A 72,089-nucleotide genomic window follows, 5' to 3' on the forward strand; every position below is an offset into this window, starting at 1 on the left:
ACTTGGATATGAATAGGAAAATGTACAAATCTGTTTCGACTAAATCGAAGCACTTTTTTACCATTACTTGGAATCAAGCTTTTTTTTTGTAATAAAAAAACTGATTCCAATGCACCAGGTATGAAGGTCACTTTATGCTTCCAGCAAGAGCAGGAAATTAATGAAACGAACAAAAACAGGCACAGAACTTTCCTGGTCCTCAATTGTAGCATTATCAGTCTTTTCTGAGACACTACAACCATGGTAGGATCGACGTGGTGGAGGGTTGCCTTTGGTAGCTGCTTATGTTTCTTCTTGACGGAATTATATATTCCAGTAAGTACAACTCTTAGACAGTAATGATATAGGTGTGTGAGTAGTTTTTCATGAGACAATTACATTTGAGGTAGTGCGAATAGGTTAGTTAGGTCATCGAAAAAGTGTGCTCACATTTTAAGAATGTATTGCGCAGATGCGCCTCCTGAACGCATGCGGTGCATGCTGCGCATGCGTCAATTGTGGGAAAAAGGACAGCTTGCTCTGCGACGACATTCATGAGCATTTCTACATTCTAATTTCTTCTTATAGGAGAAGTATTTACTTTACATGAGAGCGCTGAACTAAGTTTATATTACATTTCTTGGATCTGAAGTGACGCATGCCGAAAAGAAAATTTCCGTTGTCTGGTCTGTACGCTCACTACAATGAGCTTAAAAGAGGGTTCCATGCGAGAACTTCGAAGAACTGCTCCCTTCGTGCAGTTTCGGCATTTCATGCCCAATACAGGGCGATTCGGAGCGCGAGAATGGACGAGAAGCTTTCCGCTGCAGCTTTCGTATGTACTCTGTTTGTGTAACGGGAGACTTCAAAACAGAATTCGATCTTGGGTTAAGTTGAGTTTCCCGACACAGTTGTTGACTGGGAGGTAGTTGCCTGCACATTTTACATGCAAAGTTTTAAAACTTGAATCCGTTTAGTCTCTCTATCTCTCTCTCTCTCTCTCTCTCTCTTTCTCTCTCCCTCAGTGGTGTATGCTGGGTTCAAAACCTGGTCTATCTCTTCTTATCATAATGTTCAAATGAGAGACTCGTTTTCGTTCAATTTCTTTAATTTTAAGGTGATGCGACATTGCTATTAAAATACATACATTACAATTTACTAATAATTATAAAAATTTCACTGTTTCATTAATATAAAAAAAATAAGGAAAACATTTAAAATATTTATTTATAAAATATAGAGGCCCATATTGTGAAATATTTATGTAGGCCTACGTGCGAGAATAAAATATACGCGTATAATAAACTTCTTACCTTGAATATTTAATTTGGACAGGAACTCTATTCTTCTCTTGGAAACCTCTGTGGTAAAATGGTTATTAGCACAGCGCACTACTACGCCAGGGGACCCGGGTACAAATCCAGGCATGGACATGGTCATATCCTCATCATTGCGATTAGCTAAAGTGGCAGAAAAGCAACGCAAAATAACAAATTAAATCCATTCTTCTCTTCTTTGCGATGCCAGAGGCCTACATAACTTCACGATTTGAAGTTTATCCTCATGCAAAAGCCGAGTAAATTGTTTCGTCAATAGTTCGTTAATTATGTCACTCATTTTCGTTCACTATACGACGCAGCACAGATCATTGAAAACATATATACGTAATTCACTCACTCAATACACTTAAGAAAATCCACACAGTAAGAAACCTAATTTTCTTAAACTTCCTTCAACGCCATTTCCGCTCGCAAAATGCCCTTTGTCATCTCCGGTCAGTCAGTCTACCCCAGCCAGTTATTAACAAAGCAGCAGAGCGGTTGAAAACATCGTAAATCGTGGTTGGTTGAAGGTCAGCGGTCTGCGAGTTCTGCATGTGTTCGATTGGATAGTGTTGTTTTGGCCTAGAGGACAAATTCCCTATCACATGCCAGCCACTCTTTTCCCGTTCCTGTAATAGTAGTTTGGTTTCAAAATTTCCCTTACCTGGGAAAAATCCCATGCTGGTTAGCGAATTGGCATCGCTGTAAGGTTTTATCGCCGTTGTAAAGTGAAGACTTACCTGTCCACGCTTGGGTTTGAAAGATACTACAAATACGTCACCGACCGCCTCCAGGCGCTGGTCGTGGAAGAATTTAACCGCTGAAGCCTGGTGATAGTTTTAAAGGAAAGGAGTCCATCCCCATGTATAGAGCGAGCACAAGGAAAACAAACCTTGGACGAAAAATCCCCGCGCAGCCTTTTCTTCTTCCATTCAGCTCGGGCCATAAGCAAGCATGGTCCACTCTCCCCCTCCCCTCCTCGCGGGAGTACGGTGCACAGGAGTCGCGGGTTTTATACTATTGTTTTCTCCCGCGCTCGTTGTTTGAGAGTGAAGCATCAGTCACATTTGCTATAGTCGTTTTCGCGTTCAGAAGACACAATGGGTTCTTATGGACAATGCTTTTCTTATGGGAAATACGAGCGCGCTGTTGTGAAATTTCTCGATTTACAAATTTAGCTTACGTAAAATCGGTACCTGCAATTTTCCAGGAAATTTTGTAGAGAATACGATGGTGAGCACAAAAAAGTGGTAACTTGTTTACATATTTTTAGATAAATTAAAAACTCAAATTTTCTGTCAAAACAAAATTTTTACATTGTTTTCATTGCTAACGTTGAAACATGCCGTAAGATTGAAGCATTCATTATGAAAAAAATTGACACTGTTTTCTAATTGTCATAGGTGATGGTGGTGCTCAGAATTTATCAATACTTTAAAGCATATTCGCATTAAAAAATATTTAAATAAAGTATGTGGAGATTTTTTATATTCGTGCAGTAGAAAATGTCGTCGCTGGCCATTTTTTGTTCTGTAATTCCAAGTAAAAACTTCCAGCGACAAAGTTGTGGAGAAAATAATGAAATTATTTTTTATAACCACTCAAAGGTTCCCAGAAATATTACTTCCATGCATTTGGAGTTTCATTTTAACCCGAACCACGCGCGAAGTAAGGGGACGTTGTCTGGCCATCTTGAGCCGACTCACCGCAGCATTCCGGCTAATCACCACCAAGTTTTCGAGTTGTTATTTTATTTCCATTCAGTAAAAATATTAACTTCATTCAGTTTGTTATAATAGAATTGCAATTACTTTAATTTAATAATTGAGAATTATTTCCAATGCTGCTGTTGTGAGCAACATTAGTGCTGTCGCAAATACACGTTGTTTTTGTTTACATTATTGTCGACATTAATACTGAAATGAAGATCACCTTTCAGTTTCCAACGTACACATAAATTCATAGATAATAATGAATTTACACACACACACACACACACACACACACACACACATATATATATATATATATATATATATATATATATATATATATATATATATATATATATGTAACACATTACCATATCTCAATGTTATTCTATGAAATAATTACAGAGAAAGGCGAATGAATATTAAATGTGCCTGTGTATTAAATTAAATCTAATGGGAAAATGACATGCTAATGAACTGTAATGTTCACAGTATAATATTAATATTAATAATTACATATAATTATCATTATATATATAAAATATGTAACACCTACATTGTGAAGGAAGCTCATCATTTCCCGGCGACATGAGCTAGCGCTGTATTGGCAACACTGTGCGGTTTCTCCATAAGCGCCGTTGTGTCTTCTGAACGTGAAAACGACTTTAGTCGATTATTTCCTGTATTTAATCTGGGCTTCGGCGATAGCCTAGGTAGCCTAGAATATACGTGCCTGCTCTATCTCTCTACGTGTCACTTCTTTGCAGATTTTTAACAATTGCTAAAGTTTGTTTAAAGATTACTCTCAGACGGGATAATCGGGACCTAGGCTCTAAAGTGCGATCTGTGCAACTATACGCACAATGGGCCTTCACCGAGAAGGACATTCTTCTTAATACAATGGGCGTATAAAAAAATGAGGGGCTGCAAGTCTTGTCTTTCACATGGCAGATCTTATTATCTTACTAATTGAACAACCCTCGTAATTGTAAACTTTTGGTAAGCTAGTTTTCTTGTTTCAGATTGAAGCAGCTAGCAATGGAGAACCTATCAAGGGTGAGTAAATTTGATAACATGATAAAGTACGTTTACAAAGCACTTCTCATGGTATCAAGTGATTTTTTAAATATAAATTACTACTAGTGAACAGTCATGCGTTTGTCGCCTATTTAAAGAAATGTATGGTCATCAGAAACTATTATTTTGTTATTCGAAACAAACTTTTTTCTGTGTATTTCAGTTTTGCCAAATTTCGACACAAAAAGTAAAGTTGTGCACTTTACAGCTGCAAGTATTGGTGTATTTTATTTTCTGATTTTATAGGCAGATGATTGATTTGTTTTAAAGTCCACTTTATGTACAGAAGGACTAATCGAGACTGGCCCTGCCTTCACCTGGTATCGAACGCGGTGCCCGTTGATTACAGGTCAGCGACGTTACCACTACGCCATCGGGGAGACCCAGCAGATGATGAATGATGATGAGATGAAACTGATGATGCAATACACAGAAAGGAACACAAGACTGGAACCCTGAAATTTCGGTGGTGATATCGCGAGTATTTAATTCACTTTTGTACATCTTAAATTTCCGATTTATTCACTTCTGTCTTACTTATCATAACACTTTAATACATGCTTCGGTGGCGGAACGCATTGAGCGATCACTTCACGATCTCGTCATTGAAGGTTCCAGGTTCGAGTTCCGCCCCGAGCATGGGTACTTCTTTGTAGGTGACTATTCCCAAATTTCATCTCACCACTGTTCATCCCCATCGCCGTGATTGGCCCGAAGAGTGGCAGAAAAGCGACGCAAAATACCAAAAATACGTCCTGTACCCCTTTCGTCGTAAGGAGCTATACTAACAATCTCTCCACCGAGCCCCATAAATCTACATGGGGTTGTCGGGGTGAGGAAGGCTCTGCATATTCCCCAACTGGCATACAAATAATATTTAAAAGACACGATTACATTTCTTTTGTACATATAATTTAATAAACTGTCATTTTTTTGTTTCAGGACCAGAAATAATACAAATTGCAACTCCAGGTATATTACAGAGGGTAAGCGAGAATATAGAATAAGTGATAAATTAACGGTCTGTATCTATCTCCCTCTTTCTCTATCTATCTATTTCTGTCTCTCGCTCTCCCCCTCTTTTCTCTTGATAAAGAATAACTTACTCTCTATCCTTCTATGGCTGCAGTAACACAATCCTTCCATCTGTCCCCATCCTAGGCAAGATTACAGCGCCTTGAATAACGTAGTGTGGAAAACGACCCAAGAAACTGGTTCCCCGAGACGATGACAAGTAGATGGCAGTGCGATCGACCCAGGTGCTAATTTTGTTATGAAAGTAATGCGGCTTAGTTAGTTTTTGGAATATATTGTGTAGATTTGCTTCTCTAGAAAGGCGGTAAGTGATTTGATGGAAACAGTTATATTTGTGGAGTGATTCGCAGTCACGAAATGGCATTAATTTGGAAAGAAAAGTAAAATAAAATTAATAAATAAATAGCATGCGTGCGTAACACGAGAAGAAACATCGCAATGTGATTCCGGACGTCAGGTCTTGGACTGTGTATTAGAGTTTATTTTTCTATGTTATTAGAATATAAATAGTATCCTGAGAGATATTTCATACCGAGGCGACAAACCACAAATGTCGCTTGAAAGCGAGCAGTCGGAAATCAATGCAGCCTTTCGAACCGTAGGGACAAAAGCTTTGACTGCACCGTTTCCTCAAGGAGATTTTACACCAAAGCGATACGCGACAAACGATACGAGGATTTCACACCAAAGCGACAAGGGGCATTCGGTCCAAAGCAACTTTCATACCAAAGTGACACATGTTGCTTGGAAAGGAGCCAATCAAGAGCAATATTTCACATCGTAGCGGCATGACGGGAAGCACAGGCCAGCGTTCGGTCGGTGAAATCCTCAAGCGACAAGTATCGCGTGCCACTTGTCGCTTTGGTGCGCAATCTCACTAAAGCAAGACACACATTGCATCGCGTATGCGCGAACAACAAACCACGGTAACATGTTGCAAGCTATTGAGGAAATGGCCCAGTTTGAGCGACGCAGAAGCGACAAAGCGACACGTGTGGCTTATCGTGTCGCCTAGATCTGTTGTTGTAATGTGCGGTTTATCGTGTCGCCTATCTGTTGTTCGCAAGCAACGCTTGCTAATAGACTGAAGGCACCATGTCGCTTGTCACTTAGTTGGGAACTCCCCCTGTAGCGCGTCGCTTCGGTCTCAGCACCCTTCCTTTAAGGAGCTTGCCGACCGAAGTAACAAGTAGCACGCGAATACGCCATATGAACGTGTCGTTTGCTGTTTGAACCCTCATGTGCAATGAATGCTATTTTACAGTCTGGAAGTGTGTGTCCCTAGTGTGACAGTGTGAACATCCCGTGTCGCTTGTCCCATTGGTTTGAAAGTTGCCTTACACTCATGTCGATGGCACTAAGAAAGTTTTGTGGGGTTCCCCTTGTCGTTTCATGCAATCATCATTATCATCATCGCCGCGATTAGTTTAAAGCTGAAGAAAAGAGACAGTAAATATCAAAAATACAAATGCTTCAGTGTGTATATCTTTAAAAGAAATGATGATGATGATGATAATATTAATGAACCTAATTCATACACAAAAATTTAGTGGCCAAGAGCATTCCACGCGTATTTTTTCTCCCGTATTATTAACGAAAGTATGACGATAACAGGACGTGGTCGACTGTCTAGAATGTTCGTTAATATCTTCGCGACCACTGTACCAAATATCATAGCAATTATCACATTCATAGAAATGCTTCATGTAAAAGAATCAGACGTTGCAGCGAAAACTCCATTTACTTCCATTATAAGCAGACGAACACCAAGCACCGAGGTCAACACCAGCGCCTCTAGCGGGTCATTTTCGAGTGGAACCAGCCAGAGAGCGCAGAACCATGCCGTTTTCCACACTACGTTATTCTAGGCGCTGTAGCAAGATCAATCCAATCTTTCCCACGCTTACAGATTTTCTTTAGGTCCATCTCAATGTTATTCCTCCATCTTCATCTTGGCCTTCCTACAGGTCTCTTACCATCAAGTTTCCCAACAATATGTAAACTCTTCTTTCATCTCCCATTCGTGCCAAATAGCCTGCCCACCTAACTGTTCTTGATTTAATTATTCTAATAATATTTTTTAATGCTCTTTCATGCTTATATATATTCTGGACGAACTTATGTGAATGATGAAGGTTGACAAGGAAGACCGTCTGTTGTGATGGATGACCTTGTCGAACGAGTGGATAACGTGGTTCGCGAGCGATTATCATTTGTTTGCAAAGATAAAAGTGTGGTTGTATGTACTTGACTCGTCCCCAGTTACGAATCGAAACCTACAGTATAGGCACGGACATCCAGCTGTTGCAAAAGCCTTCTGAATTTATTTATTTATTTGCCATCTGCAGAGATAAGATACCTCCAATTACAGAGGCATTGAAACAACATGAATAATGTAAATATGAATATAAATGAAATTAAATGCCATGCTCACATATTACATGGATATAACTATAACATAAATATAATTATGAAGATTGTGTCATACACTTAAGAGGACGTCACAGCTATGGCACAACGGAGGGTACAGTCCTTGCAGCAAATAACAATGTGTGAGACGGCTATGTCCGATTCGGAGCCGCGTTAAGATGACTTCTTCTCGGCGTGAGGGACGGGACGAGGAACGCCAAGCACCGGTGATGGGCTTGATAGCGCGAAGCTTGTCCAGGAAGTAAGTATTCCACTAAAACCACTAATCATACTTCCCTTCATTTACAGGCAAAGAGGACATACTCGTACAACAACTACAGATACTCACAGCCTAGGTACTCGTACTCCTACCCACAACGAAGATACTCGCAACCCAGGTACTACTCAAGACCGGCGCAGACGTACAACTACAACTACTACCAACCGCAGCGGCAAGTACGATACTACCAGCCACAACAGCAATACTACCAACCACAGCAGCAAGTAGTACGATACTACCAGGAACCTGTAGTGCAGCAAGCACCTGTGTACTATGTAGAGCAGCCAGTTACTTATGTACAGAATCAACAATATGTGGAATGTCCAGTTATGCTGGAAGAGGATACTGGACAAGTGGAGGACTATGATACATCTGGAACAACTAACACTAGAGTAACCAACGGAGGGACAGAATATTACCAGACGTATGAGACCTATCAGACTGGAAATAATGGAGGTGAGTGTGAAAACGTATTTCTGCAATGTGACTACTCTGGTGTTTGATTTTGTCATATTTGATGTTACTTTCCTACTTCCATTAAGTACATTTTGACGAATTTTGATCAATGATAATGAAATGACACTGATAATAATAATAATAATAATAATAATATTCCCCGCAGCAGGTTGGGATTCGAATCTAAATCCTTCTCAGGGAATGGGTTGTCGCTCTGCTATCTTTTAGGCGGTGATGCGATAAATTATCTAATCATGCATTAACAATTGAAGATTATAAGATGGAATATATGAACATGCATTGAAAAATATACGTACTCACATATACATGGAGAGTGTCATTATAAGGGAGTCCGGGCAATGACATTCGGAAGTGGCACCTGCTTTCCCATTTCAAGATCTCCTCTGTCCTCATTATATACAAACGAATATTTAAAGTGTCAAAATATATTAAAAGGATACAATGGAACCGTAACAGAATCACATTATCAGAAGTCAAAATTTGACAGAAAATTGTTTACATGTATATAATTAATACAGTTATTTGATATATTCCAGGAACAAACGACGGAAACTATGGAACATATTACACGACAAGAGTAAGTTAAATTTTCTGTTAATACTAGTAAGTTGATTTTTCATATTAGAACCATCAACGGAACATTATAGTGCAATTCGGCAGCAAGGAAGCACTTCAGTAAGGGTCTAAGATCAGCACAATTCACAATTAAAACTTCTTGGAATTGTTGTAGAGATTGATTGATTTAGTTTGTTTAACTTCGCGTTTTGTGCCTCTTGGCTACTTTGCGAAGATGGGGATGAGTGACGAAATGATGAAATTGATGAATGGACATGCACAAACAACCAAACCCGAGCGGGATTCGAACCCGGGACCCTTAGCGTCGCAGCGCGATGTGCTAACCATTCGGCCACAGGGTCCGGCCGAATTGTTGTAAAGAATATGAGTAGGTGGTGAATGGGATCTCTGGACCAACTCACGAAATCGACATTTTGCCTAATTTCTTTGCCTCTATCTATTATAATTTAACATTATTTTTGTTTTCGATCATTTGTTTTAGCCGAATTCGGAAAATCACACCACCACCAATGCAACTCACTAGCTATGTTTAACACAACCCCGGTCGGTAGCTGAGGAGTGCTTCAATTGTTTTTTTCCTTGCTCGTGACGTATCGTGGAAACAAATCTTCAAATCTCACATACGACAAGTGTGTAATGCTCTGCTCAAACGTAGATTCATTAATTGAAAAGCTCATTCTGTGTTAATTGCTCGTAATTCTAATAACCTTGGTTTAACCTTACTTGAAGAAAACTCAATTTGGTAGAGGGGGATCCATCTATTACACCATATTGCAGCATTACTAAATCTAATCTCACGCTTCTAAGACTATTGGTAATATATATAATAACACAATGCCAATGAACATTTACAAAAACATGAAATTGAAAGAGTGATTATCGTTGGTTAGTGACTTACAAAGAAGCTCGCCAGGAACGTTTTTTTTTTGGAGGGGGGGGATTACAAAATTGCAAATATCGTGAAAACGGTAAGTGATAGAACAGAAATAAGGACACTGTTCGAAGGTTGAAAGGTTGGATGTTCTTTGATAACTTCGAAAATGTTTAACGTAGAAAAGTGGTTTTATTCTCTGTTGGAGACTGCTTTTACAAATAAGTTTGTCAGAAAATTCTTTTTGGAAGTTTCGAATGTAAAAATATCTCGAAAATGGTAAGAACCGATATGATCTACTGTGAATTGAACCTAGGACATTGAAAAATTGTCAATACAGGTTTAGTCTATTTGTGACGTCTTCACGATGAACCAACGATGTAATGTCAGTGAAACATTTAGACGCCAATCGTTTCCTATCATTAGCAACCAAAACTTTTTACATACTGGAGGAGCGCTTGTGTTCGATTACAATCCTACCAGAATAGCAGTTCCCTGGAGAGTAAAGTAAGGAGTAAAAAGACATTGTGCCACTTCCGAAAACACACTGTGGTTCCAACGCGTGACATCGGTTCGTATATTGCTGAATTCAGATTATTTAACGTGTGATTGCGTTTTGTCTCATCAACAGAATACACACACGCACACAATCAACTCGATGTCAATGTGACTCGATGTTAATCCAGACACACACGTAGTGAACGGTTTGCTTGTGTCGTATGCCGTGTATTCATATCGTGGATATAAGCCAAGATATCGGAACATAGTGAACACTACGGTAAGATATTGGGAATGCGCTATCACAAATGATGAAGAAGACTCCCTTACTATCCCTGCCGCGTTTCATCAGATTTTATGAAGATTAGGGCACATAACTGGTAGTGTTTTTTGGTAGCTGTAAGTCTAGTTTACAATAATTATGCTACCTTGTATGTTGAGAAGAAACATTAATGACTTTATACTCTAAAATTTTTATATAATTTTCGTTTGAAATCTTCTCAGCACTATTTACAATGATTAGAGAAAATCTGCTGCATGCACAGAAATGGCGTGGTCCCCAAATTATGGAAATTCTTGGTCCTTAAACCTTCAAACGTGTTTATCAATATCTGAAGTATCTTTGTGTAATTAAAAAAAATGGTTGCCGACAAGTTTATATGTGATACGCTTCGAGGATGACAACAACTCTCTTTTCATTTTGTTTTGAAGAGGTTCATTGGCATTTTGTCGTTATTTGCGTAATCGAAGAAGAGTGGGATTAGGTTTGGTTATGATATGATATTCATTCACTCAGGAAAACGAAAATATTGATATCTTCCTTGCTAAATTGTTAGCACATATTCGAATCTTTTTTCACTAAACTGAGTTGTACGTGTCTTCTTGACCGATGATCCATTCTCTTACTCTCAATCAAAACGAATATTCATCTACATTCTTCTACTTGCTTTCCTCTCTGCTTCTTCTCTCTAGTATTCATACATCCGGACGTTTCTCTACATGCTTTTATTCCCACTTTCCTAAAGTCTTCTTCATTCTATTGTAATATTTTCTTCCCTGCGTACACGTAGCTCTGTTTCTGGAACCCTTATTTTTCGGGCTGCATGATTTAAGGAATGAAATTTCCAGCTTTGTCCCTGCATAAAACGACTATAGAGTTCGCGCATCCTCTAATACATGGATACTGGGGAAAATGACGGCCGGAGCTTGGTGCTGATCACATCACCTACACGGAAGGCCAGGATCATGAATGTGTCGGACCCTATCTCCACAACCACCTAGGTGCCTAGACGCCACAATGAAATGAGCACGGGGAAATTAACTAAATCTTTATCCTATTCATTTTTTATGAATGTTCTTCTAAATTCATCCAACGACTTATCCTCCTCAACATCTTCTTACATCTTGTTTTCGTTTATTAACGATTATATTCTTGTTTCTCATCGTCTACTTTGTTTAGCTTGCGTAAATATGCTTCTAACCTTGTCTCATTTGGATTTCGTTCACGAATTCTCAGTTCTTTATGCACAGACAACTATCCTTTGTTTCTGATATTTATCTACTGCATTGTTGATAATGTGTCATGTTTTGCTACAATTCTTGCTCCATTTGAATTTATATCACTCTTTGTACTTTTCAGAACAAGAGACAAGTAACAACCTACCAGAGTCCAATGACTACTAGACAAATAACCTACCAGAGTCCGATGGCTAGTAGACAAATAGCCTACCAGAGGCCAAGTCCTAGTAGACAAACAGTCTACCTGAGTCCAAGGACTAGTACTGCGACAAGAACTGCGACCAGATATTATGCAGTGAAACCTGCGACCGTTTGCCTCAGGAGACGCCAGATAGTTGGCGTTAGACGTGTTACAGCGAACAGAGGAACTGTTGGAAATGAAGCTGTTAGGACAGGAGGTGGAAGTTATGGAGGTACAAGTGGGGGAGTTATGACAGGAGGAGGAATGAGAAGTGAAGCTACGGGAGGAGGAGTTATGACAGGAGGAGGAATGCGAGGTGGAGCCACGGGAGGAGGACTTTCTGGAGGCGGTGGACTCCTAAGCGGAGGTTCAGGAGGTGGACATTCAGGAGGCGGTCTTGGTGGACTCCTAAGCGGAGGTTCAGGAGGTGGACATTCAGGAGGCGGTCTTGGTGGACTCCTAGGTGGAGGTTCAGGAGGTGGTGGACTCCTAGGCGGAGGTTTAGGAGGTGGACATTCAGGAGGCGGTCTTGGTGGACTTCTAGGCGCAGGTTCGGGAAGTGGACATTCAGGAGGTGGTGGACTCCTAGGCGGAGGTTCAGGAGGTGGACATTCAGGAGGCGGTCTTGGTGGACTTCTAGGCGCAGGTTCGGGAAGTGGACATTCAGGAGGTGGTGGACTCCTAGGCAGAGGTTCAGGAGGTGGACATTCAGGAGGCGGTCTTGGTGGACTTCTAGGCGCAGGTTCGGGAAGTGGACATTCAGGAGGTGGTGGACTCCTAGGCGGAGGTTCAGGAGGTGGACATTCAGGAGGTGGTGGACTCCTAGGCGGAGGTTCAGCTGGAGGATTAGGAGGCGGACTCAGAGGAGGAGGTCTTGCAGGGAGCGTATCAGGACATGGTGGAGGTCTTGCCGGAGGAGCAGCAGGACATGGTGGAGGTCTCGGTGGATCAGGACATGGTGGTGGAGGTCTTGCCGGAGGAGGAGCAGGTCATGGTGGAGGTCTTGCCGGAGGAGCTTCGGGACATGGAGGAGGTCTTGCCGGAGGAGCATCAGGACATGGTGGAGGTCTTGCCGGAAGAGCTTCGGGACATGGAGGAGGTCTTGCCGGAGGAGCATCAGAACATGGTGGAGGTCTTGCCGGAGGAGCATCAGGACATGGTGGAGGTCTCGGTGGATCAAGACATGGTGGAGGAGGTATTGCAGGTGGAGCAGCAGGACATGGTGGAGGTCTCGGTGGATCAGGACATGGTGGTGGAGGTCTTGCCGGAGGAGCAGCAGGTCATGGTGGAGGTCTTGCCGGAGGAGCTTCGGGACATGGAGGAGGTCTTGCCGGAGGAGCATCAGGACATGGTGGAGGTCTCGGTGGATCAGGACATGGTGGTGGAGGTCTTGCCGGAGGAGTAGCAGGTCATGGTGGAGGTCTTGCCGGAGAAGCTTCGGGACATGGTGGAGGTCTTGCCGGAGGAGCAGCAGGACGTGGTGGAGGTCTTGCCGGAGGAGCATCAGGACATGGTGGAGGTCTTGCCGGAGGAGCTTCAGGACATGGAGGAGGTCTTGCCGGAGGAGCATCAGGACATGGAGGAGGTCTTGCCGGAGGAGCATCAGGACATGGTGGAGGTCTTGCCGGAGGAGTTTCAGGACATGGAGGAGGTCTTGCCGGAGGAGCATCAGGACATGGAGGAGGTCTTGCCGGAGGAGCATCAGGACATGGTGGAGGTCTTGCCGGAGGAGCATCAGGACATGGTGGAGGTCTTGCTGGAGGAGCATCAGGACGTGCTGGTGGAGGTCTCGGTGGATCAGGGCATGGTGGTGGAGGTCTTGCTGGAGGGGCATCAGGACATGGTGGTGCAGGTCTTGCTGGAGGAGCATCAGGACATGGTGGTGCAGGTCTTGCTGGAGAGGCATCAGGACATGGCGGAGGAGGATCGCTCGGTGCGAGTGGAAGGGTGGGGCACACTGGAGTAGGGGCAAGCGCACACGTTGGTGGACGTCGAAAGAGAAGTCTGGAACTTCCTGCAGGAAACGTATACTTCAGGCCAAAACAACCACAAAGTGTTGTAATGGTATATGCAATTGAGGAACCTGACAGCAGTTCGGCGAGAGGACCAAATTTGGACAAAATTAACAATGTAGATCTTGATCCAGATACATTACTTCACGACAAGGGGACTGGGTCCATAAAGGTGTTACGTGATATTCTCAGCAGCACAGGAGACAGATTACCAGACACTATTTATTCTGAAAGCGAGATGAAGATGCTGGTGAGACAAGAACCTGTTGGTTTGTTCAGTTCTTCAAGGCAACTGGAATCTGCTCTTCATATCGAAAAAAGAATGGACCAAGGAATCAGCATGCCTGCGAAGGAAATCGGCCAGATCCATTCAGAGACGAGCAGAGAGGCCAATCCCATTATGGAAACCGGAGATTCTACCAAGGAACATTCTGGTATTGGCTCATTACATGTCCAGGGCGTGGTTGGCGTTGTTCCAAGCGTTCAATCTATATTTTAACACATATTGTCTTTATGCACACAGAAGAATAATGTATTGAAACTGTGGTACAATTACATTATGTATTTCTTGTAGATGTAAACACCGGGATCTACAAACAGCAATCTAAAGTATATACAATTAACTATCAAATCTGCTTGACAATAATTGTAACACGACGTCAATAAAACATGCCTTCATCAGAAGTTTGTGCAGTTACGTTATTGAAACATTGGATTAAACGATGGACCTACATGGTTGTCATTCATGTTCCCTACCACGCCGCCCTTCTCTGTATTGTCTCAACGATGAGGATGAATGATGATTAGATGGAATCGATGAAGGGCCAGTCCCAAAGGACACCCAGAGTTACTGTGAACACTTACAGTATTTTAGCAGGAAAAAAAGTTCAGTGTTATGTTTTTAGAAATAGCAAGTTAACGACATAAGGTAAACATGCAATCTCCAATTACGCATGGATACATTCTACCCAATATTTCAGATACCTGAAGCCCCCTCCAAACCCACACAAGTTTATCTTTGTGGATATGTATAAAACATTAAACAAGAAAATGATTATCTACATTAACGTTCAGTTTGCATATGTTACAACAAGGTAAACCTATCTTTTTGTGTGATCAATTTCAAATCCTTTATTTTACATTGACTAACATAGCCAGATGTCGGGCACACCTGCTACTGCCCTCTGACGCGACCAATGTTGCCAGTCCACTTCTTATTTTTTTAAAAAACATACTTTTTTATGAATATGCCATAATTCGTCTGAAATGCATAACAATTATCGTTATTTTTTCAATTCAATAAATAACCGACCCACAGAGACCATCGATGCACATCGAAAATTATTACGACTCCATAGTTATATTTTATCCGTTTCTTTTTACTTCATACAATAACATTTTTACACCTTAGTAACTTTTATGAACGATTATGTAGACAAATTCAATACGGAGTGCAAGTTTAATGTCTCTATCGCTTTTTGTATAAAGGTTACGTACGTTAAAAGTCTGGGCTGCATGAATTTTCGGACACTTTGTGTGTGTGTGTGTGAGTGTGTGTGTGTGTGTGTGTGTATACTGCTGATTCTTATGTGCAGTGATGTGCCGTAGACTATAAGTTTACGTCTACATGCGTTGTCTACACGTATTCTACGCGTAGATTACATTGGGTTGTAGTTTACATAGACTACGTAGACAATTTCAAGTGTATTAAAATTAATTTTCAAGGGTTTTATGAAAGGAAAGTGACATTTTCAACTATATTGGATTCTAACGAAATGAAAAGAACCCTATTTACAACAAATTTATCTTCTCTTCTAATATCAACTATCGAAGAAGATAAATAGTATGCAAAAGACAACAACAGATGTCAGTCGTGAGCCAAGAGTGGTATTTTCCCATAAAACACTAGAATATTGCCTATATTTGGTTTCTTCCTAAGTGAGAAATTGTTCGAATTTGGAAGAAAGAGTATGAAAAGTTCTCCTCACAGATCAGCAGCTGATACGCAATATAATTTTGTTTTACTTCCACGGCTCCCTTTGCTAAGTTATCACCTTTCGTCATGTTGTTTACATAGATTACGTAATCTACGTGTATAAAATAGTCTACTTGTAGAATGTAGACTATCGTTGTTTACGGGTAGACGCACACCACTGCTTATGTGTCCCGTAAGGGCAAGCACAACATAGAGATGAGAGGAAGATAGAAAGGAAGAAGGGATGATGACTTGGTTTGGGTACGGTGAAACCACGAAACACCCTCAGTTAATATAACCGTTATATTCGCTTCGACATCATGAATATAACCTCTTCAGCAGTGCTCGAAGTGGAAACTGTTTGCTGGGGGATGTTTGCTTGAACCTTGAACCTTGGGATGCTCCTATATTTTAACTTGGGAACAACGGGACACCTGGAGTAGCTTTACGTAATCTTTCCTATCTGGTGAGATACCATCTCCCGCATGACCCATCATTTCGACCACTGCTCTTCACCTTAACAGCTCACCTGAACTTGTTCGGTGACACTTGTGGCATTAACACACATATATCTTCTCGCATGAAAACAAAGTGGTCCGGTCATCCATGTTTCCAGCTGGAAAAGCGAGATGAAATTAAACAAGGCCCCTTATGATGGAAAAAAGTTAATAATCGTTAATCATTAGCTTCCTTGCATACTTTACACAACACTACATTTTTTATTTTCATTGTTAAAAGAATCCGCAGATCAGTATCGGCGATTTGGTGCCAAAATTGAGGGGCAAGGACAATTTACTTTTCATGATAGACAACATTTAGCATTAAAGAAGCCATTGTGTGGGTGCAAGAAGTGGCCAAAAGGAAGGAGGGGAACTGCCCCGACGTTCTTCTAATTGCCGCCACTACCACAGATATTTGCCCTACCATGAATTTTGAAAAGTTTTTCCATCAGCATTCCTTGCTTCCCGTTCACTGGACATTATAAAATCACAATGCCTGAATAATTTGAACTTCGTAAATCAGTACCAGCCGATTTCCGAATCGAATTTAAATCTACAATATTGGAACACTGGGCGAGAGTACTGCCCATCCGCTGTTGCTTGATTCCAACTTAATGCATGATAAATAACCACTGCAGCGATTAGGGGGGAGCGTGGGGAGCAGTTGCCTTCCTCAGTTTTTGCCACTTTTTGCCCCCAAACTATGACATCTTAATTATAAACCTTGTCTACCAAGAAATAGTAAACTGTCTTGCACCCCCCACCAATTTGGCACCAATCGATGCTACTGTAAATAACACTTAGAAAACCACAACCACATTACACCAATGTTCATGCAAACACAGACTTTCTTCAACTGATTCGTTCTCCTGAATTGTGCTTGATAAACCCCACCCAAGAAAATCGATGCTTGTTACTGTTTCCGCGCACCATATCAACTGGACCGACACACTCGCTTCTCCAAAATCACGAACACAAGCCACCTGACTAGCGATAGGAATCATGGACCTAACCAAGTTGACACACGTGTAGAGGTTTGAAGAAGTCTCAGCGAGGAACATTTCCACCATGAGCCGAGAACAAAGTGGCAGGGGGCGGGGTTAGCCCATAAGAAACCGTACCAGTCTTAGCCTGGCCTGGCGAGGGAACTTTCGCAGTGTAGACACGACACAGTTGCCACCTTCAGAAAAAAATCGCTAAATACGACTGGTTTGTAAGACAAGTTGGGGAAGTAATTTCTGCCTACTTTTGGAGAAACGAACCTAATATTTTTCCAAAGTAAAATGAACATTTTTGATAATAGACAGATGCACCAAGAGGGCCATCCAGACTTTTTTTGAGTTTCCTTTTGCATTTCGACAATTTCTTTTCATAACAAAGATATTTTCGACATCCAGTTAGAATACGTGTGCATGGGGGAGGAGAAGGTGATAGGATTTGTTTTTCCTTTCCTCTTGTAATTGTTGTATTTTTAGGGAAGTGTCCTGTAGTGTATAAATATAGGTTAGTGAGTGAAGATGAATCGGATTAGTACGTTATTACTTAAACACATGTTGTTTTCCACGTTACCAAACGAGGACAAACATCTTGGCTAGTGGCGCAACCTCAAGGAGGGGGCGGGGGGGCATTGCGGAGCTTTTTTTTCTATTTACTTGATCACGTTGGCACCACCCATCATAGTTGCTGCCGGCCGCCACTGAATTGTACCGCAGTCGTCTGCTTCAGAAGGCAGGAATGGTCACATGAACCAATCACGGTAGACCTCTCTGCTCCGTACGCTGGCGTACGAGAGAGCATTTATGCGCGTGCTGTAGAAATCGAAGCTTTCCTTCCAGAAAGTCAGCAAGGAATATAGAGTCCTTTACGCCGAACCTTCGGTGTCCGGCCGGGAAAGGCATTGAAAAGAGATGCTAGAACGAGTGTTGAGAGTGGAGAGTTGCAAGCGGATCGCAAAAAATAGCTATTATAATGCCATGAAGGTCAAACATATATGGAATTAGTCACGTTTTATTTTATATTCATAGCATTTAAGCATTTTTGAAATTTTAAATCTAGGAACGCCGGGCCTACGGGCGTACTATAAGCTACGCCACTGCTCGTTGTTTTCCCCGCGTTTTAAACACTTGTTTTTCACCATAGAAATCACATAGCATTTTCAAATGTTCGTACATTTCCACGCATTCGAAGAACTTTTACCAACAACTTGCTGGCCATAACATATATATTTAACCTGTGTTGCTGGTTTCTACCTCCGTGATTTTAAACAAATGAACAACGAGTGCGAAAATCACATGGCCTAGCCAGCTGCCATCTGTACTGCGAGCTGTGCACCTGCGTGCTTCTGTTCTTGGCGCTTTCGAACTGTACTAGGTGACGTCAAGACCATACTTCAAGTCTGTACTTTGTACCTTTCGGAAAGAGCCTTTATCTGTACCTTCATTGCCCCTGTTGCGGCCTCCATTTAGACAGAAATCTTTGACATTGATGTCATCATGCAAATTTCCTTCGCATCTGTGTCAAAGGTCAACAGCTCCCAAGTTTTCGGAACGAGGGGGAGTTTCATTGCTTCGGCTGGGGGTGGAATGTACTGTAGGCACTGTGATTGAATATTGTGCATTTTTGTGTGATATAAACATCTGTATCATCTAAAGAAGTATGGAGTGTGTAAGGGATGATTTCAGTACCAGTCAATTACCACTTCAAAAGATATTTTAAAAGATGTTGAAAAATGTAGTATTTGTGTATTCGCAGATCGCAGTGAAGCAAACCCGTGTGGGAACTCTAGTCCAGTGTTGCCACAACCAAGGGCTTCGCCAAGGGAAGGAGGATCAAGCCTCTCATACAACTTGAATAGTACAAGAAATAATCATAAGTATTGCTGTGATTGTTATTATACAATAAAAACTATTACAAACAAATAAATTTAAACTAATTTATTCCAAATTTATTATTATTATTATTATATACTATGAGAGACTTTTTCTACTCTATCCACCAGATGAATGAATATGCAGCTCAACTTTTCTTCATTATTTTTTTTATAGTTACTCTTATGTTGTTATTAACTTTTACACACCGTGTTCAAGACAAAGCTTTGAAAGTTAGAGGGAAATTTAGGTTATAAATTGTATGTTGCGTGACATCTCACAGAAAAGTGTAGTTTTTGGAATTTTGCAAAATATGGAATCATTTATTCTTTGCTTTAAACGGCAGAATATGAAACATAATGTAGTTCCTTCAAATTATTCAATGTAATTCAGTTTGTTTGGTTATTTTGTTCGAATATCAACCAACTAAACTATATTTGTGTTATTAGTAACAAAAATAACAATCTTTCCGCTTTTTAGAAACTTGAAATAAATGATTCTAATTTGCAGGGGGTCGTCTTAATCACACATATATTTTCCCTTCATATGAGGGCAATGGATAAAATCACAACTATTATTTCCAGCACTAAGACTCATTGAATGAATAAAAGCAAGGAGGGAATAATAAAAAATAAATTCATGATGCCAAGTTGTACACTTTGCGTGTAATGAAATGAAGATGAAATGAACGTTAGGTTAACATTAGCTGTGTTATTACAAAGATTAACTTTAAAAGTTTTGAAGAGATAGTAGCAGATTCGAAATTCAGAAAATAGCGGAGAAGAAATTCGATGCGATGACCACAGCACGAAACGCAAGGAAAAGCCTCCTGGTAGCCCTTGGCCCTTAAAGAATTGTTTGCGCCATAGAATTTTAGACAAGAGAAATCGACTTATTACTCCCAAGATAGGAAAAATATTTTCATCCTTCAAAAGGGCTTCAGTTTAATGCAATAAAGTTTGGAGATCTTCAAAATTTCCTGTAATTTTGGTATTTTTCATAAAATTTGTCAGCTTCCTCGGTGGCTAAGTGCATTGAGAAAGCGACTCATGTTCTGGATATCGAAGGGACAATTTTCAAGTTCCGGACATGGTGCGAATGTCCCTTCATTACTTTCACCTAATTATCAATCACTTTCAACGTCCCAACAAAAAGGTGATAAGGAAGGATGTTAAAGAGCAATTCAAATACTTAGAAAATTTATCATTTCAAGAGTTGTGATTATAACGAACTAACAATTTTATTATGACAATATTACTAACAAGCCTGTTATATTTTCATTATAATAACTACTTACACGTAGAGCAAGTTCCAGAAATATTAAGTTTCCGGCAAAATGCAAATGTCACTTGTTTAATTTAATGAACGTAGCCCATTTCCACAATCAGGTTAATGGTGACGTGGTGATGCAAGAAAAATGGAAGGAAAGGGACAAGGGAGTTGGAGGAAGCGTACAGGATCATCGATAAATGTACCACCCGAGCATTCTCCCGGAGTGAGTGAGGAGATACAAGGAAAGACCTGTCTTTATGGGCGGTTGTTGGATGTTAACATATCACCTCCAAAATACAAGTCCTTTCCGTTAGCCACTCATTCCAACTCTTTTCATGTATACTATTTGTATGCGAATTGTATATCCTATTTGCATAATTTATTAAATTGTGGAGACGAGTGTGAGCGATTATTTCGTGAAATAGATGAGAGAACATACGTGTAAGGTAGAGAGTTGCCACAAAATTTCGTTCGGGTGGTCTGAAGGGAAAGATGAGGGGACGAGGCAAGATTCCTCAAGAGAGGTATGAATGTAACAATAGTCCGGGAACATTTTAAAGAAATTATTGTAGCCAAACGAGTAGCATTACAAAGTAACAAAGTACATCATTTCAAAGAGTAAAGTTGTAAGTTTTTTTCATCAACACTCACTTTACAAACACTCTATGTGGGAACCATGTGTGACCCGACAAATGTCGACGCGATAATCAAGCTATTCCCACACACAGCCCAACATGTCTTCCGAGACAGTGGCTGTTACTTGTTCAATTCTCCTTTTGAGTTCCACAACATCACGTGGAAGAGGAGGGACATATACATGGTCCTTTACATAACCTCGTAAAAAAAAAAACAACATACGTTGCACTCTTTGTTTTGTCACATTCTAGCACGCAGAAAACCTTCTCAGCTCCAGAAAGCACCATCTTGATTATGACACCACCTAGCGACGATATATGGAACTACACGTAACACCTGCAATGAGAAAAAACTTACAACTTTACTCTTTGAAATGATGTACTTTGTTATTTTGTAATGCTACTGGTTTGGCTACAATAATTTTTAAAAGTGTTCCCGGACTTTTGTTACACGCTGTATTAGCCTACAATAGTGTAAAATATCCGTCAATCTTGCAACTACCATAATTTACTTCAAATTGGCGCTACTGGACGAAACATTTTAAGATGACCTCTGTTTCCCTGGTCTCTATTACTCTCGATTCTCTTCCTCTGTTTCTCTGTTCCTTTTTCTTTGTATTTTTCTGAAGAGAGAGAGAGAGAGAGAGAGAGAGAGAGAGAGAGAGAGAGAGAGAGAGAGAGAGGGAAAGAGAGAAGAGAAAGAAGCAGTTCATTCTTTCTTCTTCATTTTCTCTTGTTCCTTACTTCTTTCGTTTTGTCTTCAGTTTTGGACTCTAGATATTTCTTTCTTCTATTGTTATTGTGAATCTTTCTTTCTTTATTACCCCCTCAGGATCTTTTCTGTCTTCATTTGTTTCTCCATCTCTTTCTTCCTTTGTTTGTCTGTTTCCTTCCATTATTTCTTTTTCTTTTTTTGTTGCTCTATCTTTCTTTCCTTTGTGTCTCCATGGTTCTTTCTTTGTTTCCTATCTATTTCTTTCTCTGTGGTTCTATTTCTATTTCTTTTTCTTTCTTTCTCTCTTTATACATTTGGTTTTCTATCTATTTCTTCCATGTTCTCTATCTGTTTCTTCCTTAGTTTCTCTGCTTCTTGTTTTGTTTCTCTGTTTCTCTCTTCCTTTGTTTTTCTATCTCTTTCTTCCTTGTTATGTATCTGTTTATTCCTTTTTCTTTTTCTGTTTCTCAATGTTTGTTTCTTCTGCTTCTCAGTCTTTCATTCCTCTTCTCTTTCCCCATCTCCTTCTATCTGTTTCACATGTTTCTTGATTACCTTTCCAATTTTTTCTTCCGTCTGTTTCTTTACACATTTCTTTTTTCCTGGCGTTGCAAGTAATGCTCTTAGTTTGTTGCCCAAGCACACTCTGAATTTTTGCTCCAAAAACAGGGAATAACATTGAATATGCAAGTTTTTACTCAATATCCGCATATTTCAATGAACGGTAATCTATCAAAACTTCAGAGTACTTGGATGTGAATTTATAACAGTGAGCTCAGAAAAAAAAATCAGAAAATGGACAAATATGTTTTGACTAAATTGAAGCACTTTAGGCGTGAAGATATTTTATGATAAAAAAAAGTGATTCCGATGTATCAGCGACGAAGGTCACTTTGTCCTTGTAACAAGGAGCAGGAAATTATGAAACGAACAAAAACAGCCAGAGTACTGTACATCGGGCTCATTTTAAGCACGATCAGTCTTTTCTCAGACACCACGACCATGGTAGGATCGCCTTGGTGGAAGGTTTCCTTCGCTTGCTGCTTGTGTTTCTTCTTGACGGAATTATATATTCCAGTAAGTACTCGAACAATGGCGGAAAAGAGGAAGGGGGGATTTAGTAACATAAAGAAAGAAACATGGCTGTGATAGGCTAATGTGCTGAGTGCTCCACAAATAACAGTGCGTGTGATGACTCTTGGGGGTAGCAACTGATTATGGGTAATCTTTAAAGCGCTTCCGATCACACTCAAATGCGCAGATTGCAGTGTCGTTTCATTGCAGACGAAGGAAAATAGTAGCTATTTAATGGAAGTAATAATTTTGCACAAAACCTGAATTTTATCCGCGTCTGCAAATATATGAATCCTCTATGAAGTTTCAGTTAAACAAACAGGATTCGCATCTAACGTTATAGCACAGGATCCAGGTTTTAACGTTTCCCCTTTTCAAAATACCGTAACTGAGTTATTGTACAAAGAATTTACATGAAATGAACAATGTTAGGCAAGTTATAGTCTTGGATTTACAGTTCAGACCTCATTTTGTTAATATTACGTCCTTTAGATGCCCTCCAGTAGGGTCAATGCTGGGTTGCAAACTTCTTCATACCAGTAGCGTACGCAGGATTTCATCAAGGGGGGGTGGGTTATATCTAAAACTTTATCCAAATTCACGTTACCATTGTTTTATTATACTTTAATTAAATAATAATTCTCATAATTAATTAATAATACCTATAATTAGTTGAATTACTACTAATAATAGTACTAATACCATTACTACTATTAAGTAGTAGAGATCTACATAAATATAGTATTTATGATAGCAATAAAACGAAATTAATTTCTAGTAATTCGATTTTTAACAAATTCTAGAGCATTTTTTCTTTCTTACGAAATAATTGTCTACTCAACGAGATGAGACATTTTAAGTGTGAAGAAAATCCATAGAAACAAGAAAATATATTAAAATAAATTGAAATAATCAAAGTACGGAACTCATCCAAGAAGCTGGTCAGTAGGACATCAGACAACCATGCGGGAGATCCGGATTCGATTCCGGAATCGGTTGGAATTTTTCCGGCTTTGTCGCCGCATAAATATCCCCGATAATTCACATCTGGATTGTCTCACTGTTGTTACCAACAAAACATTTTACAATAGTTAAGCTTATTGTAGTTTGAATTCAGAAATTCAAACGTGCCGCGGGAAGGCGGACTGGTGACTGAGTTATTCTTGTCGGCCTAGCTATCGTCTATACATTAGCCAAGTTCAACGAACCAAGAACATTCTTTAGTTAATGCTCATTGTTCACACACAAAAATACATGATCATTGAACATTGTTGCAGCCGAGATACAAAACAACTTTTTTGCTCTTTAAAATCATAGTTGCCCTTATATATTATTTTGCAAGAATTCGTGTTTATTTTCAAGGCATTCACTCTTAAAGACGCGTGTTTGAAATGCTGTGCTTTTCTCCGTGCCGCATGGGAATAATAATTCAAATTATTATTATATTATTATTATTAGTAGTAGTAGTACTGCCGCAGGTCCTTGACAGTCATAAATTGGTTATTTTTATTTTTTCCACAGCATTTTTCATAATATTTCAAAAGCTCAAAGGGGGGGGGGGTTAAACCCCGTAACCCGCCCCTTGCGTACGCCACTGCTTCGTACACTGGCCATAACTCGCTGCAGAGTGTCTGGCGTCACATCAGGAATTTCCTCACGAATCACATTTTGGAGGCTGCTGAGATCAAGGAGGGTACGAGCGTATACTTTAGCCTTCAGGTACCCCCACAGAAAGAAGTCCGTTGCAGTGACGTCGGACCACTGAATGTCACCGAAGCTGGTGAGAAGTCGCCCGGGGAAATCAGTACGTAGCGTGTTCATTGACAGACGTGCTGCATGTGATGTGGCTCCATCCTGTTGAAACCACAGGTCTCCATGTTCCAGCTAAGACGTGCCACCTCAGGCATGAAGAAGGTTGATAGCATGGTGTTATAAGTTTGGGAGTTGACGTCACCGAAGCATGGTGCTCGAAAAAGTAGCAGCCGGTAATTCCCTGCACTGCAATGGCATACCAGACTACTACCTTAGGAGTGTGTAGAGGCTGCTCGAAGATTTTGCATGGATTTGAATCATCCCAATATCGATAGTTCTGCTTAACTGCCGTTGAATGCCGCACCCTCCCTAACCTCAGCAGCCTAACAAATGCGATTCGTAATATTCAAAAAATAAGGTTTGAACTGTAAATCCGAAACTATAATGTGCCTAACATTGTTCATTTCATGTAATTTCTTTGTACAATAAGTCAGTTACGGTATTTTGAAAATTGGAAACGTTAAATGTCGCAATTAATAGAAAACATAGATGGTAAGTAACCAAATACAAACTGGACTTAATTTTCTTAAGAAAATAAGTAATTCTAATTATTTGGCCCATTTTGCTAATCTGGTTGAGTCTATGCACGCAAGCGCGCGCGCACACACACTAACAGACAGAGAGTGAGAGAGACAAGCCAGGAAATTTAAGAAACGTTCTTTGAAATCAAAAAAGCACCTGCAAGAAAGGGTTTGAGTTCAAATTCCGAGTACAGTATGAATGCTTATGATGTCTAATATATATCACTACTATGAGTTCGTTTCTCATTTTTACTGTCGCATCGCAATTAAAGTTCGAAAACGAGAAAAGTGATGTGAAATGACAAAATGTAAATATTGTTCCACTCATACAAATACAAACATTCTGCTGTGATGAGTAGATCTGAGTCACGTGACAACTCATTTGCAACTTTCACATTAATTGGGTGGTATTTTCCGGGTAAATTCTGTGCACACAGAAGAGCACTGTGCGAATTAAGCTTTTTGCTTTGGGGGGGGGGGGATGGCCACTCAGGGGCGTCTTTGTGATTTTATTTTGGGAAGTAGATTTTTTACCGGTCAGTAAATTAAACTTACGGTTTTAAATACCTTAGAATATGTTCTAATCTTGGTCATTAAATCTTATGATAACATTTACACATAGTTTAGAAACACTTACTATATTTACATTGTAAGAATGTAAATACAAAAATTTATACACAAAAAGAGCTATCAAAATACAGTAAAACCTCGTTAATCTGGACTAATGGGGGGGATAAGTTGACCGGTTTAACGAAAGTCCGGATTAACGGAAATAACCTAAAAGAACAGTAGAAAGTGCAGTAAAACTCGTTTATAGCAACAAAATACGTTCATTAAGGTGTATTTAAAGGGCATAGGCCTAAATACACTATACAGTACAGTACAAAGTCTTCGGGAAACAGAATTTTATCAGTGATTGACTGCCTTTTCTTTGGGAAGTTCTCTTGTTGACTTCTAGCCTGATATATATTATAAAATACATTATTGTATGTGGTGAACTAGCAGTTATGTCCAATGTACATAGTCTGTGCATAGCAACGTTTATGCATCTTGTTTATGTGTCTTATGGATGTTTAAGTTTTAATCATGTAATCCACCTTGTTACAAGTTTGAATATATTTAATTATGAAGTTCCAATCTTGAGATGTTTATTTCTGTTTATGTCATTAATATTAGGACATAACAAAGCCACACTTAAAACCTTGCATTCGGCTTTTTTCTTGCCTTTGCCTGTCCGGATTAAGCGAAGTCCGGCTTATCAGGGTACGGATTAACGAGGTTTTACTGTAGTAACACCGAAAAGTTGACCGAATATCTATTGCCAAGTTCAAATATAAAGTTCATCTAACCTACCTACAAGTTTCTTGTGAACACATTAACAGCATGCTGTTGCCTCGGTTCGGTGAGGTTGGTCAGTTGCAGAATGGTGGTCTTCCCCAGTACATAAGACTGCATACTTTTCGGAAAGGAAATGCTTGACGACTGGATCATTTATGGATACGACTGATTGTGTTTGTGACGTAGTTAACAATTGGTATACTATGTGCTTTCAGTTCCATTTTATTTAAGGGGGATAAAAGCCATGGTTGTTAAAGGTCCTGGAATACGGTCCACGAACCTTTTTTCTGAATGAATTGAAGACTAAAATTGGTAAACGCTGTAAGTGCCACAAGAATTCAAACACCGTTTTCCACGTTAAACTGTGAAATGTGCCATGCTTTATAATGTGGTAAAGTGAAATGTGGCTGGTAGCCCTGTAAGTAGTTCAAAGGGCGTGTAAAGAGGTCACTAGTGTGCACGTTCTTACGGGCTAATGTGCGAACGATGAGATTTCCCAACACTTTCGCTTTTGGCACTTACAACGTTTACCACTTTTAGTCCTCAGTTTAAATACGGTTCAGGAACCTTTTTGAATGAAACAATCGCAACTTGGACCGAATTTAAATTGTGCGAGAAAAAAGGTTCCCTGATAAAAACATCTCTGGCAGGGATAAGAATTATTTTATTTTTCCGGGGATAAATATTTTTGTAGGGGGGAATTCCCCGGTATCCCCCCGTTAATTCGCACACTACAGAAGAGTGAAGAGGATAGGTGGTCCTGGAACCTGGTCACTTGTCTGACAGTTCCAGGAATAGAGCAACGCTAGAGGCTACCACATCTGTGTTCACAAATGAAGCTTCCAGTTGTCTGACAGAAAAGTGTGGCAAATGAGTGGCGAAGTGGGGGGAAAATACCTAAATAGACAATAATTTGTTGTCCACCCCAAATATCACCCTCCATTGATAAAATTTATCAAGTAGAGGAGGATATATAAATATCCAGAAGGCCTAATTCCTACCTGTCCCTCCTACAAATTTTCTCCCTGGCTATAAGGGGGAAAACCCTCTCCGAAAGACGAATGGAATGTTCCCCACGGCAGTTTGGAACGTGAGACCAGACGATAATGTTTTCGCTGCAGTGTTCGTATGTGGCACGGCAGACTTCAAAACGACATTCTATATTGTTCCTTGTTTTCACGTTACTGACACATGTGCTGAGTGAGAGATCGTAGACTACGGATGCGCGTGTCACACCAATCCAAACCTATATTATTCCACCTGCCACGTTCTATTTGGCATGAGCCAGCTTAGCTCAGGGTAGAAACAAAAGATACCTAGGCCTATTAGGATTGAGTAATAACGTTTATACTTGAAAGAAAACACAAGGTTTACCCACTACGGAAGGTCTAAACCAAAAATATATTCTAGAAAAACATCTATACAATTTATATGCTGAATAGTATTCTTTTTATTATACATTTTTTTTAATTGTTAATAAGTTTATCTTTTTTTCTACGTTGTAATGATTCTATAGATTATGCTGCTTTTTCTCACATTTCACAGGCTTCTACTTTAGGATTTTTCGATTCTGAAAGGCTTCTTCTTCTTTGAATCAATCATTGGAAACTTCTTCTTATAGTGTTGAAAGGCTTCTTCTTCTTTCAATTAATCATTGGAAACTTGATCTTATAATGTGGAAAGGCTTCTTCTTCTTTCAATCAATCATTGGAAACTTCTTCTTCTTAATTTCTATTTACAATCAATCATTGAAAATTTCTTCTTTCTATTTACAATCATCATTGGAAAATTTCTGTTATGTGCATATAACTTGTAATCCTGTCATCTTTATATTATCTCCTAAAGATGAGTCTCTTTTCTTTGGCATAACGACCTAATCAATTAACTATACTGGAAAAAAGAAAATTTTAGGGGCGTCTAATCTTAGAACTAGCGCCGCCTCCTAGGCCAAACCAAAGGGAATATACCACGGATCGCTAACATGAAGCGCTCACACTGGCCCAGTGCTTCGGGGCGACTAACTTATAATAGCGCCCCCGGGGACAGACGACTTTCTCCTTGCCAGAGGTAAGTAAAACGATTCTGATTCACAAATCAGAAAACGACAAATTTTCATAATCGTTTCCTCAGTTATCAACTTTGCTCAATTTCATTCATGTTAATATATACTTTATCTAAATAGTTTATCATTTACAATCTATCTATTCTTTAAATACATAATTTTGTATTATTCATTCATTTGTTTCCTAATTATTGTTATATATACAATCATCTTTCTTCTCTTCTTATCTCTACAATCTATTTCCGCCTTCGTACTGCAGCGCGCTGACATCTATTGTCGCTCCCGCGAATGACTTCATCTGACGACTTGATTGTGTTTGCCCTTCTGGCACGTAACACACCTTATTTTAAAACTAGAATCAGTTCTATATGTTCTATGTGTTTATCATTATTTTTCGATGGCAATGTATAATGAAACACGTAAGCCTAATTCATGCAAATTAATGATATTTTCAAAAAGTTTTATTTAATATTGAAATATTTTATTTAGTCTCGCTCTCTCTCCGCGCCTCGCTTCTTTGCCTATTTTCTTACAATTGCCGAAGTTTATTTAAAATTTATGCTCATAGAGGCTAATTTGGATCGGATCTACAGTTTAATGTGCGATCTGAAACACTGTGCAATGTACTTCCACCGGGGAGGACATTGTTCTTAATAGAAAAGATGTTAAAAAGGGAGGCTGCAAGACTTCTCATCTTACTTACTGAACAACCCTCGTAATTGTAAAGTTTTTCGTAAGCAAATTTTCTCGTTTCATTCCAGGTTGAATCAGCTAGCAATGGAGAGCCTATTAAGGGTGAGTAGACTTAACAACATCATAAAGTAGGTTCACAAAGCTCTTCTCTTGGTGTCAAGTGATTTTTTAAAAAGAAATCCACAATGTTTGATAAAAAAATCTAATTCACCTAAAACTTTTGTTTCTAAACTTTATCACTCTCTGTCGTTTCTGCTCACGCTTCCTTCTTCTCTCTATCTCTCTCTCTTACTCTCTACATTCTCTCAATCTTTCGCGCTGCTTCACTTTCTCTCTTTCAATCTTTTCTATTTCTTTCCTTCTTTCCTTCTCTCTCTCTCTCTCTCTCTGTCTCTCTCTCTCTTGTTCAATTTCCCGGGTCCGGTATCCCATTCTACACCCTCGATTTCGGAGTGTTTCTTTTTCTTATGAAGATTATGTGATGCTAATTATGATGAAGAAAAATCTGGAGCGCGGAAACAAGTATTTACGAATGTACAGCCGTTTGAAGTTGAGATATTATCGTTTGAAATTGTTGAGTCCAAATTTCCCACCGATTCCGGGCTCCGCTCCTGGGGTAATTGACCTACCGCCCCTACCGCTACCGCGGCCCCGCCTTTATCTATAGAGTCCCTTTTAAAGGCATCTTAGAAATTGGCCGGAGTCATCTGCCCCCAACACTATTTGTCACTGTTTTCCGCATTGACACATGAAGATACCAAAAATGAAGGCTAAAATTGAACCTAAGAAGGCAACTTACCTCTTTTTACCAAGGCCAGGCACTGAATTGCTGGTCGAAGTTAAATTTGTAAGTCCAATAATGAAGTAACTCCTACGTTGAAAGTCCTTGTTGTCCTTTTCCACAGAATACCACCCTCCACTCCCTTCCCATCATAAAGATAAGAAGTCGCAAATTATCTCATCCAACAAGTCATTTAGAAAATACAACCCTCCCCTTTACGGCCTGCAGTTGCCAAAAAGAAATAAATAATTCCAATTTCTGAAGTCGCATAAATGAAATCCAATGTCTGAAATGTCCAACCCGCCAATATCTCACACAAGTAACATATCGCAATCGCAAATGTTCCCATTGCACAAGTCAATCATAAGAAGAAAAACACTGTTTGTTATGAGGAACTAAATATTTTCACGAAAATATTTGAAATGTGCCTGAAATCGAGTGTGTAGAAAGGGATACCGGAGCCAATTTCCCTTTCTCTCAATAGCCCGTTCTCTCATTTTCTTCTCTTTAGCTTGCATTCTCCTTTTGTCTTTAGCTATCTTTTTCCTTCCCTATTTCGTTTTCTCACTCTCCTGGGATCCTGCTCATTAGAACAAAACCAAATTCCTTCCAAGTACTTTCAAATAGTTTCTACAGTAATTTCCGTTGCTAATAAATGGGTTTCACGTCTTGTCATTCAACACTCTTGAAATGAAATGCCAAAGAATCAAGGAAAGTAGTGCACTTTACAACTGCTGGTATCGCTGCATTGTAATTTCATGAGCAGATGATGAATGATGGTGAGATGAAACTCCTATGGCACATTCATGTCAAGGCCAAGACTTGAACCTTCGCTAGAGATGCCGTGAGTTTTTAACTTACCTTTGTAAACCTTACATCTTGAAAATTCCACCTATTTGAACATTTTATTTTTCACTTATCATCACACTTTAATACCTGTTTCGATGACCGAGCATATTGAGCTTTCAATCCACAATCTCGTCACCGAAGGATCCAGGTTCGAGTCTTTGCCTGAGCATGGGTACTTCCTTGGGAGTGTCTCTTCCTAATTTTAATATCATGGCCGTTCATCCTCATCGTCGTGACTAGCCAAAAAATAAAACAGAAGAGCGACGCAAAATAACAAAAGTGCAACACCCCTGTCATCGTAAAGCTCTGGTTTGGCGGAGAGAGGAGAGCTCTGTACATTCTCGAACTCACATACAAGTACAATTTCAGACATTATTATTATTTAATAAAAAAATAAGCTGTCGTCTTTTGTTTCAGGACCAGAAATAAAACAAGATGCAGCTCCAGGAATATTACACAGGGTAAGATAGAAGGTGATATTGTATATTAACTGTAAATAAAATTTAATCTGTCTTTGAGTTCGTAGGGTTTTGCTCTATCTTGCTTCTATTTATTTGAGTCATCATACAGTAAGACTAATTTGTAAATATGAGTGTTATTTATTCTTTATATTTATTATGCACCCCTATCTAGAAGAACTAGATATTAGAGAAATATAACACCAATGCAAGCAGGCAAGTAAACCAAAATCAGGAGTGCGACAACTTCAAATTTTCTGGCAATATTTTTCACAAAAGTATCCCTCCACCGAAAATTGGATCTAGATTTCTCTTTCCAAACAATGTCTATCCTAAGCTTGACACAGAAACAGAAAGAACAAACAGTTCACTCCTGCGAACCCTGTTTTGTGCCTTGGAACTGACTACGAAGGCAGCATGTTTTTAAATAGCCACTCGCCCACTTCTCTCACCCTCCCCGTGTTCAATCGGGAAAGAAGCACGGTCATCAGAAGGGTGCGATGGAGAACGATCAGTGCTGTACACAGATAAGTCTAAGTTCTATAAATAATTTGCTTAAATTCTAGTGTAGAAGCTTCTTTTAATTGTTTGCAAATGTACAAGAGGGTAACAGTTCACTATGGGGGTGACGGATTTCTTCAAATTTAGAGGAGAAAGTATTTACGGAAATCGTTTTCTGTAGCGTTGTGGAAGTTCGTGAATGTAGTTTTGATCCATTTTAATGCGAATACATGTTGTTTTCTGCGAAAATCTCTGTCCGACATGCTGTTTCTGCTGCCGCCATTTGCTTTCTGCACGAGAGCACAATGTTCCGTGTGTTAGATGACGTAAACCGCGTAATCAGTATTTCAAACTCGCCGATTTTTCACTAGAACATGACGTGTCGTGTATTTTTAATTTTTTAAAAATGTTTTTAAACTATGCTTGCCTAACCTAACTTAACCTAACCTAACCTTACGGAAAATGGTTTTTGAGGCTAACGTGAATGGTTTTTGGGGCTAACGTTAATGGTTTTTGGGGCTAACGTCAATGGTTTGTGGGGCTAACGTCAATGGTTTGTGAGGCTAACGTCAATGGTTTGCGAGGTATTAGCATAATTTCAAATCGGGGCACGAAAGTAGGTATTTTCCGGTGAACAAGGTTGCAACACTGCATAAATCGACAAAACACTTTCACAACGCGCGATGAACCAGCACACTGTTATAGAATCGAAATAACAAGTAACAGTAAGTACTCGTAAATGTAAGAAATATACATTATCTTAGTTAGAAATGCATTATTTCACTTTAGGAAATGTTCCGCATTCCAAAATAGTACGTTAGCAATGTAAAAAAGTGCGAAATATATGATTTATAGGTGTCACCCCCATAGTGAACTAGTACCGTACAAAAGTATATGAAGAAGAGTTGGTTTACCTGTGGTAAAGAGGTGAATACGCCACTGTGACGTTGCTTCACACAGGCGAAAGAATGTGTGACAGAAACAGAGAGGGAGAAGACATTCGTGAAGCCACGAAGTCCTGAGTGTTAATGACGAAGTGTTAATATGCTGATAATTTGGATTCGAAACAAGTATCCTTCTAACAGGTAAAAAAATGGATTGTCTTCTGCAAAGCTCTCGTTTCTTTTTGTGACTTCGCAAACGGATCACCCTGTAGTTCCACGCTGCAGAGAGGTTGTTACTAGACGGCTTTCTGAAACTAATTGCTCTCTTGCATCCCTAAAGTTAACGGCAGAAAGAGCTTACGTAAGTATTTCACTATAGCCACTAACCATACTTTATTTTATTTACAGGCAAAGAGGACATACTCGTACAACAACTACAGGTACTCACAACCTAGGTACTCCTACTCACAACCTAGGTACTCCTACTCCTACTCACAACCCAGGTACTACTCAAGACCGGCGCAGACATACAACTACAATTACTACCAACCGCAACGGCAAGTACGATACGAATACTACCAGCCCCAGCAGCCAGTAGTACAATACTACCAGGAACCTGTAGTGCAGCAAGCACCTGTGTACTACGTAGAACAGCAGCCAGTTACTTATGTGCAGAATCAACAATATGTGGAATGTCCAGTTATGCTGGAAGAGGATACTGGGCAAGTGGAGTACTATGAGACAACTAACACTGGATCTACCAACGGAGGATATTACCAGACGTATCAGACATACGAGACTACTGGAAATACTGCAGGTTAGTGTGAAAACTGATTCCTCCGGTATGACTACTCTGGTCTTTGTGACTGTCCCATTCCACGTTACTTTCCTACGTCATTAGTAGGGAGACACATTTATGGTAAATAAAAACTGAGGAGAGCGGTAAATAAAATGTTAGATCAGCGGTATATACTAGCGGTAGAAAAAAAATGGCACACACTTTTTCATTATGAGAATAAACAACACACAAAAGAGCTATAAATTGATAAACTACTTCATTTCTATATACTGTACACATATACAAGTACTTAGCTGTCCAACCAAAAAGAAAACATCAACACAAAATCACTTCATTTCTAAATTGCATATCTCAAGTGATTTATACATTGTATGTATTTAAAGGATATCCTTGCTGTCCAACAAATAAAATAATCAGTACTGCACATACACAAACACATCTTGAAAATAACATGATGATAAACAAGATTCATTCATGACTGAACACAAATGACACCATTGTTTTCCTTGATGTGCGGGAACAGACTAATCTTATCGCTGCTACAGCTAGCAAGTTCAATGAAACTGGAAGTTGAGTAAACATTCGGGGGAAGACAGGAAAGCAGCTTGACAGGGAGCGAAGTTTTCGAACTGAGATTATGTGCATGGGAAATCCCAATTTGCAGCGTCTTCCTGGTGTGATCGAAGATAAAACGTTCTTCAGCTGCAAGTGGTAGGAAACTTTAGGCAAGCGTATCGTTACAAATGAACAGTTTGCGCGCACAACCTCGATTGCCGGTTTTTGCGTGTTTTCTACTTAATTTGATGATATTTCACGGTTATTTCGCGAAAAAGCGTTCAGTTCGTGGAAAAGCACACATTTCGCATTACTTCGCGAATAAAACTCATGCATATTTCATCATTGGGGTTGTAGTTACGTGCAGAATGTTCAAAATTGCATCCAACCAAATGGGCCATCCCCAAGTGCATCCGCTGAAGGTCATCGGCCTTCTTTCCACCCCCTTTCTCCGTGGAACACCCGCCAGAACCATGGAACTTCGCAGAATTCGGAGACCTCCCCCTCCACCCGCTGAGATGGTCAACGTAGCCATGCCCAGGAGGTACAACCCGGTAAGTTATTATCAGTGAGTGACAGTTCAGAACCTCGATTCAACTCCTGTGTCAAAAATAAACCGAATAGAAATATACACTCTCTAAACCCTGTTGACGGCCAGAATAATGACACACGTCGTGAAAAACACTTGTTGGATATTGTCTACCAGAACGTTCGTGGCTTACGTACTAAAATTAAAGATTTTTACGTGGCTATAAACGCCAATAACTATGATGTAGTCATTTGTACCGAAACGTAGGTGAATTCAACACATAACAGTTCTGAACTTTTCGATGACCGGTACAATGTATTCAGAGCCGATCGTAAATCGTTGCAAACTAACAAAAACCTGGGAGGGGGTGTAATGATTGGAATCAAAAGCGAACTTATTGCATTTCAAGTAGAATGTTTAATAGATGATCCAAATATTGATATTAAAATAGTTAAAGTTCGAACAATTCCTGGTAGTTATATATATATGTGTGCAATTTATATACCTCCTAATTCTGATATTGCCCTGTATGATGCTCTTTTCCACTGTATAACTATGCATTGCCCGCCGGGGAGTCCGATTCTAATAATTGGTGATTTTAACATTCCGGAAATTCGCGATACAGATTGCAAAGCATTAAACAACAATAAAACCTGTCAATCATTATGTAACTTTCTCCAACTAACTGGTCTACAAAACAAAAATAATATTAGGAATAATTATGGAAAAATGCTTGACCTAGTACTAACAAATCTGAACCACATAAAATTGTCCAGAGAAGAACCTCTGTCCGTTCCTGAGGATAAGCATCACCCTACTTTATATTTGAAAGTAAGTCATGTACGTTGTAAAACAAGAAATCCGGAACCAAACGAGAAACGCTACAATTTTAGGAAAGCTGATTTTAACAGTATGTATAAAAAATTTACTTCGATAGATTGGGAAGAATTAAAATTGTGCTCAGACGTTAATATTGCCGTTGAAAATTTTTATCAGATCGTCACCTCCGTGTTTGATGATTGCATTCCTCTTTCAACCCCCTCCTCCCGCCACTACCCTTGTTGGTTCACGCGACAGATTATAAGGGATCTGGCATCCAAAGCAAACATCATCGTAAAATGAAGTATAACGTAGGGAATACTCAAATGCATGCAGCAAAATTCAAAAATATACGAACCAGACTAAAAAAGAATATTCAGGATGCGTACTCAAACTACTTGAAAAGCATTGAAGCTAGTGTTAAAACAGGGGACATGAAGCAATTCTGGTCCTTCATAAGAAATAAAAAACGACCATCATACGCACAACTTATCTGTAATGAAAATCAAGAACTCGACAGCAACAACTCAATTGCGGAAGCGTTTGCGAAACACTTTCACTCTGTTTACGTACAGGAACCATCTTATTACGAACCACCAACCCCTCTGTCTGAAACCGACGCCCTTCTATCTTCTCTAAATTTACAGGATATATCAATCGCTGAAGTAGAAGCAGCAATAAAGAACCTTAAACCTAAAAAAACGGCAGGGCCTGATCTCATCCCCCCCTACGTAATCAAGGGGTGTGGTGAAAGTCTAAAATATCCGCTACATATACTCTTCAACCTTGTAATACAAACATCGAGATTTCCAGATAAATGGAAATTATCCCAAATTTGTCCCATACCAAAAACATCAGATAAATCTCAAATTTCAAACTACAGACCAATTGCGATACTCTCTGCGCCAGCTAAACTATTAGAACAGATTCTTTATGAACACTTTTTTGCTCACGTAAAACCAATTCTCTCCTCGCATCAGCACGGATTCGTACCAAAGAGATCTGTCGTGACGAACCTCGTAGAAATTTCAAACTTCATTTCCACCGAACTTGACAACAGAGGTCAGGTAGACGTTATATACACAGATTTCTGCAAAGCGTTCGACACTGTAAACCATGATATTCTCTTGAAGAAATTAGCATTTTGTAACTTCTCCTCTTCCCTCGTAGATTTAATGTGTTCCTATCTCAAAAACAGAAAACAATATGTAAATTATCAAGGTTGCTGCTCCGATGAATTTGTAGCTGGCTCAGGCGTACCTCAAGGTTCTAATCTTGGTCCCTTGTTATATTTAATATTAATTAATGACCTACCAAAACAGCTTAGAAATTCCGAGAAACTCTTATTCGCTGACGATTTAAAATTCTATAGGAGCATCCACAATGAAGAAGATTCCATCAAATTACAAGAGGATATCGAAAATCTCAACGCATGGTGTAAAGCAAATAAAGTTAATCTAAACCATAAGAAATGCAGGGCCGTAACATTTACCCGATTGAAATCCCCAATACACTATAACTACGAAATAGCACACACACAAATAGACCGGGCAAGCTCAATAACAGATCTTGGTGTAGTGTTCGATGATAAATTATCATTTCAGTTACATATCACAAAGACTGTTAATGACGCGCATCGAAAACTGGGGTTCATTATGAGAACTGCAAAAGAATTCAATGAAAATAAAACGTTGTTATCATTATTTAACCTATACGTTAGGCCCAAATTAGAATACGCATCTATAGTGTGGAGTCCACAAACCAGTAAACAAATAGATCTTATTGAAAAAGTTCAAAATAAGTTCACCCGCTATATAGTTTTTAGGATAGATGGTGCATATCCAAAGATGACACCTTATAACGAATTACTAATTAAATTACACATTACCTCCCTTGCAAACAGAAGAACCATACATCAGCTCCTTTTTCTTTTCAAACTTCTTAACGACAAATTAGATTCTTCCTCTCTGCTTTCAAAAATAGCTTTCTATGTCCCCCATCCAAAGTTGCGATCAAGAAAACAACTCTTTGCAATTTCCCGCACCCGTACAAAATCCGCAGAAATGGCTCCCCTGCGAAGAATGTGTAGCTTGTATAATGAATGGTTAGAGAGGGTCATACACTTGGACATATTTGCTAAATTTTCTGAGTATAAACGCTATTTAATGGACAACATTCTTGCTTAATTTTTTATTATTATTTTTATTATTATTATTACTATTATTATTTTTACCTTCTTTATGTGTATATATAGATACCCATACATATATGAATGTAATTGTGTAAGGTTTGATTAATTTCTTATCCACGGTAATGTTTAAGGACGATATATATAACCTCTGTATGTATTTTTTTTTATATCTGAAATATGTATAAATATTATTTTGATGTGTATAAATCCTATGTAAGACATTTACTGTGCACTGTAAAAGGGCAGATGCCTGTTGAGCGCAGGATAATAATTAAATAAATAAATAAACATTTCGCGATTTCGCGTATCGCAAAAGTTCAATGTCCTTAGTCATTTTTTAAGAATAGGATCAATGGTAATGAAATGACACTGATGAAGGGATGAAACAAAATAATTCCCTGTTCCAGGTTTGGCCTCGGATCGGTAACCTTCTCATGCCCGTTTGCACCAACCATTGGCACCAACATTGCACTAACTCGCGAGTAAAATGATCCGTAGGTTAACGAGTAACGACCATCATCTATTACACCAACATGAATATAGCGAGTCACGAAACTCTGGATAAACCCTAGGAGGCTAGTTAGCCTCATACAGATGGAAGTGTGTGATTGGTTACCTCTTTCGAGAAGGTGTGGTTCTGCACGTGGTGTGCTAGAAAACAAGGAGAGATTGAAAGTAACGGGACTTGGACATTAGAAACAGTGTGACAAGCAACGGGCACGAGAAAATTTCAAGTCCGGAATAAAGATGAGGAGAAACATATTTATATGAATAGATTTTGATATATTTCTGCAGCTTGCAATCGGAGTAAGTAGTGTTGCAGTGATATTTGTAGTACGTTTGAGGTGTATACATATACAGGGTGACGATTAATGAACTATATGAAATAAAACCGTCATAATTTCTGAACGGTTCGCGTGATGACGTCCAAACTGCGTGGCTGGCCACAGGGCATGATGGGAATTCGTATGCTTATGCGCACGCAACGTGTTGATGTCGGCCATTTTCAAGTTAAAATCTCCTGGAGGAGTATTTTGGGGACCGCATTCTGGCTCTGGGGTACCCGGAGGTCACTGGAAGGGGGCTATGTTAAGGACAAGGTGTACAGAAATAACCCCAAGACCATTGCCGAGCTGAAAACTGCCATTCAGGAGGTCATCGATGTTTCGACACTTCAGCGGCTCATGCAGAATGTTGCTGTTCGTCTGCCCCACATCATCGCCAGAGATGGAAGACATATCGAACATGTCATAACATAAATCCGAATGTCTGTAGTGCCGTTTACATGTGCAATACAGTTTGTGTACTACATGGTTTGTCACTAATTTCCGTTTTATTTCATATAGTTCATTAATTGTCACCCTGTATATACACATCTATCTCCACGTAGCATTCACGATCGTTTTATAGCTAATGTTTACATCGCCTCGGGCTTCTGGACGTATGGTTATGTTTGTATTGCACGTGCAATTTTACAAAGGTTGTACCGTTTTGCCGCCTGTATGCTTGCAACCCAACGTAACATTTGATTACATCCCTGGCGTTGCTTCCTGTCGTGAACCACCGCGTGTCAGTGTTGTAAGAAACACACATTCGAAAAGCGACTCTAGCAACCACATTACTTGTCTTAAGTGTGAGACGAATGAGATAACCTGCTCTTCCAAGACTATGCAAAGCTAACACATTTTGGACTACATTTAAGATCATTGGGATTATTCTCATAGGAACTTTCTTTTTGTAAATCAAATTAATGTTTAAGAGCGTAGTTCAGAGTAACTTGAAATGAATGTACTTGTTTTTCTATTTACGTACCGATTTTATAGAATCTCGAAATATGTCGTAAGATAACTATTGTATCTTCTTCCTTCGAAGTAGAGGAAAAGAAAAGGAAGTGAAAATAAGGTAAGATTCTACTTTACGTCCTTTTCCTAAGGAATACGTGCCATATATCGTTGGAAAGCTTATTGTATAAGGAATTCAACAACGTAAATTCCAAGGCATGGAAAAATTACCTGGAGGAGGAAATCAATAAAAACCGATGTTGTCCGGATATGCGTAATTGAACGTACTGAGGAAATTTTTCGATGATGAAGCACATATTTAGGGGTGAAATGAGTGCTAATGGAACCTAACCTAACAGGCCTAACGTAACCTCGTAGGCATACCTCGTCCCCGTGAATGGTTCGTGGGGGCTATCGTGAATGGTTCGTGGCGCTATCCGTGCATGGTTTTTAGGGCTAACGTGAATGGTTTGTGGGGCTACCCGTGCATGGTTTTTGGGGCTAACGTGAATGGTTCGTGGGGCTATCGTGAATGGTTCGTGGGGCTACCCGTGAATGGTTAGTGGGGCTATCGTGAACAGAAAGCGTAGAAAGAAAAAGGTACTCACCAGAAGAGATGTCGGCTGTCTGCTGGCACGGGTTTGAACAATGCACTAAATTATTACTGGGGATAAACGTATTTTACACTACCTACAAGTTTTTGGAACCTGCTCTTCTTCATGCACCATACACACGCACAACGCACCGCGAACGTAAAGAAGCAAATGAGCAAAGCACACTCATTCACAACGCCTGCAGTGTTGTTAACTCCCATCGGTTACCACCAAAAGGCAATAAGGACGTAAAGTAGAGTCTAGCCTAAAATAACTTAAATTTTACTAGAATCACATCGTCAGAAGTCAACATTTAACAGGAAGTTATGTATAAAATTAATACATTTATTATATATATTCCAGGAACAACCGATGGAAACCATGGAACCTACGGGACCTATTACACGACAAGAGTAAGTTAAATTATCTGTTAATACTAGAGTTGACGAGCTGTATCTTTGCGGGTCAACCCTGCCCAAGCCCGGCTGCGCAATAGCAAGGGGGAGGAGCTACCGGCTGCGCGTTATTATCCTTGCGTTCTGTCCTTGCTGTAGACCACCCAAAGGGCGAGTAGGTGGCAACTACATACACGTATCTCTCTCACACTCTACGCGGAGTATCCAAGGCCACCCGCAAAGATACAGCTCGTCAACTCTAGTAAGTTGATTTTTCGTATTATAACCATCGAGGAAACATTATCATGCAATTCGACAGCAAGCAAGTACTTCAGTCTAAGAACAGAACAATTCTCAAGTAAAACTTTCTTGGAATTATTGTAAAGAAGAGAGGAGGGAAGAGGTTTTTACGACCCCTCCTTTCGATGGCTTAATCTAACGTTATTTTTTTGTTCTCGGTACTAAAACTGTTCTGTAACGTGCTCGTTCTTTACATCGTGTACAATTGTCTTCTCTGCGATCAAAATGACGCTGCATGTTGTGTTATGGCGTAAAGGAGAGTGATCAATATGCACATCCTCATTTTCACAAGAATCCTCATTTTTCACCAGTTAGAACGAATCATTTTACCCTACTCTTAATACACAGGCAATTATCCTATGTTTATATTTTTATCTACTGCTTTGTAGATATTGTGTTATTTTTAAGTTTTTCGTTGCATTAAATTTATGACTGATTCCATGTCAAATCGCCCAGCCCATGACACCTACCAACTCAGATTTTAATGGAACTTGGTGTATTTGTTAATACTACAAACAAATTAACACATGCAAAATTTTTCTTCTGTTGACGTCATAGTTATTGAGAAAAAGGAGGTTAAAGTTTCAGAATTTTCCACGGAACGGTTATTGCCGAGGTCATGGTGGTAGCCTTCAGTGTTTTTTTTAAAAAAATCTGTACATTCAATGTTTTTTCACTTCATTGGCTGTGATATAAGGTGTTTCATGGAATGAGGAATATACTAATGTCAGATTATTTTTTATTCCTGTTTCCAAAGCCATCTCAAAATGCAAAAGTCTCATGTGACCTTGGAATGAAAATTTCAATATCTTTACATAAATACACTTGTTATGAAAACAACTATGCCCCCTTAGCTTTAAAACAAGCCTAAAATGAAAATTATACCATAATTAGAAGAAAAGATATGAGTTGTTTTTCTTGATCTTGTAAGCATGAATTTTACATTTTTTTATAATGTTGGCAATCCTGCTGTAGGAAAACTGTGTATCACTGAAGGCTAAAATTTTTCATGTGTAAGTTACTTCATGCCCTCTGTAACGACCCTGCGTGGTCGCCACATTTAACGACCCTGCGTGGTTGCCATATTATATTTTGTTAAGAAGAATGCATGCTATATGTCCCTCCGAGGCGTACGCTTTTAGTTTAAATGTGTTAACGGATCCACCTCTACGTATTATTTGACCCTGCGTGGTCGCTGTTTTCTGTAAACGCTAACGGATCCACCTCTACGTTTATTAGCTTCGCTTATTATTAGACCATGCGTGGTTGCTGTATTCAGAAAATGTTATCATTTATTGTCATTTATACTGTTCAAATTCGTTGAAGAGTCCTGCGAGGCTCAATATCAATTGTATTGTCTGAATGCACACAGTTTTAGTTTATATTGACACGTGCAACTAGTGATTTTCCCACTAGTGTTTTCTTAATGTCACTTCTTGGATGTTTCTCAGTAAGAAGGTTGCAATATGTAAAAAAATGAGTTAGCTACGCGTACTTGTAGTTAAAATTTTCACCACCAATGCGCCGCCCCCGCGAGTATAAAGCCAGTGCAGCGAGGCCCGGAGCTTAGTTGGCTCCCTGATGTCAACAGGCAAACATCCAGGGTTAACTGGCCTCCCAGCCTGAGAACTAGAAGCCATCCCAGAAGGAAGGACGGAGAAAGAAGAAAGAAGAAGAAGAGCCTAGCAGCAACCTACCTACCTGGTCCGCTCGCTTAGGCTGATAGGTGCCCAGGTTCTACCTGCCCGGCTTGTCTGGGAGCACCCGGACCTTCCTTTTCTAACCTGCCGTCCCTTCATAGGAGACACCGGTTGGCTTGCCAACTCCCAGCTAACGCCGGGGTGTCGCGGCATCCTTTAATCCTTTACCCTGCGCCCGTTATTCGGGAGTACAGATTGGTTTCGGCCAATTCCCGGCTGTGGTTGGGGTACTACGCACAACCTACTCTCTTTTACAGGGGAACCCGTGACGTCAGCGGCGACCAAGGCCCTAAATAAAATTAGGTCCCCATACTCCCCCTGGCGCCTCACAGCGAGGAATAAATTGGATGTTCCCTGCCCCCCCCTTATCTCTTCGAGACCAAAGGTGGTACATGTAAAAGAACGTGCGTGGTACAGGTAAAAGCACGTGTGTGGTACAAGTAAATGCACGCGCGTGGTAAGGGTTTCAGGTAAAGACACGTGTGTAAGTGTGCAAACGGACACCCTTGTGTTGAGACTATAATAAACATATATATTAAGCTGGTATAGTCTTTCCTTACACCCAGCAAGCCCTGAGATATTTCTGAGTCCATGTTCTACGGCTGACAAAAAGTTAGCGCATATGGGTAGACTTTTGCCGTCCTCCTAAGTGAAGTGTTTAGAGTGTAGTAATTGTGTGTAGGTGGGACGTTGCACCTCTAGCATCCTATCAAATTTCATGAAAATCTGAAATGGTTGGGTTAAAAAGTATTTTTTTTCTTATGATTTGGCATGGAATGGCCCATATGCGCATACATAGAATTTGTTGTAAAGAATATTTATCAATAGAATTAGTGCAAATGCCACTGATGTTATTTCATAGCCTGTCAGAACATGTTTTAAGCTTCAATTTGAAAAACAAAAAGACATGGTAACTTCTCTGCCTCATAGTGATAATGTAAATTTGATAACTAGAGACGTTGACACACAAAAAAATATTAAATACTACAAAAACTTTTCTGACTCAGTGCAAAGGAATCTTGGTGACAACTTTTTTAATGGAATATACGTACATATAGTAAAAAAAAGTCGAAGTGATATGTCGATGTGACTCCGAGATATACCTTTTTTTGTTACACACTGCAGGCTACCACAATGGCATCGACAGTAACCGTTCTGTGCAAAATTCTGAAACTGTAGCCTCCTCTTTCTCAGTAACAATGAGGTCAGCAGGAAAAAAAATTTGCATACGTTCATAATTTTGTAGTATTATAAAAATCACCAAGTTTAATTCAAATCTGATCGGTGGGTGTCTCGAATTTTTGTTGTGAGATTTGACGTGGAATAGGCATCATATCAGTTATTACATTTTTTCAGGCCAAGAGACAAATAACCTACAAGAGTCCACGTTCAACAGGACTAATGACTCAAAGAGCACGACGTTCTGCAGGAGGCGGACACTTAGGCGGAGGTGCAGGAGGTGGTGTTTCTGGAGGAGGAGGTTCAGGAGATGGACTTTCTGGAGGCGGTGGACTCCGAGGTGGACTTTCTGGAGGCGGTGGTCTTTCTGGGGGAGGAGGTTCAGGAGGTGGACTTTCTGGAGGTGGTGGACTCCGCGGAGGCGTAGGAGGTGGACTTTCTGGAGGCGGAGGTTCAGGAGGTGGACTTTCGGGAGGTGGTGGACTCCGAGGTGGAGGTGCAGGAGGTGGACTTTCTGGAGGCGGTGGACTCCGAGGCGGGGGTGCAGGAGGTGGACTTTCTGGAGGCGGTGGACACCTAGGTGGAGGTTCAGGAGGTGGACTTTCTGCAGGAGGTGGACTCTTAGGCAGAAGTCCTGGAGGTGGACTTTCTGGAGGCGGAGGTGCAGGAGGTGGACTTTCTGGAGGCGCTGGACACCTAGGTGGAGGTTCAGGAGGTGGACTTTCTGGAGGCGGTGGACTCCGAGGCGGGGGTGCAGGAGGTGGACTTTCTGGAGGCGGTGGACACCTAGGTGGAGGTTCAGGAGGTGGACTTTCTGCAGGAGGTGGACTCTTAGGCAGAAGTTCTGGAGGTGGACTTTCTGGAGGCGGAGGTGCAGGAGGTGGACTTTCTGGAGGCGCTGGACACCTAGGTGGAGGTTCAGGAGGTGGACTTTCTGGAGGAGGTGGACTCTTAGGCAGAAGTCCTGGAGGTGGACTTTCTGGAGGCGGAGGTGGACTTTCTGGAGGAGGTGGACTTTCTGGAGGAGGTGGACTTTCTGGAGGAGGTGGACTCTTAGGCAGAGGTTCTGGAGGTGGACTTTCTGGAGGCGGTGGACTTTCTGGAGGTGGAGGGTCAGGAGGTGGAGGGTCAGGAGGTGGACTCTCTGCAGGAGGACTCTTAGGCAGAGGTTCAGGAGGTGGACTTTCTGGAGGCGGCGGATTATTAGGCGGAGGTTCAGGAGGTGGACTTTCTGGAGGAGGTGGACTCCTAGGCAGAGGTTCAGGAGGTGGACATTCTGGAGGAGGCGGAGTACTAGGTGGAGGTTTAGGAGGTGCACATTCTGTAGGCAGTGGTTCTTCAGGTGCAGGGCATATGACAGGAGGAGGAATGCAAAGTGGAGCCACAGGAGGAGGTCTTATGACAGGAGGTGGATCTTCAGGTGGAGGGCATGTGACAGGAGGAGGAATGCGAGGTGGAGTTACAGGAGGAGGTATGAATAGACAAATAATCTACCAGCGTCCAAGGACTATTACTGGAACTAGAACTGCGACTAGATATTATGCAGTTCAACCTGCGACCGTATGTCTCAGGAGACGTGTCCAGAGGGTTGGCGTTAGACGTGTTGCAGTCCCAGTAAACAGAAGAACTGTTGGAGTTGGAGCCGTTAGAACAGGAGGCGGCGGAGGAAGTGTGGTTCTTGCAGGTGGAAGAGGTGGTAGTTATAGTACAGTGCGGAGTGGAGGTAGAAATGGAGGAGTGCTGACAGGAGGAGGAATGCGAGGTGGAGCAACGAGAGGAGGAGTTATGACAGGAGGAGGAATGAGAGGTGGAGTCACAGGAGGAGGAGGAATGAGAGGTGGAGCCACGGGAAGAGGCGGAATGACGGGTGGAACCACGGGAGGAGCAGGAATGATAGGTGGAGCCACTGGAGGAGGTGGAATTCTAGGCGGAGGTTCAGGAGGTGGACTTTCTGGAGGCGGTGGACTTCGGGGCGGAGCTACCGGTGGAGGATTAGGAGGAGGAGCGAAAGGGGGAGGAGGTCTTGCAGGGGGTGCATCAGGACGTGGTGGAGGCCTTGGAGGATTAGGACATCTTGGTGGAGGTCTCGGTGGATCTGGACATAGTGGTGGAGCTTCAGGCCTTGCTGGAGGAGCAGCAGGACGTGCTGGTGGAGGTCTCGGTGGATCAGGGCATGGTGGTACAGGTCTTGCTGGAGGGGCATCAGGACATGGTGGTGCAGGCCTTGCTGGAGGAGCAGCAGGACGTGCTGGTGGAGGTCTCGGTGGATCAGGGCATGGTGGTGCAGGTCTTGCTGGAGGGGCATCAGGACATGGTGGTGCAGGCCTGGCTGGAGGAGCAGCAGGACGTGCTGGTGGAGGTCTCGGTGGATCAGGGCATGGTGGTGGAGGTCTTGCTGGAGGGGCATCAGGACATGGTGGTGCAGGTCTTGCTGGAGGAGCATCAGGACGTGGTGGTGCAGGTCTTGCTGGAGGGGCATCAGGACATGGTGGAGGAGGATCGCTCGGTGCGAGTGGAAGGGTAGGGCACACTGGAGTAGGGGCAAGCGCACACGTTGGCGGACGACGAAAGAGAAGTCTGGAACTTCCAGCAGGAAACGTATACTTCAGGCCAAAACAACCACAAAGTGTTGTAATGGTATATGCCATTGAGGAACCTGACAGCAGTTCTGTGAGAGGACCAAATTTGGACAAAATTAACAATGTAGATCTTGATCCAGATACATTACTTCACGACAAGGGGAATGGTGGCATAAAGGTGTTACGTGATATTCTCAGCAGCACAGGAGACAGATTACCAGATACTATTTATTCTGAAAGCGAGATGAAGATGCTGGTGAGACAAGAACCTGTTGGTTTGTTCAGTTCTTCAAGGCAACTGGAAGCTGCTCTTCATATCGTGGACCAAGGTACGAGCGAGCCTGAGAAGGGAATGAGCTAGGTCCAGGGAGACCAACGCTATAATGGAGACAGGAGATTCTAACAAAGAAGATTCTGCCATTTATTCACCACGTGTCCGCGGCGTGGCTCGCTTTGTCCCAAGCGTTCAACACACATTTTAATACACATTGTCTTCGTACGCACAGAATTATAATATTTTGATGTTGTGCAATCACATTCTTTCTTATGGATGGGAACACCGAAATCTAAACTTTAATTTAATGAATATAACATCAACTTTAAAATCTTCTTGAAGATTATTGTAACACGACGTCAATAAAATATATTTTCATCAGAAAACTTTGCTGTTTCGTTATTCAAAAAATTGATTATACGATGGACCTATGTGGTTGTCTCTTATAGAATCACAGCCTGAAGATCAGTTAAATTGGTATTATTGTACATCGCTTTTCTCTTTCGTCTCAACAATGAGGATGGATGATGATTAGATGGAATTGATGAAGGGCCAGTCATAAAGAACACCCATTCCAACATCGGGACTCGAACCCGGAACCTTGGTCGACCGAGGCTGTAGATTGCCAGAGTTACTGTGAGAACCTATAGCATTTTGTCACGAATCAAGAAAGGTACAGTGTTATATTGCTACAAACAGTGGGAAGTCGATGACATAAGGTGAACATACAATTTTCGAATTGGACAGTGAAGGATAGATGCATGCGACCTCGTATTTCAAATGCCGGACGCTAAATCATATAATAGATTATAATACAATGCGAGAGAAGTTATATAGAGGTTAGTGGTTGGCTGAATTAATTAACGTCGCTCTTATTTATTCCATAAGGGTAACCACGACAAAGAGAGAGGAATAAGGACATGGGTGTAAGCGTCTTATCATTTGTCTGAATTGGGTACGGATATATCGCGAAACATCTTCAGTAAATATAACAGTTAGTGAGATATGTACCTTCAACACCAAGAACATAAGCACTTCGCAGGGCTCGAAGTGGAATTTGTTAACTGGGGAATGTTTGCTTGAGCCTTAGGGCTAGCTGGCAGGATGCTGCTATGTGTAGCTTAGACAATGAGACACCTGGGAAATGCACTGCATATGCTCTTCACCTTAAAAACTCACCTGAACAAGTGACAAAGTTGGCATTAAGGGGAAGATGGACAATTTCCCGTAGGTTATTCTCTCTTCGGCAGCTGCCGATCAATGTTGCCAGCTTCGCTCTTTTGGAGCCAGATATGGCTCTTTCGTGCACTCGTTTGGCTATGAACACTTTATCCGGGAACACTTTACTTTCCATTTCGTACGACCTCCGTGGATTATTGAGATGGGCGATGCCGCCGAATCTAGACGGTGAAAACTAAGAATAAATTGCCACCACTTTAAAGCTTACGGTAATAACAGCGCCCCTCACCCACACCCCCACTCATTTGACACTTAAAATTACCCCAGGGGGCACATTTATCCAATTTCATAAATCTAGCTCCTTGAAAGTATTTACTCCGTTTATGGTGAAATTTAGCTTTTTTGTGCGCATGAGGTTTGGCACCACTGCCAGGATGGATTAGGAGGCAAGGAGAAATACATTACTCTTATGGAAGTATTATTTTATTTATTCTCTTGGGAATATCAAACTTCCGATGGCATAGAAAAAGATATCAACGAAAAAATGACAGACTGAAGTAATAGCGGAAAAGTCGAAACTTCCATTTGATTAGCCGTAACTTGAAGTTGAAGTTGATTCCCCATAAGGAATACATGGGTTTCTGAAAATTCTTATTCATCATATTTTTCAAACATTGTATCTAGCTTAATAATCAACTTTAAAAAAAACACTTTCACTTGCAGCATATGGAGAAATTCATACTCTATTCAACACCAGCTTTTTTCCTCAGTAGCATTGCCCATTCGGACGATATTGAAATAAATGCACAACTGGTGCTAAATTGTCCCTCATCCCCTTAACACATAGCATCTCATATGGAAAGAAAGTTTCAATGTTTCGATATGAAAGGCCTGCTGGATCTTTGACTTGTGTCAACAAAGTCGTTTTCCTAAATCCTCTCCTTTCCAAAAAAACAAAACAAAACAAAAAAAAAAAACGCTATGATGTTAAAATTTTGCAAAATCATATCTTCTTAGAATCCTCTTCTAGCCTTTACCATCCGACTGGTCGGAATTTCGACCACATGTATACCCGCTGAGGACGGACGGTCGATATTTCGACCAGCAGCGTGCGGCAGCTATTAACGCGCAATTTCTTGAAAATTATACATGAAATTTCAGTTCTGTCTTTTTTGATCTTTAGTATACATATGAAGGTATGATATACTCGAATTACAAAACAATATATCCATTGTTGCTACTATTAACAACCGAAGTTTGAGAAGTCCTTTGATTCACTTTGTTTGCCTTCGTTACCGCATTATTATTATGGGATAGATTTCTTAAAGTGGCTATATGTTCAAGACTACTGCATCTCTTTTTAAAAAATAAATTTTACAAGCAACAATGAATAAAAATCAACATTTTAAACAACGTCCCGTAATAAGAATTTAGGAGGAACGCGGGAACAATGGCCTGTTTCTTGAAATTTGTCCCGACCACGTGTTAGCACACGGCAGCAGTTAACGAGCCATTTCTGGAAAACTATGCACTATATTTCAGTTCTGTCTTTTTTATTCCTTAGTTTACGTTTAAAGGCATTGTATACTCGCATTACGAAACATTTCATTCATTGTTACTATAATTAACAAGTGTCGATTGAAAAAGCCCTTTGTGTTCCTTTGGTTACTATGTGATAAATTGAATATAAAAAGTTGTAACTTCTCAACTACTGCATATTTTTGAACAATTTAAATTCTAAATGTAATAATAAGTAAAGAGAAACATTTTAAGTAACATCCGACAATTATGGGTCCAGGGGGTAAGCGGAGGCAAAGGCCCAAATTCCGAATTTTTTCGTAATTACGCAAAATATCCGAATCCTGTATTTTCCGTTTAGTTTTTCCACGTTACGGCACATCCTCATAGAGTTGACTTTCGTTGTGCTTTCCTCTAAATGTGGTCCATCTAGCGTCCATAGGGCCGACACTAGAAGCGAAATTCAAGACATTGTCACTAAGCTGGCAATACTGTTGCTTTATATAAAATGTTTTTATTTTTTAATCAAGAAGTAGCAGTGTGATCTCAACGAAACTGTGCACGATTGTAGGAATGTACGACCGCTACATGCCATATTTTTTTCATTTACTTCGGTTTATTGAGGGTGGCACAGGGGTGTGCCGTACATAATTTTTTTAAAAGAAGAATTCAACTTTCTTCTTCTTCTTCTTCCTTTAAGACTAATTATTGGGAGAAACAACATATATATTTCACTTGTACTAAAAGCCATGTCTTTAAGAAATAAGACAAAACCAATTTCATCTGTCTACGACAATTAGTTCTCGAGCTACGATCTTTTTTGTACTTCGCGGTTAGATCAATCATGAGAATCAATAACGATCTGACGAAGAGCCTGACCAAGTTTCGAACCTAGAACGTTTCTCTTGATTGACTTTGTTATTTAAAATATTAATCAACACATACGCACATATATACTCTATCATATGCACAAGAGCTGAGACCACTCCATTGTTAAAAAGTATTTAGCTGATATTAGTTTTTTTTTGTTATTTTTTTCGAAGTCAGGATTTTTTCTGTCCAGCATATAGTTTATTGAACTGGTATAGGTAGCCTATTACTTTACAATTAAAAGTATACAGGAAAATTGATAAATACATGTGTATAGACTGTGCCCTGCTACTGTCGCAGGTAACATTTAATGAGTGTGTGTTCAACAGTACAACAAATACAAGTAACTACAAACAAAATATACAAAGATTAATATGATAATATACATGAAATTTGCGTATAAAAGCACAAGTGCAAATATAATACAATTGGTGGAACCATATGAAAGAATTACCTAGGTATCCATAGTGATCTGAGTGTAAGTCACTTTTTCATAATCTGGGTAAGGGTTGAGGGGAATGTCTAAATATGGGCGAAGGTTTAAATATGGGTTATGGAGTTATCAGCGCTCCCAGGTGCTGCAGCCTGGCAGAGGCTATTGGAACTGGTTATATGTCAAGGACAAAGGTTGCGGATCCAATTTGCAAGATAAAGTGGTGGTTAGTTTCGGCTTTGGATGCTGTTATAGAATTGCGACCTCCGAAAACTTTTTGCAGGTATGTTTTAACTCAGCACTTTCTGAATTCTCATCTGCTTTGTATAGGCTATGATATTAGCGGTACATAAAACAAATGTGGGCTTTACAATGCCATGATTTGTTTGTGAAATATGTACACAGAGAGCGAAAATAAATTGAAGAAGAAAAGTAGCGTGATGGTCTAAATATGGGCTATGACATGAGGTCTAATGTTGAGATCACATTTTCAACAAATATTTGGGTATTTTTCTTAATTTCAATTTTTCCCATTCCGCGTGATTTTTAAAACAACAGATTATTCATACATATGAATTTTGTAATGTTTTAGCGATAAATGACTGTTTTTTAAATTTTAATTGCTTTTTCTTATATTGCCACTAGTAGCCCATATTTAGACCACAATTTTGAAATACATCATTTTATCCTTTTTTTGGGAATTGCTTCTTTTAAAAAAATTGAGACCTTCTATACTTTAGCATGCTATTAAATTTAAGTATATATTTCATAAATATGCTTTTTAAAGGCAGGTGCTTGATATATTAATTATTTTCCTCCGAAAATGACAACTTAAAAGGGGGGCTCATATTTAGACCTTTTCTTCTGCCTTTCTCCGCCTGGGACGGAGCTGTCCCATCGTGTTAATCAGAGGATTAGAGTGTGCTTGAATTTTAGCCCAAATACGTTGCTTAGCGATCCGGAGCGTCTCCTCAACCATGGGGTATTGCAAGTCGTCAAGCATTTGTGAGATGCGGGTGTCCAAGGAATATGAACCTATCATACGAAGCGCGCGGTTTCTTGTCTCTATTTCTTCGTGATGTGACTTGGCGAACTGTATGGTTAGATGTAAGAAATATATATGGCGTGAGTAGAATGACAGCACTTTGTTCCTACGCGTCAGCAAAAATTTGATGCGGCTGGTGTTATGTTACATCCGGTCGTAGCGGGCCACGAGCGGTTTTATTGTTGAGTCAGCAGAACGTGTCTGATCACGTTGAAGACATCGGAAGCGGTGGGGGGAGGGGTCAATGGATTTGTCACGTTGTTTCTTGATGTATGCTAACCTAACACGTGCATATGTTTGTGTGTGTGTGTGTGTGTGTGTGTGTGTGTGTGGAGGAAATGCGCGCGCAACCATTGCGTATGATGGAAAGACATGAAGAAATGATTTAAAGATGGCGCCGAAGGTGCTGTACCCCCCCCGAAAGCTTAGCTGCTAAGGTTATTGCTCTGTAAAACAAGAGGCGTCGAGGGTTCGATTCCTGGTAGAGTCAATATTGATCGATTGATAGATTGAGTTCGTTTTTTTAAGTCCGTTTTATGCACGGTAAAACTAATCAGGATTGGACCTACAGTTGAAAAGTGGTGATTCGGACCACTATGTGCCTCCACCGAGTATCGAACCTGGGACCCTTTGATTACAAGGCGACGATGTCAATATTGAATGGTCTCGATTAGTCTGTGTGTAAATAAAGGCAACAAAATGGTTGAGTTCGAAAATCGAGTTGGGTTAGTGGTTAATGTTGTCACCTGGCAATGAAGAGGTTGCGGGTTCGATTCTCTAGGTAGTTAAATTAGGCCAATTGTTTAGTCCCGCCATTATAGGTCCCCGATTAGTCCATCTGTGCATAAATAGTGTTTGAATAAAATCAATATGGTGGCCTTGGGTTAGTGGTTATTGTTGTCGCCTGGTAATGAAGAGGTCGCGGGTTCGATTTTCTAGGTAGTTAAATGAGGCCAATTGTTTTGTCCCGCCATTATAGGTTCCCGATTAGTCCATCTGTGCATAAATAGTATTTCAATAAAATCAAAATGGCGGCCGCGTTTTGTGTTTAGCGGCGGCGGCGGCGCGGCGCGGCGCAGGGCGGCGCGGCGCGGGGGTGTTTTTTATTCCGCGAGATGTTTTAACCAAGTGGTTGAGGGTTCGATTCCCAATGTTGGTGAAAATTGGATATTCAATTGTATTTGTTTAAAAGTTCCGATTAGCTTTTTGTGCACAAAGAGAAAATGAACTAATTGGAAATAGGATGGTTATGCTGTAATGAAAAGGTCCCCGGGTTCGATTCACAATGTCAAATTGGCTGATAATGATGTTGTTGTTTTTTTTAAAAAAAAGAAGAAGTGTGAATAAATTAGAATCTGTTGTTTTGCCGTGTGGGGCCCCAGTAACGATTATCTTAAATGCATAAAGAGTAGGTAAAATAAGCAAGATGGCCGTCACTATTGTTTTGTGATCAAAGAGGAGTCACAGGTTCGATTCAATCAAAGGAGGCAACATTATATGTTTCAATTCCATGTAAAAGTCTAAAGTTATGTTTCGATTAACCTCAATGCATAAAGAGGAATTAAACAAAAACAAGCAAAATGGCGACAGATGTGATAAAAGAAAAATTGAATTAGTTTTTTTATAGTGACAAGAAAAAATAGCGAATCACTGTTAGAAATAGAATGAAAATAAAGATACTTGCCTTTGCGTGTCCAGCGCTGTGCAGAAAAGCTCTCATGCTTTATCTCCGACAAGTCCACAATACACACTTTGTCATTATATAGTTAATTATTAATGTTGTTATTAACGATTGTTACCAGTAAAAATATAAACCATGAGGATTTTTAAAGGGGTGATAAATGAAAAAAAAGCCAAGACATATATTTTATCCCTGTTTATTACCAATATTTACAAAATTCAAAAGAGCCGCACACACACACACACATACATATGTAAAATGTTTATATTGTGTCACCAGTTTATCAGCATGTTATTTAACAAGTTTTTATTCTTCAAGTTTGTTCACTCACCCACATAAGGAATTGTGTCACTATCATATCCATTTTCTGCTGCAACCACTGAATTAAAATGTTTCACTATTTTTTCCACAAGCATGTTCTCGCAAAAAAGAAACACTTCTTTGGAAAGTCTTTTTCCGTCGATGTTTTGTATAGACAAAGGCTCAGGTTTTGTACATCCATGTAGATGGGAAAGCACAAACTTCTCCTTATTACATGCATGGACAGGGGAAATATCTGTGCAACCGAAACATTGTTCGCGAAGGTCGAGAATGCAAGATTCCACACAGTTTCCAAAATATGATTTCAGATACGGCGACACTGTTTCACACATAACTTTCGCATGCTCGATGCACACAAATATCTTCATAAAGTTCCGCCACGAACTTTCTGCGATGAACACTATCTCCAGGGATAGTTTTTTCCTTATAATGATCTGACGACGATTGTACAGTGTGGTTATCAGCAATTCATGTTGCTCACTTAGTGGGTAGGAAACACGAGGCTGCTCACCTGGAATAGCGATGTAATTGTCGATTACTGGAAACAATTCCTGAAGAGCGTGCCACTCCTGCAACTGTAGTTCAACACCGGCCGCCCCGCTTCTGTGTAGCCTGACCACAGGTTGGAAATCCAGATGAGAGGAAAGTCCGATTGAGATAACCTTTGTTTTCGAAGCATTCAAATAGTAGACGTGATCAAATAATATCGACTGGCGTATAAGACTAGTTACTTGTTTATGTTCTTCAGGTAAATGCTGATCGCTCTCTTTCTGAGGAACCCCCTTGAAATTAGTGTACGGTTGAAATCTTTTTTTCAGCGGCATCGAAATAGAGGATTCCATGACTAAGAACTGCGAGATACTGCATGTCGCAGCGTGCAGATATACATTTGAAGAAATGCGTGGGTGTGTTTTTGAGACGCATGCGCGCGTAGCAAACCAAGCATGTGCTGGACAAAAAAGGTGGAGGGGGCGGGGCGTTACAAAGATCAATGGTGAGAGAAAAATCAGCAGAATATCATAAACGTCATATTGAGGAAATATTGGATAACAAATATTAATTAATTTAATTAAAGCATCAACCGCATTGTCGATCTGAAATTAGGTTTATAGACAGGGGGCACAATGGAAAATATCGACGATGTTCTAGTATTGGATTGTTTCTGTATTTCCATCGGTATAATCCTCCACCACATTTGAAGCATACTGTTTTATCCTCTTTTTGAATGTAAAATAATCCTGCTTCGGACAGAGCTTCTACAAACGGGAATTCTTTTGATTGCCAGTTTCTGAAAGAGGACAATATAGCATTGAAAGATCCCATCTCTGGATATTGCGTCATTGTTCTGTAAAGACACAAAACAAGATAAAGATTATAAGTAAGCTGTTGTAAACTGTAACGCTACAAAATTATTAATATACTATTAGGACTATATGTAACTTGTATAAAATTTCAAACTGTATTTACTGTCAATATTTTCTAGTATACGTACCGAGTATTATAAATTTAATTTACGAGTCAGCAAATAAGTTGTTATAATATTGTCGTTTTTTATCGGTACTGGGAATAAAATTTGAAATTTATGCATGGGTTTACCAGAGGCTCTATGGAATAAATACAGAAAACAGTAATGCCCACAGTACACAGACCCGTAACTTTGTATCTGATGAGTGTTGTACGTATAGAATTTAGAGTTACTTTCTAAAAATCGCAAATGGTTATGCACATGTGGAGGTTTTCCGTAACTATCAAAAAATTCCCCCCGGGAGTTACTGTCTATGTAAATTGCTACCCAGTGCTTCCCGGGGCTATCTTTGGGGTCTGTATTTACAATCAACGCTGCTGGTAGTTCCACATGTACAGGCAATTCATTAGCTGCGAAAACCCCAACATGATGATTGTCAAAGGCTCTATTTGATATTAACCCGTGAAGCAAATTTAAAGTCGACAGCATTGCTGGACACTAAATAGTAATATTGTGCAACTCACCTTGTTATACAATTAATCCAGATGAATATCTCTTTGATTATTAATTTCCATGTGAGCGTCAAATTCAGAGTAGATAACACAAGTCACAGTAGATTCCAAAGTCGATTTGAAGTGGACTTCCAAGCTAACAGCCCCTTGCCGTTGAAGACTGCAGTGGGATATGGCACTTGCAGCTGCGTCTGGTGTTATATCGAAAACAAGTAATGCGTATCCCTGGGGGTATTCCTCACGCGATATATTGTTTCCTTCATCCATATAGTGTATCCCTGTTCCAGAGAATAATGTGTGATATGCTGTTATGTACTTGTTGTTTTCAAAGTCTGGTTGAAGTGGTTTGCCGGGAATTTGGACTCCATCAACATATAAAGTAAAGAAGTTGTAATTGAAATGTTGAAAATTGAATGGGTTTGTAGACAGAGTGCCGTTGAATGCATCGTTGGTAACAAACCCCACAACTAATCGTTTCGGAAGACGTCCAAGTATCACATTGTCAATTGTTTTTGAAACAATATCTTTTGGAATAGTTACAGCTTTAAGTTGTACTCTTGTTAGAGGGTATTTTGCTGTATGTTTTTGCAATATGCGATTGTGACTAAGTTTGATGGATGAACTGACCGATACTTTTCTCACATATAGTGCAGCATCCAGAATTTCCACTTTGCCTTCACTGTCATCTAATCCCATCAAGCAGAAAGTGTTTTTCGAAGGAATCAGTTTTATTCGCATTTCCACTCCATTGATCAAAAATTTCTCTTGATTGAAAATATCAGAATGCAAGTAACCAAACATATCAAATGTTTTACTCTGTTTTGTTAGTTGGTTACGTTTTGTAAAGCCTTTGTTGTCTTCCGAAACGTTATCAAAAGCGCCTGCTGTATCTTTGTACCACAATGCACTTTGGAGATGAGATGATTTTGCAGATATGTCATAGTTCAGTGCTTTTTCAAAATAAGACCTGTATGGGTGCATGTCAGATGGAAACGAGATGAGTTTGTTATTTAAGTAGATTTGTACTTCGCTGAACATTGCATTGAGAAAATCATTGACAGGTCCAATTGTTTTATCTGTGGGTAGCAATAACTGACCATTCGCTTTTACAATTCTGGCATCTATATTCAACATTGTGTGTGCTAAATCCATATAATCATCACCATGTCCAGGTATTACAAACTCGGTGGGGGCATTATCTGCCAGAGAACTAACAGGTTTGTATCCGATGGTGTGGTGTTCTAAGATGCTTGTCTGAGTAGGTTTTACCGAGAAAATATCCAATTCACTTTTAAAACACTCACATGATTTCTCCCTAATTAGCGCCATATCTAATCAAAAATATCTGATGTTATTTGAATTTTCTTACGGTTGCGTTTGGTTGTTTTCTTGGTGTTTGTATTTGCACTGGATCTTTTCTTTCTCTGAGCGATCCTTCCAGTTCGCTGTCCCGAAGCAGAGTGATTCCTTTTGAAATGTTTATGCCCCTGATAACCTGAACCAATCATTTCCTTTAGCTTTGTTTCAGCTTTTCTTTTAAGATTTGATCTGGCATCCGAAATTCTGGATTGTAGTGACTGTTTTAGGGGTGTTTTGTCTACAACATCACCTAACACATTTACCCCTGTTTTTAACATTTCTTTCCCTACAGCTTTCGCTCCTTTTTTGATAAGAGGCAAAGCTGACCGAAAAAGTCCTCCAAGAAAACTTCCAATGCCATGTCCTTTTTGATAGGCAGCACCGTAATATATGTTACCCACACCAGATCCAGCTTGTTGATGGTAGTATTGAAAGTATGGGTCATTCATAATCAGAGCTTTACACCACAACGTCTAAAATGAAGTTTCAAACACACTAGTCCGAAGGAGAATGGGATGTGTGCACCAGTGCTATCCCTTAAGTCAATTTCTATTTGTTCGAAATTATGTTTCTGCACTGGGATGTAATGTGGTGAATCGAAAATTTGCACACCATCACTTCCAAAAGTATGTTCCATAGGATTAATGTTTATAATACGTAATAGAGGGGCGACAGCATCTCCCACCATATGTGATTCCGCAATATCTGTGTAAATATACATCTGGGAAGGAATTTCTCTCACAACATTTGGAGGCGAGCGTCCAATTTTTACTTCTGATAGATCATCGGTCGGTTTAAAACCTAATATCCGTGCCAGTTGAGGTGACAATCGTACATTTATGTTTCTCTGCTTGGTAGATATATCAACAGTCACATGTTTGTACGCAGGATGATTTCGGAGACTAAAATTTAATGTTTCAGAATATTTATTGATTTCTGCAACAATGCTGTTTATAGATGCGTAATAGCCTTCGGATATTCGAAGTTCGTTCCATTTGACATCATCCATAGATTTATATTGAATATAGTTGTTAAATCTTGTAATGTTTAGTATTGAATAAGGATAATGCACTTCTACCAATGCCATCTCCCATTTGTTGGTGTCCAACTCCACACGGTTCTGAAGCTTTGTGGTGTAATTAGTTAGAGTATTACTTGGGAAATATTTCATGGAACTGTTACTAGGCAAAGTAAGGTAGAAAGCGTTTGCTTTTCTCATGATGTGTTATGAAGGTTATTTGTACCACTGATGAGAATACCTACAAAAATTTATGCCTCTCTCTCTCTCTTTTTTTGACTCCAAAAACGATGCGCTAATCCAACTGTCAAATAATCTGGAGTAACCTTTCCAATGAACTAACAACTTTTTACTGGCTCCTTTACCTTTGGTCGCAAGGATTTTATCAATTTCATGCATATCCGGTAAGCGGACCAATTGCAACTCTTCCGTATAAAATGTTCCATCGATTTTATGTCCTTGTAGATCTTTTAATTCATACACTTGAGGATTTCTTTTCAAAATACGTTCCACCACAAATATTTCTCTTGTCCAATTTTCCATGTAACCTTTGTCAAAGCGTTTTTTGGTTTTTGTTATTCTCACTGTATCTCCTATTTTGAATGGCTTCTTCAATGACAATAGTGGAGATGAATCAGATTTGAGTTTTTTGTCATACATATTGTGCCATACTTTCAAAACCTTCTCAGGAGTAACATCTGCTGGTGCCATTTTAATACTCGAGTGAATTTTATGATTATAAGCTTTCAAAAGCTTTGGGAGTACATTAACATAACAGCTGGTTCTTTGCTTAGTAAAATACTTCCACATGCGTTCCTTTAAAGTTCTGTTGAATCTTTCAACAATACTAGCTTTAATATCCGGATTCTTTGTTGTAAAATAAATTACATTTTGTTTTTTGAGATATTCCTGCACAATACTGTTGGTAAACTCACGGCCTTTGTCAGTTTGTAATTTCAAAGGTTTTCTTTTGCTTTGTTTGAAAATTTGCTGGAAAGCCTTTTTTATACATACACCAGTTTTATTTTTTACAGGGACAGCCCAAGCATGCCTGCTAAAAATATCGATAACTGTGAGTATATATCTGTACCCTTTGTTGTGATTCCGCAAACTCTGCATGTCATTCAAGTCAGCCTGCCATTGGTCATCGATATTATGCACGAAATAAAAGTTTCTCGGAAATCGACGCTTTACAGGTCTATGCAAAGTGTATGCAGTTTGCTTTGTCAACCAATGTTTGATTGTTGACAATGGTATGGATTTTTTTACAGCTTTCCATAGTGTTGAAGCTGTAGAATAGGATGCTGGATGAGATGGATTGTAGCAGATATTCTCTAATATTTTTTCGCTCATGGTTTGTATCTTGACCAAACTGGAACAGTACGTTTACGTTTGTGCCCTGGAAATGATGATACAAAAGAAATTGGTTCCTTTTCTTCTTCTTCTTCTTCTGTTAATTCTTGTGCCTCTTCTTGGTTAGCTCCGGACAGCGGAACATGGCGTCCGTGGTTGCCAAAAACAATCTGTTGAATAAACTCCTGTCTCCGGGGGTTTCCAATATATTCTTGAGGAATATTAGATAACACCAGAGCTCTATTGAATAGTTGCCACCCAGCAGGATTGCTTGTTTTTCGTGGTCGAATTATATCCGATACTAGATCGACAATATTTGAGCCTTCAATTTTATTATTGTTAATAAAAACTGCCCCATATTTATCCCAATCAATATTACTATTATGTAAAAGACGTTCATACAACAGTTCGGCTTTTCTACGATACATGCTGGGTGTAGCAGCTAGAATTTCTTCTTTTATATCAGTCAACTTCTCAGTAGATTCTGTAATCGGTAGCGACACAGGTTCTCTTTGTTTTCGAGTAATGGACAGAAATTTTTGGAGCACAATACTGTAACGATTCCATTTTTCATCATCCGAAAGACCTTTGAGATTCAAAATTACTTGCATATCCTGATCCAATTGCGATAAGGATGTAGACGGTGCAGACATAACAGGATGTCTCATGTTATCCATAAATTCTTGAGGTATTATAACCATTTTTTTGGCATGCTCCATGTTCAGATTTTTTTCACTTAAATAAACTTGATAACACACCTCCTATTAAAGGGGCTAATAACGCAGGTAGAAATCCTCCGTGTTGCACTAGTATCTGTTTCTTCTGCTTTGTAGAGTGTCCTTTGGCAGAGAGATTACGTATCACCTTCTTGTACCGGCTCAATCTTGTTTTCTGAGGTGTTGAAAGAGGAATATTCCCTTTTAGAACATTGTAACAACACTCACAGATTGAATTAACTAAGGAAGAATCAGCAGCTTGTAATATCGCTGTGCGAAGAGCTGGTTTAGCATCCGACAAAACTTGGAGCACTTTAGCGTGTTTCACTCTTGGAGCCATGATGACAGAATAAACGACTAGTGATTATGCTTGCTTTTTTTGTAGGAATATATACATAATTGATATCATCGTCGGGAAATATCCGCGACCGAAAACGTACTTCTTCCGGAGTGTTCTGCTTCAGATCAAACAGCAAATATCCATGGGGTTCAGCGGTGGCATTGTAATATGCATCTTTTATAAAATTTGGATTCTCCGGGTATACTTGTCTAGATAAATAATTAATTTGGCCTCTGTCTCTTGGATTTCTAAAGCATACAATATAATGACTATTTAAAGATATATCCCTATTCCCTTTTCCCTGATGGAATAGATTTTGAGTGATAAAGAAAAGACTAATATCACGATGATGACACCCTTTTGTAAATAAATCTGTGACTCTTTGATCGCATTCCCTCATCTGATCATCGATAATAATAAGATGAGGTCCAGAATTTGGCACAAATTGGTCAATATTAGGCATTCCTTCCCGAAATTGTACAAAACCAGGGAAATCATTGTATGCAGATTGCCATTCCCCTTAGCACACCAAAATATTGTTGAATTTTACATTTACCATTTGGGGTAAACACTGGAGAAAATGCTTCACAAAATATGTTTTTCCACATCCTGATGGACCAGCCAATATTGCAGAGAACGGGTGTTTCCACAAGCACTCCATTTCTCAAACTGTGAAGAATGTTTTAAATTACATATAATATAAAAGTCGAATGTTATGAATATTTTTCTAGTTGTTAGATTTTACTGATATGTTGTATCTTCAAATTACATATATATATATTATATTGTATTGTATTATATATATATATATATATATATATACACACTTCATCAATAAATAAATATGCGTGTGTGTCTGTATGTATATATATATATATATATATATATATATATATATACACACACACACACACACACACAGATACAGACAATTTTCTTATAGTACAAAATTCATTTTACAACAGCACAACAAATGCCAGATAGCATTGTACGCATGCACGTTTGTAAACCCCGCCTACATATTCCGAGCATCAGCGTTGTGTTAGATAGCTCTCCATTGTTTCAACAACGATAAACAGCTTGGTGCCCCAGATCAAATTGGTTCTGGAATCTACTGTGACGTATACCATCTACTTTGAAGTATAAAAAGGTGAGTTGCACAATATTACTATTTAGTGTCCAGCAATGCTGTCGACTTTAAATTTGCTTCACGGGTTAATATCAAATAGAGCCTTTGACAATCATCATGTTGGGGTTTTCGCAGCTAATGAATTACCTGTACATGTGGAACTACCAGCAGCGTTGATTGTAAATACAGACCCCAAAGATAGCCCCGGGAAGCACTGGGTAGCAATTTACATAGACAGTAACTCCCGGGGGGAATTTTTTGATAGTTACGGAAAACCTCCACATGTGCATAACCATTTGCGATTTTTGGAAAGTAACTCTAAATTCCATACGTACAACACTCATCAGATACAAAGTTACGGGTCTGTGTACTGTGGGCATTACTGTTTTCTGTATTTATTCCATAGAGCCTCTGGTAAACCCATGCATAAATTTCAAATTTTATTCCCAGTACCGATAAAAAACGACAATATTATAACAACTTATTTGCTGACTCGTAAATTAAATTTATAATACTCGGTACGTATACTAGAAAATATTGACAGTAAATACAGTTTGAAATTTTATACAAGTTACATATAGTCCTAATAGTATATTAATAATTTTGTAGCGTTACAGTTTACAACAGCTTACTTATAATCTTTATCTTGTTTTGTGTCTTTACAGAACAATGACGCAATATCCAGAGATGGGATCTTTCAATGCTATATTGTCCTCTTTCAGAAACTGGCAATCAAAAGAATTCCCGTTTGTAGAAGCTCTGTCCGAAGCAGGATTATTTTACATTCAAAAAGAGGATAAAACAGTATGCTTCAAATGTGGTGGAGGATTATACCGATGGAAATACAGAAACAATCCAATACTAGAACATCGTCGATATTTTCCATTGTGCCCCCTGTCTATAAACCTAATTTCAGATCGACAATGCGGTTGATGCTTTAATTAAATTAATTAATATTTGTTATCCAATATTTCCTCAATATGACGTTTATGATATTCTGCTGATTTTTCTCTCACCATTGATCTTTGTAACGCCCCGCCCCCTCCACCTTTTTTGTCCAGCACATGCTTGGTTTGCTACGCGCGCATGCGTCTCAAAAACACACCCACGCATTTCTTCAAATGTATATCTGCACGCTGCGACATGCAGTATCTCGCAGTTCTTAGTCATGGAATCCTCTATTTCGATGCCGCTGAAAAAAAGATTTCAACCGTACACTAATTTCAAGGGGGTTCCTCAGAAAGAGAGCGATCAGCATTTACCTGAAGAACAAAAACAAGTAACTAGTCTTATACGCCAGTCGATATTATTTGATCACGTCTACTATTTGAATGCTTCGAAAACAAAGGTTATCTCAATCGGACTTTCCTCTCATCTGGATTTCCAACCTGTGGTCAGGCTACACAGAAGCGGGGCGGCCGGTGTTGAACTACAGTTGCAGGAGTGGCACGCTCTTCAGGAATTGTTTCCAGTAATCGACAATTACATCGCTATTCCAGGTGAGCAGCCTCGTGTTTCCTACCCACTAAGTGAGCAACATGAATTGCTGATAACCACACTGTACAATCGTCGTCAGATCATTATAAGGAAAAAACTATCCCTGGAGATAGTGTTCATCGCAGAAAGTTCGTGGCGGAACTTTATGAAGATATTTGTGTGCATCGAGCATGCGAAAGTTATGTGTGAAACAGTGTCGCCGTATCTGAAATCATATTTTGGAAACTGTGTGGAATCTTGCATTCTCGACCTTCGCGAACAATGTTTCGGTTGCACAGATATTTCCCCTGTCCATGCATGTAATAAGGAGAAGTTTGTGCTTTCCCATCTACATGGATGTACAAAACCTGAGCCTTTGTCTATACAAAACATCGACGGAAAAAGACTTTCCAAAGAAGTGTTTCTTTTTTGCGAGAACATGCTTGTGGAAAAAATAGTGAAACATTTTAATTCAGTGGTTGCAGCAGAAAATGGATATGATAGTGACACAATTCCTTATGTGGGTGAGTGAACAAACTTGAAGAATAAAAACTTGTTAAATAACATGCTGATAAACTGGTGACACAATATAAACATTTTACATATGTATGTGTGTGTGTGTGTGCGGCTCTTTTGAATTTTGTAAATATTGGTAATAAACAGGGATAAAATATATGTCTTGGCTTTTTTTCATTTATCACCCCTTTAAAAATCCTCATGGTTTATATTTTTACTGGTAACAATCGTTAATAACAACATTAATAATTAACTATATAATGACAAAGTGTGTATTGTGGACTTGTCTGAGATAAAGCATGAGAGCTTTTCTTCATACTGGTAAGAATCTGTGTTAATGACAACATTAATAATTAACTATACAATAAAAAAAATTGTGTATTGTGGACTTGTCGGAGATAAAGCATGAGAGCTTTTCTGCACAGCGCTGGACACGCAAAGGCAAGTATCTTTATTTTCATTCTATTTCTAACAGTGATTCGCTATTTTTTCTTGTCACTATAAAAAAACTAATTCAATTTTTCTTTTATCACATCTGTCGCCATTTTGCTTGTTTTTGTTTAATTCCTCTTTATGCATTGAGGTTAATCGAAACATAACTTTAGACTTTTACATGGAATTGAAACATATAATGTTGCCTCCTTTGATTGAATCGAACCTGTGACTCCTCTTTGATCACAAAACAATAGTGACGGCCATCTTGCTTATTTTACCTACTCTTTATGCATTTAAGATAATCGTTACTGGGGCCCCACACGGCAAAACAACAGATTCTAATTTATTCACACTTCTTCTTTTTTTTAAAAAAAACAACATCATTATCAGCCAATTTGACATTGTGAATCGAACCCGGGGACCTTTTCATTACAGCATAACCATCCTATTTCCAATTCGTTCATTTTCTCTTTGTGCACAAAAAGCTAATCGGAACTTTTAAACAAATACAATTGAATATCCAATTTTCACCAACATTGGGAATCGAACCCTCAACCACTTGGTTAAAACATCTCGCGGAATAAAAAACACCCCCGCGCCGCGCCGCCCTGCGCCGCGCCGCGCCGCCGCCGCCGCCGCTAAACACAAAACGCGGCCGCCATTTTGATTTTATTGAAATACTATTTATGCACAGATGGACTAATCGGGAACCTATAATGGCGGGACAAAACAATTGGCCTCATTTAACTACCTAGAAAATCGAACCCGCGACCTCTTCATTACCAGGCGACAACAATAACCACTAACCCAAGGCCACCATATTGATTTTATTCAAACACTATTTATGCACAGATGGACTAATCGGGGACCTATAATGGCGGGACTAAACAATTGGCCTAATTTAACTACCTAGAGAATCGAACCCGCGACCTCTTCATTGCCAGGTGACAACATTAACCACTAACCCAACTCGATTTTCGAACTCAACCATTTTGTTGCCTTTATTTACACACAGACTAATCGAGACCATTCAATATTGACATCGTCGCCTTGTAATCAAAGGGTCCCAGGTTCGATACTCGGTGGAGGCACATAGTGGTCCGAATCACCACTTTTCAACTGTAGGTCCAATCCTGATTAGTTTTACCGTGCATAAAACGGACTTAAAAAAACGAACTCAATCTATCAATCGATCAATATTGACTCTACCAGGAATCGAACCCTCGACGCCTCTTGTTTTACAGAGCAATAACCTTAGCCGCTAAGCTTTCGGGGGGGTACAGCACCTTCGGCGCCATCTTTAAATCATTTCTTCATGTCTTTCCATCATACGCAATGGTTGCGCGCGCATTTCCTCCACACACACACACACACACACACAAACATATGCACGTGTTAGGTTAGCATACATCAAGAAACAACGTGACAAATCCATTGACCCCCTCCCCCCACCGCTTCCGATGTCTTCAACGTGATCAGACACGTTCTGCTGACTCAACAATAAAACCGCTCGTGGCCCGCTACGACCGGATGTAACATAACACCAGCCGCATCAAATTTTTGCTGACGCGTTAGAACAAAGTGCTGTCATTCTACTGGCGTGCTCTGATTGGTGATACCAGATACGAACGCAAGTGTTCAAGAGCGACCTAGAAGTCTCATTCACTCGAGTTCTGGGTAGCACGTCGTACACTTATACTGCTCGAATACACTTCAGGTAATGGGTGGGCCTTTTGGTAAATATGTGGCAAAGTTTCCGTTAGTGACACAAATGTTCATAGTTATTGCACGCTCAAACACGCCTTGCATTTGTTGTTATTGAGTTTGTTAGGTACAATTGGTAAAACGGTACCTAACAAACTGTGTATTGAGGTTAAAGTATGTAAGTGTATCATGGAACCATACACAATGGTTTAAAGGAACTTTCTTATACAGTAAAACCTCGTTAATCCGAATAATTGACCGGTTTAACGAAAGTCCGCATTAACTAAAATAACCTAAAAGAACAGTAGAAAGTGCAGTAAAACTCGTTTATAGCAACAAAATACGTTCATTATGGTGTATTTAAAGGGCATAGGCCTAAATACACTATACAGTACAGTACAAAGTGTTCGGGAAACAGAATTTCATCAGTGGTTGACTGCTTTTTCTTTGGGAAGTTCACTTGTTGACTTCTAGACACATTTAAAACCTTGCATTCTGCCTTTTTCCTTTTTCCTTTGCGTTTTGCCTGTCCGAATTAAGCGAAGTCCGGCTTAAGGATGTCCGGATTAACGAGGTTTTACTGTATTTAATAGATTTTGAAAAGTCTGTTACCACCAGACAATGAATCAAGGTGGATTGATTTAAATCAGGCTGATTCAAATCGCGATTTAAATCAAAATTTAAATCAGGTGATTTTTATTTAAAAAAAATCACTGATTTCAATCACTTTCACGAAATAATTTATAGAATAATGTGCAATAGGATTTTGCAAGTATCAGAATCACTTTTGGTGAAAGTACATTAAGCACTTAATCATTTAATGGTGTTTATTAGGCTCTTTGGAGATCTCATTGCTTTTATTGAACATTCTACTTACAAGCACGTACAATTCTCTGTACTGATTATATCCATCCTGTTTGATTCCAACGCCACCTCTCGGAAATGTTCTGTTTTGTAAACAAGGAGCAAACCTCGGAACGCGCAAGGAGTAAAACACTCGGTGTTTACAAAATGCAATCAGTGACGGCTTCTAACCACACATTCGCACACATTATTAGCATTTTTCCAACTAGGACGACGTTTACAAACATTGAAGTCAGTAGGGGCTTGTAACCACACATTCGCAATTATTTATTTATTTATTTATTTATTTATTTATTTAATTGAAACACAACAGGCGCATGCCCAATTACAGTGTTCAATATGGGATGACACCATTACATAAACAAGAACATAACTAAGAAAATTAACAAGAAATATGAATGACGCAATATACATTTTACATTTGAAAACAATTGTGAGAAGAAATTAATTATTAGATTATAGAAGCAAAGGGAACACAGAGACAATACAATAATAAATGACGCTAAACTGTTGGATATAACCTTACAAGCTGAATGAAAACCAAAATTCAATGAACAAAACAAAACAAAACATACAGAAATTCAGCGAATAGATCTTATGTTACAATTACATTTAAATAGGTCTACGCTTGGATTATTCTTAGAAACTAAATTAAATAACTTGCACATTCTCCTCATGGGTTCAGCTTCGGTCATTTTGGTTCTTCCAAGAGGGATTTGAAAGACATCAGTTATGGGCCTTAACATACAGTTTGGCACATAAAAATTTAAATTCGACAACAGATTAAAAGAATCTATTTTACCATTGATAAGCTTGGAGAGAAAAGTTATTTGACTTGTTTGCCTCCTTTCGTCGAGTGACGGAATATTAAAGATTTCGCGTAATATGTTGCTAGGAGTGAGTTTTGGATATGTACCACCAAGTTTAAATAGTAGATATCTGAGAAATTTATTTTCTAATTTTTCGATATCTTTCTTGAATTGCGGGTTCCAAACAAGAGAAGCATATTCGAGTTTAGATCTGACGAGCGTATAATATAGCAAGATAAATGTTTCCTTTTTTCTAAATTGATGACCCATTCTCATTATAAATCCCAAATTTCTGTGAGCTTCGCTTAAAATGCAGGCAATATGTGATTGGAATGTTAACTTTTTGTCAAAAGTGACCCCTAGGTCGGTAACTATATTCTCACTTTGTATTAACACATTAGAAATAGTGTATGAATGTTGAATAGGGTGTCTGTTGTGGGTGAATGATACAAGTTTACATTTCTTTAAGTTTAGGCTGACTTTATTAATTTCACACCACTGAAGCAAGTTATTCAGCTCTTCATGTAATATTGTACAGTCATCTGCGTTTTCGATATTTTTGTATATTTTAACATCATCAGCAAAGATTAATGTCTCACATTTTGTGAGTAGTTCTGGCAAATCGTTTATAAAAATTAAATATAGCAAGGGACCAAGGTTCGACCCCTGTGGAACTCCCGAACTGGCCACGAATTCGGTTGATCTGCAGCCTTGATACACGACATATTGTCGGCGGTTCTGCAGATAGGAAGAAAGAAGGGTAATAAGTGGAGGAGAAAGGCTATTGTTGGCAAATTTCTGTATTAATATATCGTGGTGAACTGTATCAAATGCCTTTGAAAAGTCTGTATATGAAACGTCAACTTGCCCTTTATTAGCTATACTGGGTGCAATGTAGCTTGTCAGTTCGACAAGATTGGTTACGGTTGAGCGTTTTTGGACAAATCCGTGCTGTTTGGGGAAAGAATGGGTTTAATATGAAAATATATATGTTTGTATATTATCTGCTCGAAGAGTTTTGCTGGTACTGACAATTTTGCAATAGGCCTGTAGTTACATATGTCAGCTTTATCAGCGGCTTTGGGAATCGGACAGATTTCTGTTGTTTTCTACATTGCTGGAAATCTCGAAGTTCTGATAGCCAAGTTGAAAAGGGTGTGAAGAGGGTACTTAAGAGGGAGGTGGAGTTTGGCGAAGGTCGCCGTGAAAAGTGCTTAAATTTAACATGGGCTTTTTTGCATTTTGTTGAATATAACGTTTTAGGACAAAAATTTGCCGGAAAACACGCAGTAGATGTGAACTTACTTCATGAAACTTTGAGTACATGACACATTTATGCAATTTCAGTTCGATAAATGTGCACAAATTCCATTATTTTTTTTCAATTTCCCATGAGGAAATACGTAAATAAGCAAAGAATGGTTATAGGATTTGTGGGTAGCACCAACGAAAATGGCCATTATGATGCATACTAACGTAATGCTCAATCCTTCTATGACTAAGCTAGGGAGGACTTTTCTTTCAAAAGTCACTTGCACAGCCCAAAATGATTGTTTAAAAATGTCATGTATTATCGACGGCGAAAGATACGGCCGCTTCAGCCGAATTTCATTCATGATAGTTCGCCACTTGGCCACTAGATGTCTCTGTTCGAAAATTGCCCCAGGCTGACGGGAGGGCTAGTTCGCGCGGGTGTTTTAATTCTCTGCACAGCTGGGTTCCGTCCCCTCGTCAGAAGGTCCCGTAGCTGTCACAGCTTGATTTATTGCCTCTTTCCCAGGCAAGAAACCAAGAAAGCAGGAAGGCCATGCGTTTGTGTATGTTTGAGTGTAGAGAAGCAGAGCATATTTACCGTGAATTCGTGGATGCGATTCTTATCTCGATATGACAGTAAAACTACTTGAATGATTCCTCCCCGTGACACAAGGGCTGATATTTTGAAGGAAGTGGAGGTCATTTTGCAAAGTTACAGTCTTTCGTTATATTAAAACTTTTTAATAAAGTTATAATTTGTCCTTCCCAACTTCTCAGGAATACTAGGAATGACAGGAATATTTGTCCACAGTAAAAATACTACGTGATGAAGTTGGAAACAGGTTTCAAGACTTCAGAGGGTGCGAAGGGCAATAATCTTGTTCTGCTCTGCTCCCTTTTCTTTTGATGATGCGTGTGCAAGTCCTGACTTCGAATGGAACTTATTTAATTGCAGTGCAACTCGAATAGGTGGGCTATCCTTGATTTTTCTTATATCTCCCATAGCAGGATCCTCGAATAAGCTATTTTGCTGTAGAAATTTTATTAATTTTGGTTGCACTTGCCTTGGTGAAAAGTTGTTTTCCATAATGAAGATTAATGAAACAGCCGAATGATCAAGAATGACTGACAAAACATTTGTTGTCTGCATTAAGAGTTTCATGCTAACAAAAAACTTATTGCACACTTTTGAGAAGCTTGTTAAAAAAACAGTGAAATCTGTGCGAAACGAAACTATAATTGCAAACAAACAGTTACAATTGTAACCAATTTATACTCGAAAGTAACATGTAAAATACTATAACCATGAAAAAATATGGGGGGAGGTCTATATAATTTACATATCGATGCTGCAATAATAATCACTGGAATCCCCCCCTCCCTTCGGACCCCTTGGGTCGAACCACTTAGTTCTGGATTTTAAGGTGTTGGGGTTCTAGATGTCTGGCCCGGATAGTTTTGACATTATCGTTATGCGGCCCTACTCACGAATTGAGTTTGACATTGCTGGTCTATAGGACCTGTTGAGGAGATATATATATATGTGTGTGTGTGTGTGTGTGTGTGTGTGTGTGTGTGTCATAGAAAATTTAGTATAAAAACATAATTTTTGCTGACTTTCTAACTTGACAAATTACACTAGTCAACAACCATTTTGCAACATCAAAGGTAACATGTGTTCTTAACTAATTCGGATGTGCTGATTTCAGATCTGCAACTGAAATTTTTGTATCACGTAACATTTCAGAGATACACGTTATGTCATATCCGGCATAACGTGGATACGTTATTTACATTTGGATTCCAATTTATATGATTTTGGGCAACAATGAAAATAAATTTTGCAATAATGTATAAACAAACACACTTATAAAAAGATTTGTTTCTTTTTCTGGCTATTTCCATTGTTGACGTTCAAAAAGGCTGCTTCTCCCTCCCCCAGAATGAGTTACTGATAAGATAAGATAAGGGAGATCACAACTTTGATAGGAAGTTAAGTGTCAAAGAACTAGCTGCCTGGAAGGCTTTTAGTGCAGTGGTGAATGGATTTCAGTAGTAATGCACCGGCGTTGAAGTCGATAAATCAATTGATTGGAAAAGATCGATCAAAGATCAATTGATGATGTAGTTGTGTGGGCAAGCAAGGGGTATTGTTGTTCGCGATGACGTCATAAAATGGGCGTGGCTTATTTTGTAGGTTGATTTTGATTGGTGGGATGTTTTAAAATGGGCGTGGCTTAATTTTGTGAGGAGCGTTTTGATTGGTTGTTGGAGGAAAAGTATTCGGGTTTTTCCCGTTTTGCCGACGTCTGAAAACAGATGGCGTTGATGATTCTGAAATTCTGGGAATGTGGGTTGGGGAGGAGGAAAAGTATCGACGATTTTCCGGTGACGGTTGGTTTTCTCGGCATTTCCTGTGAAAACAGATGGCGTTGATGAGGCTTTTAAGTGGTGCGGTGAATGTTAAGTGCCTTTTCTTGGAAAATGGGGTTTGTCGAGTGTTGATTCGAGGAAATGTTGTGAGAATTAATGGATGTGGTTTTGGTAATGGGTCTGGAATGGTAATTGCTTTTGCGTGTTTGAGTCAAGTGTTTTAAGGTCTGTTTTACAAGGAATTTTGTCGGGAGATTATTTCAGGGTCTGGTGAATGTTCGAGAAGATGACGTTGAAGTGTTGAGTGTTCGAGTTCTAGGAATTGTGTGGGATGAGAGTAGGGTTTCGGGGAATGAGTAATGTTTGATGTCTGGTGTTAATTGGTTTGGTGTTGCGAGAAAGATTATCGTTAAGTGGTTCCAGGAATTGGAGCGATGTTTGTGTGGACGGTTGAGAGTGATATGCACGGACCGGATGAATGATGTGCGGAATGGTTGAATGCTGTGCTGGAAGGAGGATTCTCTGCAAAGCATGTGGCATAGCACGTGATGGAGAAAGAGCATAAGGAGGAAAAAGTGCCGGAGAAGACGGATGTAGATAAATTATACAGAGTAAAAAAACTACGATTCTCGGAAGAGTTGAGTGTGTACAGTGTACCAGGACAGAAGGAAGATAGGAGAGGCACGTGGGCGTTGGACGCTCTGCGCGAACGAATACGCACGGAATGTATTGAGGTCCTCACAGAAAATCTGAGAAAGAACATCGTGAAATAGATGATGTTGAAAATGTAGCGTTATTGTAATTGCGTTTGTTTCTTAAATAAACGGAATCAGAGTCGACCTACACATATGGCAAATCCGTTTCTACAGGGTTTGAGTGGACTCGTTGCAAAATACAAAATTAAAGCAATCAGTTTTTTGTTTGTTTTTTTGTTTTTAGGACACACAGGGGGGAGTCGAACCCTTTGAAAATGCAAAGTTATTTCTATTATTTCTTCCCGTGGTCAAACCGAGTCGGAGTCGCCCTTTGAAAATGCACAGATATGGCAAATCAATTTTATGTTAAATCACACAGGGCCGGACAATAGGGCCGCCATGTTGACCGCAATGTTGGGTTTCTGTATTTCTAGGTGATGTTTATT

At 39.6% G+C, this 72,089-nt stretch overlaps 2 protein-coding genes across 5 annotated transcripts; both read left to right on the forward strand.

Moving 5' to 3' along the window:
- The first annotated feature begins 213 nt into the window (after nucleotides 1-213).
- LOC146002467 (uncharacterized) lies at nucleotides 214-46,954 on the forward strand. 4 transcript variants are annotated; one of them, XM_083140336.1, is made up of 8 exons: nucleotides 22,880-22,988; nucleotides 29,480-29,513; nucleotides 31,459-31,502; nucleotides 33,293-33,701; nucleotides 40,515-40,564; nucleotides 43,903-44,113; nucleotides 44,156-44,716; nucleotides 44,753-46,954. In XM_083140336.1, the coding sequence occupies exons 1-8, from the start codon at nucleotides 22,914-22,916 to the stop codon at nucleotides 46,663-46,665; spliced, it is 3,297 nt and encodes a 1,098-aa protein (XP_082996462.1). In that variant the 5' UTR covers nucleotides 22,880-22,913; the 3' UTR covers nucleotides 46,666-46,954. The 4 variants fall into 4 exon arrangements, with proteins under 4 accessions (XP_082996461.1, XP_082996462.1, XP_082996460.1 ...); XM_083140337.1 differs by having other exon boundaries at nucleotides 22,881-22,988; nucleotides 43,903-44,716; nucleotides 44,753-44,830; nucleotides 44,933-46,954; XM_083140335.1 differs by lacking the exons at nucleotides 22,880-22,988; nucleotides 29,480-29,513; nucleotides 31,459-31,502 and adding exons at nucleotides 214-315; nucleotides 4,036-4,069; nucleotides 5,033-5,076 and having other exon boundaries at nucleotides 43,903-44,716.
- Nucleotides 5,210-14,631, forward strand: LOC146002618 (uncharacterized). Its single transcript, XM_083140582.1, has 5 exons — nucleotides 5,210-5,218; nucleotides 7,844-8,270; nucleotides 8,828-8,868; nucleotides 11,876-13,163; nucleotides 13,194-14,631. The coding sequence occupies exons 1-5, from the start codon at nucleotides 5,210-5,212 to the stop codon at nucleotides 14,444-14,446; spliced, it is 3,018 nt and encodes a 1,005-aa protein (XP_082996708.1). The 3' UTR covers nucleotides 14,447-14,631.
- Nucleotides 46,955-72,089: the final 25,135 nt, after the last annotated feature.

The sequence above is a fragment of the Lepisma saccharinum genome, chromosome 18 (assembly GCF_977018435.1).
Source record: "Lepisma saccharinum chromosome 18, izLepSacc3.1, whole genome shotgun sequence".
In the NCBI taxonomy this organism is placed as follows: Eukaryota; Metazoa; Arthropoda; class Insecta; order Zygentoma; family Lepismatidae; genus Lepisma; species Lepisma saccharinum.

Bases quoted from the DNA above. Each gene is read 5' to 3' on its own strand.
- LOC146002618 (XM_083140582.1), top strand. The intron at 8,271-8,827 runs GTGAGTGTGAAA...GATATATTCCAG, and splicing joins TCAGACTGGAAATAATGGAG to GAACAAACGACGGAAACTAT. The intron at 8,869-11,875 runs GTAAGTTAAATT...TGTACTTTTCAG, and splicing joins GAACATATTACACGACAAGA to AACAAGAGACAAGTAACAAC.
- LOC146002467 (XM_083140335.1), top strand. From the start codon at position 241: ATGGTAGGATCGACGTGGTGGAGGGTTGCCTTTGGTAGCTGCTTATGT. The intron at 4,070-5,032 runs GTGAGTAAATTT...TTTTTGTTTCAG, and splicing joins CAATGGAGAACCTATCAAGG to GACCAGAAATAATACAAATT. The intron at 40,565-43,902 runs GTAAGTTAAATT...ACATTTTTTCAG, and splicing joins GGACCTATTACACGACAAGA to GCCAAGAGACAAATAACCTA.